General features: G+C 39.5%; 3 protein-coding genes and 1 long non-coding RNA gene across 4 annotated transcripts; 2 read left to right on the top strand and 2 right to left on the bottom strand.

Moving 5' to 3' along the window:
- Positions 1 to 1,343: 1,343 nt before the first annotated feature.
- LOC128371046 (NLR family CARD domain-containing protein 3-like) lies at positions 1,344 to 8,658 on the top strand. The gene is made up of 10 exons (XM_053331278.1): positions 1,344 to 1,441; positions 1,769 to 1,879; positions 2,375 to 2,485; positions 2,938 to 3,016; positions 4,106 to 4,334; positions 4,586 to 6,365; positions 6,517 to 6,690; positions 7,048 to 7,221; positions 7,464 to 7,510; positions 8,081 to 8,658. The coding sequence occupies exons 1-10, from the start codon at positions 1,353 to 1,355 to the stop codon at positions 8,656 to 8,658; spliced, it is 3,372 nt and encodes a 1,123-aa protein (XP_053187253.1). The 5' UTR covers positions 1,344 to 1,352.
- Positions 8,659 to 10,744: 2,086 nt separating this feature from the next.
- Positions 10,745 to 15,847, top strand: gtf2a2 (general transcription factor IIA, 2). Its single transcript, XM_053320138.1, has 4 exons — positions 10,745 to 10,942; positions 12,263 to 12,367; positions 13,965 to 14,147; positions 15,687 to 15,847. Exons 1-3 carry the CDS (start codon positions 10,871 to 10,873, stop codon positions 14,115 to 14,117), a joined length of 330 nt encoding a protein of 109 aa, XP_053176113.1. The 5' UTR covers positions 10,745 to 10,870; the 3' UTR covers positions 14,118 to 14,147; positions 15,687 to 15,847.
- A 6,635-nt stretch (positions 15,848 to 22,482) lies between these two features.
- On the bottom strand, positions 22,483 to 35,084 carry znf395a (zinc finger protein 395a). The gene is made up of 10 exons (XM_053320049.1): positions 34,994 to 35,084; positions 29,743 to 29,918; positions 29,474 to 29,643; positions 29,175 to 29,284; positions 27,987 to 28,189; positions 27,790 to 27,890; positions 26,658 to 26,946; positions 25,382 to 25,519; positions 23,769 to 23,839; positions 22,483 to 22,982 (listed from the first exon to the last, which is right to left on the bottom strand). Exons 2-10 carry the CDS (start codon positions 29,914 to 29,916, stop codon positions 22,871 to 22,873), a joined length of 1,368 nt encoding a protein of 455 aa, XP_053176024.1. The 5' UTR covers positions 29,917 to 29,918; positions 34,994 to 35,084; the 3' UTR covers positions 22,483 to 22,870.
- A 10,099-nt stretch (positions 35,085 to 45,183) lies between these two features.
- On the bottom strand, positions 45,184 to 47,685 carry LOC128359879 (uncharacterized). Its single transcript, XR_008321469.1, has 4 exons — positions 47,621 to 47,685; positions 45,802 to 45,876; positions 45,368 to 45,427; positions 45,184 to 45,216 (listed from the first exon to the last, which is right to left on the bottom strand). It is a non-coding gene; the product is annotated as an uncharacterized LOC128359879 (long non-coding RNA).
- Positions 47,686 to 60,948: the final 13,263 nt, after the last annotated feature.

The following is a 60,948-nucleotide window of genomic DNA, read 5'->3' as shown; positions in this document are numbered from 1 at the left end:
AGATCCAAACAACAATGTGTATCAGAGTCTGATATATCTTATCCCTCTGTGCTGTAGACATGTTGTTGTCCAAAAACTACTAAAAACTTGTCACAAGAAAGAAAGAAAGAAAGAAAGAAAGAAAGAAAGAAAGAAAGAAAGAAAGAAAGAAAGGCTTTAATTTCTGAAATCAACCTTGTGTAGTCAAATCTTCTTCTGAAGATTAAGAAAGAATGATAGCCAGATTGATGACGTGTGTAGAAAGGTTTGAAGACAGAGGCCAAAGAAGAAAAAAACTTACTCTCAATGAGCTGGAGTGTTTTACTTAGTGGATTTATTTATTTGTCCATCCAGAATTTGAACACAACTCATTCAATCCCAAAACACAATGTGAGCTGCTGTAAAAACAGAAACATCAGTGAAGAAGAAACTGAGAGTAACTTGTGTAAAGGAGGGTTAAGAGGTGATGGAGCTTTTAATCTGTGCTGTTGTGCTGCCATCTAGTGGAGATTATGTTCATGTTATGTGGGATATCTGATACTGACTGTGTTTCTGCTAGAGGTTAGACTGGTTTTGACGTCACTCTGATGTGTTTTTTAGATGTGGACTCTGAAGTTATGAGGATGTGACAGCGTCTTCAGATCAAATGAACACAGACAGCAGGACTGACGAGGGAGAATTATCAGCTTCTTCTCTCCTGATGTTTCCTCTACACATGAAGGTGGAAAGTGTCTGTAAATTGACCTGAAGAGACTTCAGCAGGTGAGAATCCTACCAGAGAAATCTGTAAATGTCTGATGAACCATCAGTTTGATCACATTGTGTTGAATCACTGTTTGACTGGACAGTAGAACTGTTTCTGATGATAATTATCTGTTTTACTAGATTTATTTAATACTTTTGGTTTTACAGAGGATTTGATTCTTGATTATGTGTGTCTTTATGAGTTAAAGGTGAGCAGTTTGAGAATGATTTCCTTGTTTTACTGTTAGTGGATCTCAGGTTGAACCAACAGCAATTTGATTGTAATCTAAGATGTCATCAGTGAAAAATGCAGGGAGTGTCTGAACTTGTCAAACAGCTTGAATCAACTTGGCTGTGGTGCATTTTAATCCAAAAAACAACCATCCTCCAACACTGAGACAGACTTGGTTTGACTGAAAGCTCTTTTACAGTCCATGTTGTGAACTGTCCCAGAGGCTGCAGAGTCCTCAGATGGACCTGCTCAGTGTGTCTGATGGGAAGAGCTGCTGCTTCTCTGTTTTCTACAGTATTTTTGACATGTTAGAGAGATGAATGAGAACTAATGTGTCCTGTGATGAAACCATGTTGTAGTGAGTGAGTGCAGCTCTCCCAGCAGCTGTTTCTCTGCTATGGATCAGAGTGAGGACAGAGAGGAGGGAGTCCCTCCCTCTAAAAGCTCTCTGTGTGGGGAACATGACAGCCAGACCAAAGCTCAGAGGTGAGATGAGGATCTCTAACTGTCCATCACTGTTCTCCACTCACATCACTCCACCATCATTATTCACACTCACTGTCACATCTGACACTCAACTACTGAATAATAAGTCAGAATGAACTACTAACTTTGTGAGTTAACAAAGAGCTCAACCACTGATTAGTCAACTAATCAACTAAGATGAGACAGCATCTTTCATCAGATGACATTTTGATGAACAGGAGAACGTTTCTCATCCACTGTCTTCTTACTGATTTTCATTCTGCTTCTAAAACTTCAGCTGCTGACAGTCTGCTCAAAATTCATCTTTTTAAACCTTGATTGTATCAGGATGCAGCAGCAGAGAGCAGACTCTCCTGAACCCAGCTGTGTGTCCATGAAGAGTGACCGGTCTATGGATCATCCTTTTAACTTTAAAGATGGACGACCTGCTGATGGAAGGTAAGAATTTAAAAGTGAAGTGTGTTATTATCTAACTCTCCTGAGAAGAGGAATCAATATATAGTTTCAGCAGTGACATCACAGTGTTCACCTGTGCAACAGTCACATGTCAAAGAGTTCAGTGTTATATTATATACTGTGTTTAGTTGTAGTAAAACATCTTCTAATGAGTCAGCTCCACCATCTTGTCCAAATACGATCAGTTCTGGCTCCAAAAATCAAAGATGGCACCATTCAAATCCAAGATAGTGATGTTAAATTGTCAAACTCGATGCTTCAAACACTACAAACCACTGGGTGACATCACAGTGACTACATCCAATGTTTTTTTTTTTCAGTCTATGTTTATACCAGTTTAATATCATATCAACTTTACTTTCTCTTTCTTCTTCTCCCCCCTCCTCTCTTCTAAACAATCCAAACTAAATGTTTATGATGCCATTCAAATCAAAACATGTTATGAAATTGTTGAATGAACTGTTTTATTTGTATCAGGATGCAGCAGCAGAGAGCAGACTCTCCTGAACCCAGCTGTGTGTCCATGAAGAGTGACTGGTCTATGGGTGACCTTATTGACTTTAAAGATGGACAACCTGCTGATGGAAGGTAAGAATTTAAAAGTGAAGTTTGTTATTACCTGACTCTCCTGAGAAGAGGAATCAATATATAGTTTCAGCAGTGACATCACAGTGTTCACCTGTGCAACAGTCACACGTCAAAGAGCTCACTGTTATAAGACACCAACATGGTCACTATATCAATATGTGTGTGTAACTTTGAAAACATCACATCAATAATCAGAGCAGCAGCTAACTTGGATGTGTCTGTCTTGAGCTAACTTCAAAGATGAACCCTGCTGAGCAAAGGTCAGAATATTGATCTCAGGATTGATAAACTGACTGAACACATTTATAATTGATAGAAAGGATTGTTAGACACAAGAATATTTTTCATTTATAGAAGAAGAGAAAAAAATCTAAAATGTCTCATCATGACAGAACATTTAATAAGCTGTGTGCAGATTTGAGTCATTAAATGTTGTGATGTTTTCTCCACAGAGTTCAGCAGCAGAGCTCAGAGGTTCCCAGTGATCAGTCTGCACAGCAGCATCAAACACAGCTGGACTCCATATTTATGGTGTGTACATGTACAAATATACCACTATTACCATTATTATTATTATGATTATTACATATTATCATTTACAATGTGGACAGTATATTCAAAGAACAATGTTTAATTTGTTTAACATGTTGCCTGCACCCAGAGCTCTCCACTCAGTTACTGGTAAAAGTTGTCACCTAGCGGACTTTAGAGATATGCATTAGACAACAAACTATGTTTCCTCGTTTTCTGTAGTGGTGCCTTCAAGGACAGTAAAATGTGGGTTTTCTAATACAGTCCATGTCACGTCATGTCATGTAGTGGTAGGAAAAAGCATACTGAAAAATGTCATACTAAATGTATAAACACTTTAAAATATCAGTATACCTTTGAAGAAAACTATCAATGATCAATTAATTATTCAAACAGACTATATTTGTATAGCACTTCTCATACAAATGTGATGTAAAAGAAAGTGCTTTACACAAAAAAATACAAATCACCCCCTATCTATGCATAAACAGTAAATGACCATGTTAAAAAAACAAAACAAAAACAGGAATAATAAAAGACAATCGAAGATGTAAAAGATAGAAAGTAAAGTTAGTTAAACCAGAAATATAAGTTGGGAAAACAAAGATAAAGATAAAATAAGGAATAAATAAAATAATATGTCTACTAAAAGACAGGAGATGTGTTGAAATAAGTATAGAAACTAGATTATAAAAAGGAAAACAATCAAGAAAATGAAAATACAATGAAAGAATATAACAAGTACTATATGAGTGTGAAACATTAATGAAAGGTGGATAATTTAAATCATGATACAAGGCTGAATATTGCGTTGTGGAGTCAGACAGTACAGAGTGTGGTAGCGGGAGAGACAACTGGAGCTGAAATAGTGAAACAACAAACTTTGACAGAATATTATATCAGACTTTGCCATGCAGCCCTCCTAAGTTGTTTAATGATCCAAAAACACCAGCACTATATACCAAGACTCAATGAGGTAAAACATTTTGTAAATGAAAATAAGACCAGCAGGCCTTCAGACTGACACATGAATCACATGTTGTGTTCTACCAGTTTAAATGAAATGTTCACTTTATCTTTCTGTTCCAGCTGCTGGAGGAGAACATCATCACTTTTGTGAAGAACGAGCTGAAGAGAGTCCAGAGGGGTCTGAGTCCAGATTACCCAAAATGCTTAGAGAGTCAGAGTGAGGATGAGGAGGTGTTGGATGGTGAGGAGGAAGAGCAGAGAAGGAGCAGCAGAGAGGCATTTTTGAAGATCACAGTGCACTTCCTGAGGAGAATGAAGCAGGAGGAGCTGGCTGAGCGTCTGCAGAGCAGTAAGAGGATTTTAACAGATTTTAACATGATGGAGAGGAAATGGAGGCAACATGGGAGAGGTTTATATTTCAAACTCTGCTGTAAATATGCTGCACACATCTGCATCAGATCAGAGGCTGTTTGTCCTCCACTGATGGGCTGAATAAAACTGATGGAGGAGGAAAAACTACACAGACACGCTTACATGTTCAGATTTCGAGACTTTCTGTAGGATCCACTCACTGAGTTAATTTGTTGTTTGTTCATTCAGGAGCTCGTACTGCAAAGTGTCGACGTAAACTCAAGTCTAACCTGGAGAAGAAGTTCCAGTGTCTGTTTGAGGGGATCGCTAAAGCAGGAAACCCAACCCTTCTGAATCAGATCTACACACCACTCTACATCACAGAGGGAGGGACTGCAGAGGTCAATGATGAACATGAGGTCAGACAGATTGAAACAGCATCCAGAAAACCAGACAGACCGGAAACAACAATCAGACAAGAAGACATCTTTAAAGCCTCACTCAGAACAGTGATGACAAAGGGAGTGGCTGGCATTGGGAAAACAGTCTTAACACAGAAGTTCACTCTGGACTGGGCTGAAGACAAAGCCAACCAGGACATACACTTCACATTTCCATTCACTTTCAGAGAGCTGAATGGGCTGAAAGAGAAAAAGTACAGCTTGGTGGAACTTGTTCATCACTTCTTTACTGAAACCAAAGAAGCAGGAATCTGCAGGTTTGAAGAGTTCCAGGTTGTGTTCATCTTTGACGGTCTGGATGAGTGTCGACTTCCTCTGGACTTCCACAACACTGAGATCCTGACTGATGTTACAGAGTCCACCTCAGTGGATGTGCTGCTGACAAACCTCATCAGGGGGAAACTGCTTCCCTCTGCTCGCCTCTGGATAACTACACGACCTGCAGCAGCCAATCAGATCCCTCCAGAGTGTGTTGGCATGGTGACAGAGGTCAGAGGGTTCACTGACCTACAGAAGGAGGAGTACTTCAGGAAGAGATTCAGAGATGAGGAGCAGGCCAGCACCATCATCTCCCACATAAAGACATCACGAAGCCTCCACATCATGTGCCACATCCCAGTCTTCTGCTGGATCACTGCTGCAGTTCTGGAGCATGTGTTGAAAAGCAGAGAGGGAGGAGAGCTGCCCAAGACCCTGACTGAGATGTACATCCACTTCCTGGTGGTTCAGGCCAAGCTGAAGAAGGTCAAGTATGATGGAGGAGCTGAGACAGATCCACACTGGAGTCCAGAGAGCAGGAAGATGATTGAGTCTCTGGGAAAACTGGCTTTTGAGCAGCTGCAGAAAGGCAACCTGATCTTCTATGAATCAGACCTGACAGAGTGTGGCATCGATATCATATCAGCCTCAGTGTACTCAGGAGTGTTCACACAGGTCTTTAAAGAGGAGAGAGGGCTGTACCAGGACAAGGTGTACTGCTTCGTCCATCTGAGTGTTCAGGAGTTTCTGGCTGCTCTTCATGTCCATCTGACATTCATCAAGTCTGGAGTCAATCTGCTGGCAGGAGAACAAACAACATCCAGGTGGTCTAAAGTGATCAGAGACAAATCAACCCATTTCTACCAGAGTGCTGTGGACGAGGCCTTAAAGAGTCCAAATGGACACCTGGACTTGTTCCTCCGCTTCTTCCTGGGTCTTTCACTGCAGACCAATCAGACTCTCCTACGAGGTCTGCTGACACAGACAGGAAGACGATCACAGACCAATCAGAAAACAGTCAACCACATCAAGAAGAAGATCAGTGAGAATGTGTCTGTAGAGAGAAGCATCAATCTGTTCCACTGTCTGAATGAACTGAATGATCGTTCTCTAGTGGAGGAGATCCAACAGTCCCTGAGATCAGGAAGTCTCTTCACAGATAAACTGTCTCCTGCTCAGTGGTCAGCTCTGGGCTTCATCTTACTGTCATCAGAAAAAGATCTGGATGTGTTTGACCTGAAGAAATACTCTGCTTCAGAGGAGGCTCTTCTGAGGCTGCTGCCAGTGGTCAAAGCCTCCAACAAAGCTCTGTAGGTGCACACAGAACCATAGGTGGTCTCAGAGAAGAAAACTAACGTTTGCAATTTTCTTCTTTGTTCTGCTTATCCTGATTCTTTTTTTCTTTGAAGGAATAAAACTTAAATAAAATGTTTTTACTTTGTTCTTCTGATTCTTCTCCAGACTGAGTGACTGTAACCTTTCAGAGAGAAGCTGCGCAGCTCTGTCCTCAGTTCTCAGCTCCCAGTCCTCCAGTCTGAGAGATCTGGACCTGAGTAACAACAACCTGCAGGATTCAGGAGTGAAGCAGCTTTCTGCTGGACTGGAGAATCTACATTGCACACTGGAAACTCTCAGGTTCTCATTTCTATGACTTTAAAGTAATATTGTGGCTTTAATATGTTCTAGTTTTTGATATAGATTGTTTTAGTATTGAGATTTGTGTGATAAATATATTTTGTGTGCTATCCGACCTGAAGTATTATAATATCATGTATATAGTAAGTAAAACTCCTTTTATGCCAACATGTGAGTGAGAATATCTGCATCATTCAGATATGAATATATTATATATTTAATTAATTTAAAAAAAGTCCCAATGTGCATGAAGTCAAGGAATTACAATACAAATAATTACTTCCATGTCTGCTACAATCAGAGGAAAATCCAAAGTAGAAGTACTACTCAGAACTGATTTAACTGTTGTGTGTTCAGTCTGTCAGGTTGTCTGATCACAGAGGAAGGCTGTGCTTCTCTGGCTTCAGCTCTGAGCTACAACCCCTCCCATCTGAGAGAGCTGGACCTGAGCTACAATCATCCAGGAGACACAGGAGAGAAGCTTCTGTCTGCTGGACTGGAGGATCCACACTGGAGACTGGACATTCTCAGGTATGGACAGACATGTGGACACTCTCAGGTATGGACAGACAGGTGGACACTTTCAGGTATAGACAGACAGGTGGACACTCTAAGGTATTGGCAGACAATTGGACACTCTCAGGTATGGACAGACAGGTGGACACTCTCAGGTATGGACAGATGGACAGACACTCTAACTAACTAAGGAACTCTGGTTCATAATTAATGGTGGATATGAGTGAAGCTGATTGTGTCTTTGTCTCTTCCTCCAGGATGGACCATGGTGGACTGCAGAGACTGAAACCTGGTGTGAGGAAGTGTAAGTGTGTTTTCAGTTTGATTCATGAGAACTTTGAGAAAAACTGGATGAAATATGTAAAAGAAGTGGAAAAAAGTTCAAAATTATGGAAAATGTGTTTTGGCAGAAATGGGCGTGACCTAAACGGACATTTATCTTGAACCAATGAATCCATGAAACAGAAGTTTCCTTCTGTTGGTCACAGTTCAGGAACTAAAAGAGAAATGTTTTGTAAACGTCCACATGGTGGCACTACCTGCTCCAAAATGTCCCTCATGTCTCTCCTGCAGATAAAGTTCATTCATTCATACTGACTTCAGCTTGATGTGCAAAGACCTTCACTTTACACCAAACATGGAAAAACATGAATATTACTGAATATCACTGTCATGTTATAACTGAACTGTTGAATTCACATTCAGACAAACATCAAAATGTCCACTTAAAATCAAAGTTTTCAGTTACATCTCATGGTCTTCCTCAGTTGTCATGGAGATGGTTTAAGTTTGAATGGTTTTATTTCAGTGATAGTTGTTAAAGAATCAACAGATGATAAACTGCAGCTGTATTGTGTCTCGTTCTCTCCATCAGATGCCTGTGAACTGGAACTGGATCCAAACACAATACACAGAAACCTCAAACTGTCTGACAACAACAGGAAGGTGACACGTGTGGAGGAGGTTCAGTCATATCCTGATCATCCAGACAGATTTGACAGCTGGCTTCAGCTGCTGTGTAGAAATGTTCTGACTGGTCGCTGTTACTGGGAGGTTGAGTGGACAGGAGAGGTTTTTATATCAGTGACTTACAGAGGAATCAAAAGGAAAGGTCGCAGAGATGGCAGTGTGTTTGGAAAGAATGATCAGTCCTGGAGTCTGGGCTGCTGTGATGATGGTCATTACGCTGTCTGTCATGAGAACAGAGAAATATCCATCCCCTTCTCCTCCTCCTCCTCCTCCTCCTCCTCCTCCTCCTCCTCCTCCTCTGTCTCTAACAGAGTAGCAGTGTATGTGGGCTGTCCTGCTGGCACTCTGTCCTTCTACAGAGTCTCTTCTGACAGACTGATCCACCTCCACACCTTCAACACCACATTCACTGAACCTCTGTATGCTGGGTTTGGGGTCTACTGGTCCAGGTCTGGTTCCTCAGTCTCTCTGGTTCCTCTGTAGGAGGGAGAGTCTCTCCTGTGGACAGAAACTATGCTGACTGAAGATCAGCTGCTGAAGTCAAACATCACACACACGTATTTTAAAAGCTTGTTATATTATCCATTGTCAGTAAAGTGAGGATGTTGTCAACAATTATGCCATGAATAGATTTTTTTAATGATGGTGAGATAAAACACATATGAGAAGCACAAAAACACTGATGTTATTTGATTAAAAACTTAATGTTTTGAGTCAATACAGTATAAGGAAAAAATCCCAAATTCCCTGATTCCAGCTTCTTAAATGTGAATATTTTCTGGTTTCTTCTGCATCATATCAGCTGTCACTAATTCATTCTGTCACTTGATGACCAAATGAAACTCGTCTGTTGTCAGTTCATATTTCTGTACTTGACCAAAGATCGTGTGAGAGGCAAGATGCTCCACTTTGTAACATCACTGTACAATCAGAGTGTTTCTATAGTCCTAACAAGTCAAACAGAGTGAGTCATTTTGTCTCTGACACAGCTCTCCGTGACATGGCTGCTATGTGTTGTATCTGCTTTATTTATACCTCAATCAGATATTTCATTTGAATCTTTATTCATTTTATACTGCATTTGTTTGTTTTAAGACATTAGGTACTGGTGCATGTAAAAAGTCTGGCTTATTATTTCAAATTGAATATAAACTTAATTGTTATTCTAAGTTATTTTGAGGCACATTTGATTAAACTCATTAAGCTGCTATTGTTATGGTGTACTAAATTACTTTTGGGATATTTTTAAGAACACTTTATTCTATGCAGGAATATTTTGGGATGTTATTTTGATTTTTTATCATTCCAATAAAAATGTTTAATGTAGAAAGTGTGTCTGTTTGATCTTTTAACAGTGGAATAATTTTGTGTTGGTATGAAAAGAAATTCACTCGTACACCATCTAATGAAACTAAAGCGAGGAATGAAATAAAGAAGGAGAAAAAGCAAAGGCAGCAGAAATGTTGGAAATCAGATAAAACACAAAGTATAAAAATCTATAATGAATATTACAGTAAACTACAAATGAGTAATAAATTGTAGTTTACATTCAGCTCTCCAAAGGTCAAACACCGGATACTAACAGCAGCTGATGATGTTGAGCTGATCTTTAGTTCATTAGATGTTCAGTTGGCTCCATCTAGTGGACAGATAGTAGAACTACATCACGTGATCTCCTGGTGTTAATTATGTCAGCTGTTTTTTTTGATTTAGTATTATTATTGTGTCAAATGCCCTTGTTAGTTTTTGTGATATTTAATCCACTGTACTATACTATTTTTTTGGTCACATTGTAGTCGACTAAAGGTCTTGACATCTTAGTCTGATTTTAGTCAAAGAGAAACCCAAAGTATTTTAGTCTAGTTTTAGTCCATGAAACTCATTTTAAATCAGTAATGTAGTTTATGTGTGTAGTACTGTGTGTAGCTGTAGCATATATCTGGCCTGTAGTTCTCATTCTGGAGCAGCAGGTGGCGGTAATGCGTGTAGTTTATGTGTGTAGTACTGTGTGTACTATATATCTGGCCTGTAGTTCTCTCTCTGGAGCAGCAGGTGGCGGTAATGAGTGCAGTTTATGTGTGTAGTACTATGTGTGTAATATAACTGGCCTGTAGTTCTCACTCTTGACCAGCAGGTGGCGGTAATGAGTGTAGTTTATGAGTGTAGTACGATGTGCGTAATATATATCTGGCCTGTAGTTTTCACTCTTGAGCAGCAGGTGGCGGTAATGTATGTAGTTTATGTGTGTAGTTTATGTGTGTAGTACTATGTGTGTAGTACTATGTGTGTAGTATATATCTGGCCTGTAGTTCTCACTCTGCAGCAGCAGGTGGCGGTAATGCGTGTAATTTATGTGTGTAGTATTATGTGTGTAGTACTGTGTGTAATATATTTGGCTTGTAGTGTAGTTTATCAGTAGTACTATGTGTGTAGTATATATCTGGCCTGTAGTTCTCACTCTAGACCAGCAGGTGGCGGTAATGCGTGTAGTGTGTAGCATGTAGCTGGCCTGTAGTTCTCCCTCCGCAGCAGCAGGTGGCGGTAATGAATCTAGATCAATGAAGGGAAAACAGCGCTAAAACTCAGCAGATTAAGAATCAAAGAGAGTAAAGCAGCTCCGTTAGCTCGATATTTAGCTCGGTGTTTGTAGGATAGTTGTTTACAGTAACGGGTTATCTGTCTGCTAGCTTCCAGCATGGCTTACCAGCTGTACAGGAACACCACGCTGGGAAACAGTCTGCAGGAGAGTCTGGATGAGCTCATACAGGTGAGCAGCTGCTAGCATAGCATAGCATAGCCTAGCATAGCTGCTAACTCCCATTTCTGCTCAAATTAACACAAATATATCGTGTTATCCTTTCTATAATGTCTAAAACGGTTAATATAAGCTGTCGTATTTAACCAGCATCATCTTACCAGTGAGTTAATGTAGTTAAACAGTAAATAAAACTACTAATTTAACATTAACTCATCTTATCTGTTATTATTAGATACATGTGACTTCTGTTGTTCACTAATTATTCAATAAACAAACTAAATATAAGAATAAGAATCAATAAAAAGATGTTCAGACACGTTTAATTGAGTTTTTGTTTTCTTGAATGTGTCATAAATCATTAAATAGGTTTTATATTAAGAAGAATAAACAATTTATTAACTCAAGTAAAGCCAATGTTTTGATGTCTAGATAATTATTTTGAGGTTAAAACTTCTATAAATATGTTATATAAATAAAGTTATGTCCTTTGTTTGTGTCAAGGTTGCAAAAAAGTCCCCAAATTCAGTAAAATACAGTAAAAAGAAAATTAATTGAATGTTGAGAAGGATTTAAAATGTCAGAAAATATTGAAAAACAGTGACATTTATTGCTTAAAAACATATTTAACTGTTTATTTGATTATTAAAATACTTGCAGATACATTTTCTAATTATCTAATTAACAAAGTGTTGATCACCTTGGACTGTAGGAATTAAAACAGGCATTTTTTAAGTAGCTTTGGATATTTTATACACAAAATAATAAATAAACAAGTCATCTACAATTTGGCTAGCGGCTCAACGATACCATATTATTACAATATTAAATATATTGCGATATTCTGCGTTATGTTGCAACTCATTTCCTTTTTTCACCTGGAAATTATACAAACCCCTAAGGAAAAAAACTTCTATTTTCATTTTATTTCTATAATAAAAGATCCATACAATATCGTCATGCAAAATGTCGCCATACTTTTTATCCGCCCCCCCTCTAACCCACCCCAAACATTGGCAGTCATTCCTTATTTAGTAGCAGTGTCAGTTTGCAGAGTTTAAATATTTACCCCAAAAAAATTGAGCTATTAATGGTTTGATGAATCTGAAAAGCTGAATAATTATATTTCATTACAGTTTCTGAGTAGTTGTGTTTTTTGGGATGGACTCTTCTGTCCTTTGTGTATGTGTGTGTGTGTGTGTGTGTGTGTGTGTGTGTGTGTGTGTGTGTGTGTGTCAGGGTCAGGGTCAGGGTCAGGTTCCTGCTGTCAGATGTTATATTAAATATTGTGTGTGTGTGTGTGTGTGTGTGTGTGTGTGTGTGTGTGTCCAGACTCAGCAGATCACTCCTCAGCTGGCTCTGCAGGTTCTCCTTCAGTTCGATAAAGCCATCAACACAGCGCTCGCCAACAGAGTCCGTAACAGAGTCAACTTCAGGGTGAGTCCATGAAACCCAGTCAGAGAGAAGCTGCTGCTGTCTCTGAACGTCCATTCATGCTTCTGTGAGGATCTGAAATACGACCTGCACATGTGTTACAGACTGTTTGACTCCTTCTAGTTATCAGAAACATCGATGACTCTTCAGTAGAGCTGGGCGATTATGGCAAAAATCAAAATCACCATTAATTGAACTTTTAACCTGGATTAGGATTAATGAAGGGTTATCTCCATGCTTGATGATCAATGATGTATTATCACAGTTTCTTTAGTTTAGTATTTTCCACTGCTGCCCTCACACATGAGGATATTTAGAGAGTGAAAATAAAGGTGTTTGAAGGTGTGACGCTGTGGTTAATGTCTAGTTTACTTGATTAGAACTATGTAAAGATCATGGGTTGAGTTGAAATCATCACTGGACACAAGTTTTAAATTCCTTAAAGATATGCAACCTTTGCTGTCATGGCAACAGTGAACACCACCACCAAAAGGGTTTCCATTATTTTTCGATTAATTGCCCAGCTCTACTCTTCAGACTAAAAACTGTCCTGTGTAAAACAATAAGTCGGTTGTTTAAAGTGTCAGTGAGACAATGAAAGGTTGAAAAGTGGAAACCATTAACTTTTATTAAATCAGGTCAAATGAGTGAACGATGCTTATCAGTTATAGATTTAGAGACACAACTGGTTTTACTACAGTTAGTTTTATATTTGGGTCATTTACTGAGTGTTATGATATTTAATCTGTAATCATGTAGTTTTAAAAAGCAGAAATATGACTAAGTCTGAGGTTTATGACTCAGTTCGGAGCTTTATTGCCCTTCGAGGGGAAATTTGATTTATAGTGAAAGCACAAACAACAACTAACACAACAATAATAAATACATAAACAGTGACATCATCGCGGCGTACAGCTCAACCAAACTGATCAGAAGCTATAACCATCTGAATAAAAGTAGAAGTATCTAAAGCAGGGACCCTAACCCTAATGCCTGGTTCACACGGGGCACAGAAGCGCCATGTTTGGATATTCTGGCGCGTGCCACAGACCTTCAGTTCACACCAGAAGCGTATTTCTCGGCGCCGGTCGTCAAGCGGCTCCTCTGTTGTCACACGTGGAGCTGTTTGTTCACTGTCTCTGTTTTGACATGCTTTATTTAGAAAACTGGATTCTCTTGTTGTTGCTTTGTTTGACTTCCTGCCCGGCTTGACACATTCGGCTGCGGCACACAGAGAAAACGGACCAGACGCTGAAATGATCGCGGCACAGCGCGAGCCGGCAGCGGGGCAGAGCGCCGCGGCACTGCCTATGTGAACAACACCACTGATTAACATTGAAAGGAAAGTAGCTCCGCTCTTCGGCGCTTCGCAGCTAATCGCAGCGCTTCAGTGCCCGGTGTGAACCAGACCTGATCCGGTCCACTTTCCCTCCTGTCTTTACCAACCTTCCTTCATTTCTTCTTTTCCTTCCTTCCCTCCTTTTTACTGGTGCGGCCCACATGAGGTCATATTCTTCTGTATGTTTTTCATGTTTTCATTGTGTCGGTCCGTCTCTCTCTGCCCCCCCCCCCTCTAACCCTTGTGGTGTCGGTCCTGCAGGGCTCTCTGAACACCTACAGGTTCTGTGACAACGTGTGGACGTTTGTTCTGAATGATGTGGAGTTCAGGGAGGTCACTGACCTGGTGAAGGTTGACAAGGTGAAGATCGTCGCCTGTGACGGAAAGAGTGAGTCGTCCTCAACGTTCGTCTGATTTTATGTTGTGCCAGGTGATGAACCGCAGGTATTTGCTCCGTTTTTATTTGATCTTTTTTAAAGAGGTGGTGGTTTTGGGTGATGCTGTTGAACTGTTTGACGTGTTTCTGTTATTTTTTTCTTCTTATATGAACATTAATTCATATAAATGGTGTGACTCTGATGTGAAGATGAATCAACACCTCTTTAAATCTGTTTAAATAAAAACATACAAGTTTTTATTAAGGTGTGTTTATAATAACTGTTTAACCCTTTTTACACCATCATGTATATAAACCTGTTTAGTCCACAGCCATGTCAAAGTTAAAGTAGTGTAAATAACGATAAAGAGCAACAAGTTTAAATAATTAAATAACAGAAGCTTCATTGTCACATCAACATTATCCAGCAGAAATAATCAACAGAGAAATGAAAAGCAGGAAAATAAAATATACTTAGATATAACTTGCAGCTTAAATATGAAATCAGAACCCCAAAATATTTATATATTTGTTTGTTGGAACATTAACTCTCTTAAATCATCATAAAATGGACAGAACAAAAATGAAAGTAAAACATCAACCACGTTCTGCTTTCTGAAAGAGTAAAAACCTACAGGACTCATTCACTTTGTTTTAGATTAAATGTAATCTCATATTTTCAGTTACATAAAGTTTCTCAGTCAGTCTCAGATATCACACAGTTCATAACCTGTAAATATTTATTATGTTCAGTTTACAGGATCCTAAAAAAATGTCTTAAATGTTGTTTTTATATATTTAAGCTCTGAAATGTCTGAACTGAAGGAGTTAAGGTGTTGAATTTCATCTGAATGTAATTATATTTGTTCAGTTTATGTTATTTATCATTATATTGTGATTATTTAACATTAACCAACCAATCAACTTATTAATTAAAGTGAAAACTAATCAGCAGATGCAACTATAATGAAACTAATCATTAGTTACAGTCCTGTATAAAAGTATAAAAGTATGAATTGACTTAATAAATTGAGCTCCATTTATCTACATTACAACAGTAAAATCCTGCTTTTATAGTATTATTATTATTATTATGGCTCAGAAATATTCTTATTTTATACTTTAAAAAGATCTTAAAGTCTTAAATTTGTACTTAAAAATGTGCAGATGCCCTGTATCCTGATTATTTTAGTAATTATATTAATTAAATGAATTTATATTCTATGAATCATCTAGGATCTTCACAAGTTACTAAAATGTTGTGTATTCAGAGTTGAGTTAATTTTCATCAGTTAGTTTGAACACTTTATTTTGTGCAGACTTCCTGTTCCTGTTTGTTCCTCTAAACTTCACTCTTCACTTTAACACATCGGACAATAAGAAGAATGAGATTTAATCACATTAATGATCCGTGACCAGTAACTTCTTCTTCTCTTCTTTCTTTTTAATCATTTTTCTTCCAGTTTTTTTTCTGCTTTTATCAGGATGAATGTTTCTGTGTTTCACCTTTTTTCCTTTCACAGTTTATAATCCAACAGTTTTATATATTAATCATGTTTCTGGAGTTCATCATCGTCGTTAACACGGTTCGGTTTTGTCTGTTTCAGATTCAGGCTCCAACGCTGCAGAGTGATGATGTCACACACGGACCTGGACTGTACATATAATTTATTACAGCAGAGTCACACAGAGAGAGAGAGAGAGAGAGAGTGAGTGAGTGTGTGTGTGTGTGTGTGTGTGAGAGTCAGAGTGTGTGTGTGAGTGAGAGAGAGAGAGTCCGTGTGTGTGTGTGTGTGTGTGTGTGTGTGTGTGTGTGTGTGTGTGTGTGTGTGTGTGTGTGTGTGTGTGTGTGTGTGTGTGTGTGTGTGTGTGAGAGAGTCAGAGAGTGTGTGTGTGTGTGTGTGTGTGTGAGAGAGTCAGAGAGTGTGTGTGTGTGTGTGTGTGTGTGTGTGTGAGAGAGTCAGAGAGTGAGTGAGTGTCAGAGTGTGTGTGTGTGTGTGTTAATGTGTGTGTGTGTGTGTGAGAGAGAGAGTCAGAGTGTGTGAGTGTGTGTGTGTGTGTGTGTGTGTGTGTGTGTGTGTGTTAGTGTGAGTGTCAGAATGTGTTGGTGTGCGTGTCAGAATGTGTGTGTGTGTGTGTGTGTGTGTGTGTGTGTGTTAGAGTGGACCAGTCACTGTACCTGCAGCAGTTTGTTTTTTTTTTATTATCAGTTTACAGGTTTTGTTTGAGTTTGCTGTAATTATTGAGCTGATCATCTTTAATAAAAACATTATTTAAAACACAAAGACTCTCTGTCTGTCTCATAAAAGCTTTAAAACCTGAATGAACATGAGATTGGTCTATTTGGACTTTTGACTTCTTAGTTTAGTTTAATTCTGTCATTAAACTCTAACACACACACGTATAAATAAAGTAAATAATCACGTTCTTTGTCCTTCATAATACAGTAAATAAGTCAGTAAATCAGTTTTTTAAGGTGTAGACTGAAGCGTTTGCAATAAGACTTGAAATTAAAAACAGTCTTTTGATCTTGTGTTATGTTGATGATCAATGTTAAACATGTCAGTTCTTATTTATGAAGGTTCGTTTAGTTTTAATTTTGTTTTCATAATGAAAAATGTCAATTTCTGAAATGAACTGATAATACGACTTTTACTTGAATTGTGGTTTTATTATTTTCAGGATTCTCACTTTACTTTTAGTGCTTAAGCTTTTGCAGACTACTACATACTTGCATATATATATTTATACAATCATGAGGAACACCTGCTATAAATTCTACATTTATGAAGTTTATGGACTTCCACTAAGTTTGTGGAACATCACCTCTCTGGTGGGGAAGGAGCCTGAGCTGGTGCGAGAGGTTGAGAAGTTCCGGCTAGATGTAGTCGGCCTCATCTCAACGCACAGCAAGGGCTCTGGAACCAGTCTCCTCCAGAGGGGTTGGACTCTCGTCCACTCTGGAGTTGCCACTGGTGAGAGGCGCCGGGCAGGGGTGGCAATACTTATTGCCCCCCGGCTTGGTGCCTGTATGTTGGAGTTTACCCCGGTAGACGAGAGGGTAGCCTCCCTCCACCTTCGGGTGGGGGGACGGATCCTGACTGTTGTCTTTGCCGATGGTCCAAACAGCAGCTCAGAGTATCCAGCCTTTCTGGACTCCTTGGAGGGGGTGCTGGAGAGTGCTCCCCCTGGGGGTTCCCTCGTGGGGGACTTCAACGCCCATGTTGACAGCAACAGTGAGACCTGGAGGGGTGTGATTGGGAGGAACGGCCCCCCCGATCTGAGCCCGAGCGGTGTTCTGTTATTGGACTTCTGTGCTCGCCACGGATTGTCCATAACGAACACCATGTTCAAGCATAAGGGTGTCCATATGTGCACTTGGCACCAGGACACCCTAGGCCGCAGTTCCATGATTGACTTTGTAGTCGTGTCGTCGGACTTGCGGCCTCATGTCTTGGACACTCGGGTGAAGAGAGGGGCGGAGCTGTCAGCTGATCAGCACCTGGTGGTGAGTTGGCTCCGATGGTGGGGGAGGATGCCGGTCAGACCTGGCAGACTCAAACGTGTTGTGAGGGCCGCACGGTGGTCGGTGCCTGTCGTGGCGGAAATCCCCGAACCCGCTGATGGACACCGGCGGTAAGACTCCGGAGGCAGCAGGCAGGTACCAACAAGCCAAGCGGAGCGCAGCTGCGGCGGTCGCTGAGGCAAAAACCCGGACATGGGAGAAGTTGGACATGGTAAAACTTTTTTTTATTTCATTATGGAGAAGAATCTAAACATCTAAAGTTCTTCAAACTTAAACTATTAGTCAGTTAATTGATTAACTGCCAACGTTTTAAATGAATTAGTTTCTATTTTGATAATAAATCCATCGTTTTCAGTCGTTTTTCAGAAGTAAAAGTCTGATTTCAGCTTCTTGAATGTGAATAATTTCAGTTTTTTAAAAAGTTCTTTATGACGATAAACTGAATATCTTTGTGTTTTTGAGATCATCATTTTGGACTTTGGGAAACAATAATCAATATATTCAGACATTTTATAGACCAAAAAACGAATCGATCAATAGAAGAAATAAGTGACAGCATTTAATCTATCATGAAAATAATCATTAGTTTCAGTCATAATGTAAATTTCATATTAAATCTGCAGCAATAAAAACAAACCATGAATCATCTTTTTCCAGTTTATTACAACATCAGGAGTCAACACCTCGTATAAAAGAGTGCATTATTTAAAAAATGACATCATTACAACGATCAACATGTACTTCTTTTTTCTTTTCTTTTTTTTTGCCTTTTACTCACAAACGGGACGAACAGAATATAAATAGAGAAGAATTTTTTTGTCTCAGTTTACCGAAAACAAAATTTAAAGACATTAAACGTCTGAAATCTGAACGTTTTTAAAGGCTTCAGGAAGATATTAGATATCGTATAAAGGCCCAGTATTTAACTAAATACAGTTTACATCAGGGAAGCAAAGACAAGAGAGTAAAATATATGTCATTCAGTGTTTCTGTGAGTTTTTATATCTGTATTTAAACTTTATCTGGATGAATACTGAGAGAAATGGCTTCTGGTTCCTAACAATCAAAACGGCTCTGAGGTGAAATGAAGCGAGAGGAGCAGAGAAAGAACAAGCGCAGCATTTAATGTGATTTCATATTATAATGAAACATATTAGTGATGATGAGTTCAGGGACTGTGGGAGAAATCAAGCCACAAACAAAGAGTGAATTAAAGGTGAAATATATAAAACATTCAGCCTCCACTAGATGTCAGCAAACTGCTTTATTAACCCATCACAGATATAAGTATTACCCCTGGCTCCGAACCTTCGGAGCCAAAGCCTGACTAAGCACCGGTTCTTTGCTTTTCCACCACCAAAGCTCCAGCCCCGAGCCTCAGAACGGAGCCAGAGCAAGCACCAACTCTTTGCTGGTCTAAAGCAAGAACCGATTACGTCAGCAGGCTGGGGGCTGGGCTAACGTTTATTAGCCGGCTAGCGGGGCTAACGTTTATTAGCCGGCTAGCTGGGCTAACGTTTATTAGCTGGCTAGCAGGGCTAATGTTTATTAGCTGTAATGTGACATCTAGTGACACTGAATGTAACACGTTGCACTTGAATGCACCACAAACAGTTTTACATCAGTGGTTCTCAAACATTTCATCGCTGTTCGTTTGTTCCTGAACTCGTCTGCGATCCTCCTCGACTCTTTAACAAAAACTCTTCCCTGCTGCTCTGCTGCTGTTCTTATAGTTGTGTAACGTCTTTATAAAGCATCTCTGAGTGCTATATAGTATAAATGCATTTATTATTATCATTATTATTAGTTTTTCTTGCTTTATTTGAATAATTTTTAGAGTCCTGAGGAGGTAAACCTGCCAGTCATTAAAAAAGAAAACTCCAAAAGCAACAATCAGAGGAAAGTATGAAAAAAGTGACGTAAAAATACCTTTTTTCATCATATTTCTGCAGCCGTTAAAGGATTACTAAGGTTTATTTCAACCTGTCTATGGGTCGAGCTAACTTTGCACTCTTCAGCTCTGTTACGGAGATCCGGAGAACAAACAGACAAACAGAGCTCAAGCTGCTGAGCTGAACAGCTTCTCTAATACAATAATTACTTCACATTAATCATTTCAAAGGTCTGCCTCTGCGTCTGGACAAAGGTTAACACTGAGAGTAGCTGCCTGATAGCGACATTACGGAGGACTGCATAGAAACATACATTCTGAGTCTCTGTAAAAGGAGCCGAGAGCACAAAGTTAGTTATAAATGACTTTAATGATCCTTTAAAGGTGGTTTGGATCTCTGGTCTGCAGCTGCTTTCTATACGAATCTATTTAAAATTAACTTTAATTGAATATAAACCGAGAACGTCTGCAGTGATTCAGCGTCGATGTTTCGTAAAGCTGAGAGGAAATATCCTGCTAGTCTTTAGTATGGATCAAACATTGGACCCATAATGCACCTGGATAGTGTTTTTCTCAAGTTGGCAGCTCCAGGTTTGGAAAAGTGTTTTAAACCTGCGGCGACTCCACCGATAGTAAAATGAAGTCAATGTGAAAACGATCCTACTTCTCACTTGATTTATTATCTATGGAAGCGTATTGCATTCACTTGAATAAAAAAAAAAATTAAAAAAATTCCGGTTTTTCTGCGTAATTTTTTTTGATCGGTTTTTCAAGGTTTTTTTTGTTTTTTGCATAATTTTTTTTTAACGGTTTGTCGAGGAAATTCTTTTTTTTGGTCGTTTTTTCTAGGTAATTTTTTTTTTTCTGCGTCATTTTTTTTTTTATCAGTTTTTCGAGGTAATTATTTTCTGATTTTCTGAGTAATTATTTTCTTTTCTGTTTTTCGGGCTAATTTTTTTTCTGAGTTTAGGGGGCATTCATATTGAGAGCTCGATGTAATGGAAGCAAACATGACCTGCTTGTTTAGTTTAGTCTGGGTTTAAGACTCTGGGAGATTGTCCTGTCTTTAAGTCATATCGATGGAAAGCTCATTCAGATCTCCTGGACATAGCAATGTTTCTCCAGGATCAGTTGGACATATACGGCTCCATGGATACAAGATGATACTTTTAAAATGTTCTTGCGAGATTTCGAAGTATCTCGATAATTCAGAGAAAAAAAAATACCACAAAAAAACAGAAAAAATTACTCCAAAAAACAGACCAAAAAATAAATTACTCAGAAAAAACTTTTTTTTTTAAATTCAAGTGAATGTAATATGCTTCCATAATTATCTCAGTGAATACTTTACTGACTTTATGATCTCAATCACTAGCTTTAAGTCTTCTTTAATACAGTATAATGTTCATTTATAGAGTAACATAGATGATGAATCAGGATATGCTTTCGGGTGTGGCTACCGCAGCAGCAATCATCACCACAGTCATAGAGTTTGGGTGTAGCTGCAGCTGTGTCACAGTGTGTTTTCAAGTTCATGAAAGTTAATTTTAACATTTTGGTTGGTTATAAGAAGTCTTGCTCAGCATTTTGGTTGCACTGAAAGACGATCCGAGGAATTGGTTGCTCAGATTTTACAGTAAGAGTTTTTAGTTTTAATGGTTTCACGCCTGTTTTTCACTGGTGAGAGTCATAGACTGTATAAAAGAAATGGACGTAACATCCGTGACGTCACCCATTGGTTTGTGGACTGCTGCTCGGAAGCCAATAGTTTCGAATCTTGAAAATTTCAGGTGCATGCTGGGAAAAATAAAAACACAGATTCTACTTATATGGGCATGAGGCAGAGCCATGGGCGGAGCGGGGAGGTTGCTATGGTAACGAGGGCTGGATCTCGAGGACATTGGGCAATCAACCTGTCAATCAGGATGTAGCCACGCCCTAATGCATACCCTGCTTTATCATCACATATAAAATCAGGGAGGCCAAAATGTCCCAAATGAACATCATACTGCATTGAAGAAGGCTTTAAACTAGCGATTGAGACCATAAACACATTTTGAAAACGTTTACTGAAGTTAGAAATCAAGTGAGAAGTTGGTGAATTCTCCATTGACTTGTATAGAGACGGTCGCCCCCTGGTGGCCTTTTGATAGAATGCAGCTCTAAGTTACTTCCTGGTTGGACTCATTTCAGAGGACCAGAACTCCCCGCCCGGTGAGAATGAGCACCAGCACTAGTTTAACATAATCACAGTTAACTATAGACTGTAAAAGCACTGTGGTGACCAAGCTAGCACCAAGGACGAGGGTCAGCTTCAACCTCTCGTCCTCTTGAGCAACTTAAGGCTCCAAAAATATCCAAGATGACGATAATCGAGCCCTCAAAGCGGCAGTCCACAAACCAATGGGCGACGTCATGGCAACCACAGACACACAGACAAAAAAACAATACTTGCAAGTTTTTCTGTGTGTGAAGAATTTAAGATTTTATCAGCAATCTGAGGAAAGACACAGGAACAGGAATATGCACCGTGCACCGTAAAGCATTAAAACTTGATTTAGAGAATAGAGAACCGGTTTCATGATCATTTTATCTCAAAGGTGCACATTGCATAAACACTGAATGACCTAGAGGATTAACCAGCTGTTATATAAAGCTGAGATTTTTTGACGCACCGACAGTGTGTGAAACTGCTCCTGAGTCAGTTCTTAGTGTACAAACTGCAGCACCAATAATAAGACCGTAGATGACTTTTTTTTGTTTCTGACGTGTCAACAACAACAACGACGATGAACAACATGCAGACCGAAACATTCATAAAGTCTGGATTTACACATGAAGTACGACAAGAAGAAGCTGAATGTGTCCTCTTTAAATCATGTTTTTGATCCATGAACCTGAGAACTGTAAAGATTGGAGGAGGGTTTAAGTCTGAAGTTATCCAGCTAACCCCTCTGTCTATCTTCACCTGTTACCATGGCGACTGAAATGTGTATGAATCTGCTGCTGATGAAACAATATTAGATATAAATCTCCTGAGAGTCGGCTGGACGTTAAAAAAAACTCCCCCTCATCAGGCGACCAGGTCAAAGGTCACGTCATACATAGCTGCACCAGGACACAGGTTCTTTAAAAGATGATCAAATCTACAAAATACACGATTCAAATTAAAAAAAAAAAAAAAAATGTGGCAAATGTAGAAAGAGTACAAAAAGGAAATATTTCTGGTTTCAGATATAAGAAAGTATAAAACATCCACCAGGTGAAGCTGAGGGTCTGATTCAGCTCCTCACTCACAGTCCTTCTCTCTTCCTCTCTGTTTCTTCTTCTTCTTCTACCTCTTCTTCTTCTCTTTCTTTCGCCCGCCGCTCGGTTCAGTCCAGGAAGCGTTGGCAGGCTTTCTTCCAGCGGCAGGCCGTGCACCACTGGTCTCTGTGCTCGATGCCGTAAACTTTACGACATTTCTTGGCTTCACCGCGAGTCCTCCTGATAGATAGATAGATAGAGAGAGAGATAGAGAGAGAGAGAGAGAGAGAGAGAGAGAGAGAGAGAGAGAGAGAGAGAGAGAGAGAGAGAGAGAGAGAGAGAGAGAGAGAGAGAGAGAGAGAGAGGTTAGTAAAATAAGCTTTCTATGGGATGGATGGAAGAGATGGGACTCCTTTAACCTTCATGTCGTCCTCCCGGGTCAAATTGACCCTGTCTGTTTTGACTGTTCCTTCTTTCCTCCCTCCCTTCCTCTTTTCCTTCTTTCCTCTGTCCTTCTTTCCTTCCTTCCTTCCTCCCTCTTTTCTTTTCTCCCTCCCTCCTTCTTTTTCTTTCCTTCTTTCCTCCTTCCTTCCTCCCTCTCTTTTTTCCTTCCCTCCTTTCTTCCTTCCTATCTTCCTCCCTTCCTTCTTTCCTCTGTCCTTCTTTCCTTCCTTCCTCTTTTCCTTTTTCCCTCCCTCCTTCTCTTTTTCTTTCCTTCTTTCCTTCCTTCCTCCCTCCCTCCCTCCCTCCCTCCTTCTTTCCTTCCCTCCTTTCTTCATTCCTACCCTCCTCCCTCCCTTCCTTCTTTGACTCGAGTACAACAGGAAGTTTAACTTAATTCTATATTAATATATTTAAAGACTTTGAGCTTCAGTTTATTTCTGACAGGCTCCAGACAAACATGCAGAGTAGTATTTAGGACTTGGACGTTGATGTGAAAGCTTTTTTTAAAAACTAGTAATTATGAGACAGTTCTGATGTGACATGACAGCATCAGTATGTAATGATGTTTGTGTGAGTACTGACCTGCAGGGGGCGCTCTGCTGCTGCAGCCACTGCTCTCCGACGCTGACCGAGCGAGCCCGAAATGACAAACCCTGAAGAGGAGGAGGAGAAGAAGAGAAGAGAGGAGAGAAACATTTATTTAAGCTCTTCATCATCACTTCCTGTTTGATATCACAGTTAAAGGAAGTTTAAGTGATGGAGGATGAAGACTCATTTCCTCTCTTCTCTTTCTTTCTTTCTTCATTCTTTTTTCCTTCCTCCTTTCTTTTCTTTCTTTCCTATTCTCTCTTCTTTCTAGTTCTGTCTTTCCTCATTGTCCTCCTTTTGTTTTTTTCCTTCCTTCTTTCCTCATCTCCCTCATTGTTCTTTCTTTCTTTCTTTCTTTCTTTCTTTTCTAATTTTTCTTTCTTTCTTCCTTTGACTTTTTTTTCTTTCTTTTCTTTCTCATCCTTCTTGTTCTTTCTTTCTTCCTTCATCTTCTTCCATGTTTTTTTTCTTGTTCTTTCTGTCTTTCTTTCCTTCTGTCCTCATCTTCCTTCTTGTTCTTTCTTTCTTTCCTTTTCTCTCTTCTTTTTAGTTCTGTCTTTCCTCATCGTCCTCCTTTTGTTTTTTTCTTTCTTTTCTAATTGTTCTTTCTTTCCTTTCTTTCCTTCTTTCCTCATCTCCCTCATTGTTCTTTCTTTCTTTGTTTCTCATCCTTCTTGTTCTTTCTTTTTTTCTTTTCTTTCATTCAGACGCTGAAGCTTCATATTATCTTCAGATCAACTCTTAAATCCATGTTTCCACAGAAGGAGGACTGTGGGTTTAGTCCTCCATCACTTCCTGTAAACATTATGAAGGATCTAATGCTCAGTATGAACAGGAGGAATCATTACACACACACACACACACACACACACACACACACACAAACACACACACACACATAAACATGCTGCAGTGTTTATTCAGGCTCCTGACTGCTGCTTGAGAAATTGTGAACTGGTCCTTTAATGCTCTTTGTGTTCTTTGGTGTAAAAACATTCTGCAGTTGCTTCATTCAGCCTGCAGGTGGCAGCACTGCACTGAGGCTCACTGATGGAAAATGTGACCGCTGCCCTCCGAGGGGATTTTCCTGCTCAATGAAAACCATCAGGGAGGAGCGTACACACACACGTACACACACATGTACATACACACACACACGTACACACACACACACACACACCTCACCCCCCCCTCCCCCCTCCCCCTCCAGTATAAAACCAGTTTTAACAGGCTCCTCGAGGCTGCTGCAAGAAATAAACAATAGACTGCTGTACCGAGAGAGAAAACAGGAACTGAATCAGAGAAGTGTGTTGCTGCTGTTAAAATGAGCCGCAGTCATTAGAAAATATAAAATCTAACTTAATATTCGCAGGGAAAGTCCAGAACAGTCGGGACTCTGCAGGGTTTCAGTTTTGCATTAGTGGAAAAGTGCAGAAATTTGCATCATTTCACATCAGTTTGAGTCTTTTGCTTCTCAACCCTTATCACAGTTATTACCACCACTGCTGTTATTCTACGTTTCTCTTGATGCCAAAAAAGGCCAAATCAGCACTTTAGCAGCAGTCAGCTCCAGCTTGGCTCAGTATAAATCCAGGTTAAGGTGTTACCTGTCTGTGGCAGGTGGTGGGTGCGGCCATCAAACGACAGGAAGCTGTAGTCAAAGCTGCTGCCGTTGCTGCTGCTGCTGTTGCTGCTGCTGCTGCTGCTGCTGGTGGTGTCGGCTCCACGTGGCTCGGAGACGGAGCCTGAAACACCAGAACAACTTATAACCAACACATTAACCCTAACCCTTACATTCAGTCTGGTTTTATACTCAGTGATTACCTCTAGTCGTGTATTAAAGCATAAAAAATACTCTGCTTAGAACATTTTCCACAGAAATGCATAATTACCAACACCTCATTCTCCTTCACTAAACGCTCTTGAATGTATTAATAAGTAAATATATTTCACTCCTAAAGTTTTCCAGCGTCAGTGTTTGTGCACTGGAGGCGTCAGATTTCCACATCACACTTATAAAGCTGAATAAAGGAGCTCTATTGGCTCCCAACAAGTCGTTATGTCATAAATCCTGCTTGTAGGTTTCAACATGTTTCAACTGACATTTAAAATAAGCTCAGAGAAAGTTTTCCTCCTTCAGAAGATAAATGTGAACATGCATCATTCTGCACAGAGAGGAGAAAAACACATGCAAAAATGATGATTTTATGACTTAAATTTGATATGAAATCCTAATAAAAGGTTACTTATTGTCGCTATCTATCTTAATTTTGCAGATAATTATCCACAACTGGTGAAGACTGGGGGCAGACACCCTCTCTACGTTTAAGAGTAGGCTTAAAGCTTATTCTTAGGGCCGGTTCCAGCTCCTAGTTTATGCTGCTATAGGCTTAGACTACCGGGGGACTCCCATGATGCACTGGGCTCCTCTCTCCTCCTCCCTCTCTCTCTATCCATCCATCTATATCCATTAACATTCATGTTCTATTAATGCATTCAATAAGCTAAACTTCTTCCCCGGAGTTGTCTGTGCTTTCTGGTCTCACAGGTAATCTGGGCCTGTAGACGTCCGGATGACGGATTCCAGTCCCGGACCTTCAATGTGCTTCTCTCTCCTCTCCTTCCTCTCTCTCTCCCCTACTTCCTCTTCCTCTCTCTCCTCTCCTTCCTCTCCTCTCCTTCCTCTCCTCTCTTCTCTCTCCTCCTCCTCTCTCTCTCCTATCCTTGCTCTCTCTCCTCCTCTTCCTCTCTATATCCTCTTCTTCCTCTCTCCTCCTCTTCCTCTATCTCCTCTCCTTCCTCTGCACCTTTTTAATTTCATTGCATTTCTTCTTGCGATGACAATAAAAACATCCTGATTCTGATCTTAAGTCCCGCCCTCACCTGGTAAGAGTGCTCTGATTGGACCTGCCAGAAGAAGCCGGAGGACGAAGGGGCGGAGCGACTGAGAGCGCTGCAGGCCGGATGAGACGGGGACTGAGGGGACGGAGGGGACGGAGGTGGGGGGCTGGGAGGGGAGGAGGGGGACAGCGAGTTAGGGGAAGTGGGAGAATGGGTGCGGCCGCAGTGGAGGGGAAGAGGAGGAGTCTGAGGCTGCTGCTGCTGTTGGTTGATCTCGGTGTAGTAGAAATCCTCCTCGCTGCGGGAACAACGCTCGTGCTCGCCGCCGCGGCTAAGAGAGGAAGTCAAAGGTCAAAGGTCAGATCACAGAAACATAACTTCTTCTCAGATTACCTTCTTATAGTCCCTAAATATAGCTACCTAGGCAACCAAAAACTAGTCTACTGATGATGTTTGTGTGTCTTTAACTTCGACTCACAACTCAGAACTTACTCACTATGTTTTTGAAATTTTAGGATATTTTTAAAAGCCAATTTTTGCCAGAAAAAGACAAAAAAGAAGGAAAAAAACTCATTAATGCAACTTAAAACTTTAGACTATTTTATCTCATATTTGTGTATATGCATGTGTATAGATCTGTAGTTTATGTTTAAATGTATATTAATATATGTGTTTGTGTATATACATAATTGATATATTAGTATATTACTGTATTTCTAAGTACTATTCTTTCATTTGCCTACATGGCTGAATGACAAGTAAAATCTTTAAATCCTTGAATAACTTTAACTATCTCATAATTTAGATGAAGCAAAGTTCACAATTTTAAACCTAGAAAGTGAAAATTTACATACAGATGACTTCCAAAGACTTTGGAGAGTATTTTAATTAAAAATAAATAAATCTTTCCTCATTTTGAACCCTGTTATTCATCTGGTGTAAGTTTACTTCCACAAGTAATACATTCAGGTTTGAGTTCAGTAAACTTTGTCTCATTTAAACAAGTAAAATGTATGAAAGCCCATTCCTGCCAGAAAAATAAAATGTATGGGTATTAAAAAAAACCCTTAATACTCTAATAGTCTCTATAATAATGTTTCTTCAGGCAGAATTGAGCTTCTCTACCAAACCGAAGCAGTGAAGAAAGACGCTGTCTGTCTGTTCCATGACTCACCACAGGTGTGTCGTCCGGATGTGTCGTTTTATTCCCACCACTGACGTCAGCACTTTCCCGCAGCTCGGCCACAGACACCTGTACGCCACCTTCACCGAGTTCTGCAGGAGGAAATGACATCATCATCATCACAACCTGTTGACACTCATCACTCTGATTCTACAGCGAGTCCCTGAAGGCATCGCCCCACTGCTCACCCTGCGTCTCCGTGGCGCCGGCTCGTCAAACAGCACCTGCTCCAGCTCCATGTCCAGGCCTTCGTCAGGGGGCGAGGCCGGGCCGGCGTCGGGCTCTGCGATTGGTGGAGAGTGGGCCGGGCTGCCGTTGCCGTGGCCGACGCTCCAGTAGCCGCTGCTGCCGCTGTCGGAGAGCTCGCTGCCTCCACAGTCCATGAGAGGAGCTGAAACACAACAAATCTGGTTACTACTGACTGACTGGAGATCATATGAGGTTAGAGGACAGATTTTTAGACTTCTTATACTTCTCTTTGTATCTATTTCTTTAGTTGCATTTTCATCCAAATGTTGCTCAAATTTTACCAGAAAACGTTCAAAAGAAAATGCTATGAAGCTAAAATGATTGTTTTATTGTTTTTATTCATTAATTTGAGGAACGTTACAGTCCACTCATCACTCCGAAACACTTTTTTGGTGATATTTTGATTGTTTCTTTCAAATTTCTGTCATTTCCACTCGGACAGTGAACAAATACAGTATGTGGCGTTCCTCAGGGAGCAATATTAGGGCCACTAGGCATGGGCCGGTATGAGATTCTGGCGGTATGATAACCATAAGAAAAAATATCACGGTGTCACGGTATGGCGGTATTGTGATTACAGCAGAAAAATAAAGATACACATGTTAATTTAACCTGCATCTACACTGTAATGACAGAGTGAGGAGTTGTGATACTCTACGCTGCAGCTGCACCACCTGGGGGGTTTCCGACCAGCACTTCCTGTCTTTGACCAGCACTTCCTGTCTTTGACCAGACTAAAAACAGCTCATACCTCAGAAAATTTGGCGGTTTCGGTTATCGTGGCTTTTTCAAATCGCAGTATACCTTGAACACGGTTATCATCCCATGCCTAAGGGCCACTACTTTTTAGTTTATATATGTTTTCTAAGGTGTTTTCATCAGAAGACAAAGGATCTTTATCTACATATTTGCTGATGACACACAGCTTTATGTGGCCGATTGATGCTGTTTTTATAGTTCTAGATATTAATGACTGTATGACACTGAAAGTAAGTTTTGCACAGGAGGAAACAGAAGTATTTGTTGTAGTTAAGACCTTCAGAAAAAGAAAGTTCTTCCAAGCCAACAGGTATGAACCACAGTGCTATAAGTTCAGAGCTAGACTTATGTGAGGTGTATGTTTGTACCTGCTGGGTCCGGTTGGGCGGAGTTGTGCAGCAGCGGGCTGCAGGACAAACTGCTGAGAACCAACGCTGCCATCATCTCATCCATGTCCACGTCTGCAGGAGTCCTCTGACTGAGAGAGAGAGAGAGAGAGAAAGAGAGAGAAGAAGAGAGAGGGGGGGGGGGGGGGGGGGGAGAGAAAAAGAGAGAGACAGAGAGAGAGAGAGAGGAAGAGAGAAAGAGAGAGAGGAAGAGAGAGAGTTAGCTGACAGCAGATATTAAAGAAACAACAACAACATGGACGGAGGCGATGATGTCACACCTTCTGGGGACGTCGATGCAGGACGAGACGGATCTGATGACGGAGTGAGGCACGGAGGACGGAGAGGAAGAGGAAGAGGAGGAGGGATGAGACGAAGACCACACAGGAACATCGCTCTGATCCACCAAACCTGAAGATTCACCTGAAGCTCCTCCGCACTGAAAATACACCTGAGAGAGAGTAAAGGATGGAGTGTCACTGCAGCAAAGGCTCATGGGAGTTGTAGTTTCTTTTAAAATGATGATAAGATTCAATGGCTATCCTCTTACCTTTAGTCCAGGATGACCTTTGACCCTGCTGACGGTGTGCTGCCCTCCTCCTGCTGCTGCCGTTGCCATGATGACGCTGGTCTCGCCCGTCTCCTGGTCGGCTCGGTGGCCGGCTGTAGAGCTCACTAGCGCCCCCAGTGGAGAACGCTTCCCCAGGCGGTTCTTTGGTATCATGTCTGTGGATTAAACGTGAAATTAATAAACTTTAAATATTTATGTTGAGTTAAAGACAGAAGAGACATCGAGGGAACTGAATTCTTGTCTGTGAAGCTGAGAGATTGCAACCAACCATTAAAACTAGATTTGTGTCAATGAGGTTTTATTTGAAGGGAGGAAGAAAGAAGGAAAGGAGGGAGGAAGGAAGGAAGGAAGAAAGGAAGGATGGATGGAAGGAAGGAAGGAAGGAAGGAAGGAAGGTAGGAAGGAAGGAAGGATGGATGGATGGATAAAATATGTAGTATTCATCATTCTTTTGTGGTTACACCATTTGACATTTTCAGGAGCATTCAGTCTTACTTTTGGTAAAAAATGGTGCAAATGTCATTTAAATGATATAAAACCAACAAAAATACTAAATGTACATTTTTTTATGATTCAACAATTACAAGACCAAACTAAAAACCAGTAAAAATACATAAAAGTAAAAACAATAAATAAAACAAATACATAAGAAGTCCAAAACAGGTAAATTATGCTCAATATATTCACCAGTCCAGTTACCAGGAGACAACCACCACACTATTACATGTCTAATAGTCCCATGTGAAGTTCACCACCCACAGGTAGTCTCCCAATAAACACCCAGTCCACCTCCACCTTCATCTCCATGCCAGCCCCCCAAAACCGTCCATAATGATCCGTGTATACAGATACATTCCCCATGTCTCATTATATTTATCTAAATGTACATTTTAACAAACCTGATGCTGCTTTTAAAACTAGTTTAACTGATTTATTAATTCATCATCTTACCAACATTTACTATCACTGAGCCTTTAACACAATTAAACAGTGATGTCATATAAAGCTGTCTGTTGTTAGTGCTGTTAGTCGTGTTTAAGTGTAAATGAGCAGATGTGTCTTTGTGTTGAACTGTGTCGGGAACCGTTTGTAAAAATCTGTGATTGATTTAAATATTAACACACAGCAGCAGCCCCCCCCCCCTCCCCAGCAGCAGCAGCGGTGGTGTGGGGTGTGTAGTTATGAGACAGAAACTTTGAGATGTCTCAAACACAGTTCTGCTGGTAAACTGGTCGTATCTTATTACAACTGAAAACTCATTATTGCTCCAACGCTGCTGCTGCTGGGGGGGGGGGGGGTGCTGCTGCTGCTGCTGGGAAAACTCTGAGTGAAAGTCTGAAGCTGTGTGTGTGTGTGTGTGTGTGTGTGTGTGTGTGTGTGTGTGTGTGTGTGTGTGTGTGTGTGTGTGTGTGTGTGTGTGTGTATGTGTATGTGAGTGAAATCACAGTGAGTCACCAGCTGCAGTGTCATTTACAGTCAGGAGGCCGTTGTGTGTGTGTGTGTGTGTATGTCTATGTGTGTGTATGTGTGTGTGTGTGTGTGCGTGTGTGTGTGTGTATGTCTATGTGTGTGTGCAGTGCATGTGTGTGTATGTGGGTGCATGTGTGCGTATATGTGTGTCTCTGTGTGTGTGTATGTGTGCATGCCTGTGTGTGTGTGTGTGTGTGTGTGTGTGTATGTGTGTGTGCATGCCTGTGTGTGTGTGTATATGTGTGTGTGTGTGTGTGTGTGTGTGTGTGTGTGTGTGTGTGTGTGCCCGTGTATGTGTGTGCGTGTGTGTGTGTGTGTGTGTGTGTGTGTGTGCATGCCTCTGTGTGTGTGTGTGTGAGGAGGATTAAAGATGTGTATAATAAAGCAGCAGATGGGTTCAACTGTAAATCGACTCATCTTTTATCACCTTACATCTGCCGCCACTGACCATGATTACGCCAACACTCATTACTAAACTCTGTTACCGCGGCAACGTGTTGAAACACAATGGCAACCCCAACCCCCCTCCGTGCCCTCTGCCCCCCCCCCCACGGTTCCTGTTAATCAGTGACTAACAGTTTCCACATATATATAAATAAAAGAAAGGAGGTGGATGAAAGTCAGAGAAACAGAATCTAACATGAGCATCACGTCCTCGTTCATCTGCTGCTTCTGTCTCTTCTTCTGTCTCCGTCTCTCCTGCAGACCAGACCGCAGAGATCAACGGCGTTTAAATGCAATCAAACTTTACGACATGAGTTCAAATGGAGACGAAGCTCACTCACATATCTGAACACAGCCAACAGCAGCTGATTTATAACTATCACTGATGGTTCATTCATGAGTAGGGCTGAATCGATTCAATTCCGATTCACAGGGTCTCGATTCGATCCGATCCGATTCAATTTTATGTTCCCAGAGTTTCTGTTTTGTAAGTCAGACAATAGTTTTAACACTCATCATGTGTGGACACCAAATTCTTCAAGAGTAAAGTTAAATCATGAGTCTGATCCAACACTGGGATCTAGCATGATAGCATCTATGTGTATTTACCCTTAAGACCAGTGGCATTTTAAATCATGTCATTTTGAATTATGATGTCATCATGTAACCATAGAGATGATGGATAAGCATGTCAGTTCAAATACAAGACAAAGTTGTAAACTCTCAAATTATAATTATTATTTTAAATTTCATGCTTCCATCTATTCTCTCTGAAAAAATCCATTCACAGACTTTTGAATCGATATCGAATTTTTAAATAGAAAATCTATATTAATTGATGGATCGATTTTTGGACACACCCCTATTCATGAGGTTTGAATAATATTTACTTCTGTTTTTTACATGAAGGAGATTTTTACTTTCACTTTTTATGATCTGACACAAATTATAAATAACTCTGAGGAGATTTGTTTTTTAGGGCCTGAGAGATACTGGAGTTTTGGGGCCGATGCCAGGATGGATGGAAGGGAGGAAGGAAAGGAAGGAGGGAGGGAGGAAAGAAAGAAGGAAGGAAGGAATGAAGGATGGAAGGGAGGAAGAAAGAAGGAAAGGAAGGAAGGAAGGAAGGAAGGAGGATAACTCTGAGCAGATTTGTTTTTTAGGGCCTGACTGATACTTGGAGTTTTTTTTGCTGTGATCCTCCCTACCTCCTTCTTTCCTTCCCTCCCTCCCTCCTTCCTTCCTTCCTTCTCTCTTTCTTCCCTCCTCCCTACCTTCACCCCTTCCTTCTTTCCTTCTTTACCTTCTTTTCTTCCTTACTTGATAATAAACTTTACTGTACTGCACCAACACTAATATATCTGTTTTTTAACATGAAGGAGATTTTTACTTTCACTTTTTATGATCTGACACAAATTATTAATAACTCTGAGCACATTTGTTCCCATCCCCTTTTCTTCCTTCCTTCCTTCCGTCTGTCCTTCCTCCCTACCTCCTTCTATCTTTCTTTCCTTTCTCTGTCCTTCCTTCGTTCCTACCTCCTTCTTTCCTTCCCTGCTTCCTTCTGTCTGTCCTTCCTCCCTACCTCCTTCTCTCTTTCCTCCCTTCCTACCCTTTTATTCCTTTCTTCTGTCCTTCCTTCCTCCCTACCTCCTTCCTTCCTTCGCTCCCTCCTTCCTTCCTTCCTTCTCTCTTTCTTCCCTCCTCGCTACCTTCACCCCTTCCTTCTTTCCTTCTTTACCTTCTTTTCTTCCTTACTTGATAGTTATAGTAAAACATAAACACATATTTTTAAACACTTGTGGCAATATAAAGATTTTAGGAGAAGTGAAGAGAAAGGAATAAACTGATCTATGTGTGTATCAGCTGATCGTCTCAGTTAAACTTCCTGTCGTCTTCCGCCCTTCTGTTTTGACTGTTCCTTCTTTCCTTCCCTTCCTCCCCTTTTCTTCCTTTCTTATGTCCTTCCGTCCTCCTTTCCTCCCCTTTTCTTCCTTTCCTTTCTTCTGTCTTTCCTCCCTTCCTCCCCTTTTCTTCCTTCCTTCTGTCCTTCCTTCCTCCCCTTTTCTTCCTTTCTTATGTCCTTCCTTCCTCCCTACCTCCTTCTCTCTTTCTTTCCTTTCTCTGTCCTTCCTTCGTTCCTACCTCCTTCTTTCCTTCCCTGCTTCCTTCCGTCTGTCCTTCCTCCCTACCTCCTTCTCTTTCTTTCCTTTCTCTGTCTGTCCTTCCTCCCTACCTCCTTCTCCTTCTTTCCTTCCCTCCTGCCTTCCTTCTCTCTTTCTTCCCTCCTCCCTCCCTTGACCCCTTCCTTCTTTCCTTCCTTTTTTCCTCCCTCCCTCCCTTCCTTCCTTCCTCCCTCCTTTCCTTCTTCCTCCCTTCCTTCCTTGACTCGAGGACAACAGGAGGGTTAATCAGTATATGGGTCAGACTCTAGTATGTGTGTGTGTCTGCAGGAGAAGACTGCAGTCACTACCAGCTGATAAAATGAGATATTGGAGGTAAAACAAGAAGAAAGAAGAAATATATTAAATTAAGTTCACAATAAACTCTCATCATAGCAGATCAGAGGTCAGGTGGTGTAACGTTCTAGCTGCTGCAGTTTAAATGAAGCTGGTTTCTAGTAGAGAGAAGTTGAGTTAACTTTCTCTCTCAAACAAAAAACTATAAAAAAAACAAACATGTATTTTTGGAGCGTGTCGTCTTTGTCATGTTCAAACAGGAAACTGCTGACACGGCGAATAAAGACTCATCCCTTCTATGGAGCTAAGAGGTCCTAACCAGGAAAAACAGAGCAAAAGTTGCACACACACACACACACACACACACACACACACACACACACACACACACACACACACACACACACCCTTTTTTCTGAGCTCTGGACCAATCAGATTCCTCCAGTGCAGAGTTCACACCCTCCACATTTAGAGAGTCTTCAATGAACAACAACAACAAGCTCAAACTATCAAACTCAACTAAATGACTTCCCTTATCAATCCATTCAGTTTCCAAAGACTTTCACATTCAAGTCTTTGTGTCTTAAAACTCCAAAGTGTTTAAAACAGTTTGATCACTTTGAGTAAAGAGTCCAGAAACTCAACTAGACTCAGGTTAAAACACAGAAACAGTTTTAAAAAGCAGCAAATTCGACGTTTTTAAAGCAGAAGTGATGTTTTTAACTGAGCTGAGCTTCCTGCTGGACTCACACACAACAAACAAGCCAGCACATGTTCATACCCCTCATAAATGCATCTAGTGTGGATTGACCAGTAAGACCAGTAAGCAGTGTGAGCATGCATCAGTGGTTTCATACCTGCAGTGAGAGAAGCTCCAGTAGAAAAACAACAACACCCCCCCAGCAGCACCAGTAGTCCCAAGGCTTCACTTCCAGCAGCTGCAGCAGGTCTGAGGTCTGACTGACTCAATGAGAGCTGAGCTACTGCTGCAGGATGCAACCAGTCTGAGCTCCAGCATAGAAAACCAGGACTGGATCAGATCAGGCCAGTGGACTGGGAGGACTGGGAGGAGGAGGAGGAGGAGGAGGAGGAGGAGGAGCGACCAGTCTCAGAGCGAGGAGGGAAACTCTGCAGAAACACTCAGGATGTGTCTGGCATGGTGAGGACAGTGGGTTAAAGTTTATCAGGATATTTAAAGTTGTTCTGTAATGATTTATTGTACAGCTCTGTTCAGTTTTAAAGACATTTTCATCTATTATAATCAGTTATATATTGGGGAAATATGCTTATTATAGAGTTTTTAAATGACCTAATATGTTAATATGTAGTTTGACACACTGTGAACTCACCAATTTAACACTTTTCTCTTACAATTAGCACCAAATTGCAGCATCCTCTGTTTAAAAAGTCCCAAAAATAAACCTTTAAATATCTGTAAATGACAATAAAAGTAGAATAAAGTTAAATAATGTGTCAAATAAAGTTAATAAAGAGTTTACCAGTATATTTTAGGTTGTTCTAAAGTGAGAAAACTGGTTTAGCTGGTAGGTGCAGACTCATTATAATCAGTTATTTTAAAGTTTTTAAATGACCTAATGTGTTAATATGTAGTTTGACACACTGTAAACTCACCAATGTAACACTTTTTTCTAATAATTGGCAACAAATTGCATCGTCCTCTCTGTAAAATGTCCCAAAAATAAACCATTAAATATCTGAAAATGACACTAAAAGTAGAATAAAGTTAAAGAATGTGTCAAATAAAGATTATCAGTATATTATTATTTATTTCAGGTTGTTCTGAAGTGAAAAAAGTATTTTGATAATGATTTTAGTTGCTACTCCTTTAATTTTATAGTACTTTTATAGACTTTTTTGGAGTAATTTGCATTTATTTTATGATTCATATAAAAAGCATTTTATAGAGAGTTTATAAAAAGCTGGTTTAGTTCAGAGCTGACTCGTTATAGACAGGTTTCTATGTTGTTGTTACCATAGAAACGTTATTGTAGAAGCATAATAATAGTGTATCAGTTTTTATATCATGTAAATAATACAATAAATCAAATGTAGTTCAGAGTAAACTCAACTAAAGCAGCTGATATGTAGTGATATGTAGTTTGACTCACACACTAAACACACTGTAAACTTTGCCCCACATTACACCATCATCTGTAAAATGTCCTAAAATCAACATTAAATATGCAAAACTCTCAGAATATTACAATAAAGTTATGAATGTGTATAAGTTGTGTTTTTATGAATAACTGAACATGTGATCATGTTATAAAGAGAAAAGGAGGTAAATGATTTTATTTCATGACGTCACATTGGCTCACTGTCTTGTTACTCTCTCAGGCCTGAGCTCTGATCAGCTGATCCAGGCCAGGATTTCCCAGCAGCCTCAGCGGTGGCTCTGCAGCCTCGTAGTAAACAAGAAAACCACGTGGGGAGGAGCTGAGCGCTGATTGGTGGAGAGCAGCCGTGCAGGAACACACCCCACTGAGGTCTGTTGTTTACTGACTTTCTGCTCTGAGACATTCCTGCAGTACTACACTACTGTAGTACTACTGCAAGAAATACTACTATAACACTACTATAATACTACTGAGACACACAACAACACATTCCTGCAGTAGCACTGTAATAATACTACTATAATACTGTAATACTGCTGCAGTAGTACTGGAATACTACTGGATACAAATACTAGTGTAATAAATAATACTGTAATACTACTGCCACAGTAGTATTGCAGTATTATTACTGTGTTGCATTTTATTTCTGTAACATTTCTGCGGTAAATCAGTTATTCTCAGATTTTTGCACATGTTTTGTTTCCTGTCAACATGCATCTCATAAACTACATGCAGTACTACATGCAGTACTACATGCAGTACTACACTGCATGTAGTATTACACAGTACTACATTCAGTAAAGTACTCTACAGTACAACAAAGACATGAACTGCAAAACATTACAGCAGATAAAATAAACATCTCTGCTCTGTGGAACCTCTGACACATGACCCTGCATATTCAGATATTAACCCTAACCCTGCATATTCAGATATTAACTCTAACCCTGCATATTCAGATATTAACCCTAACCCTGCATATTCAGATATTAACCCTGACCCTGCATATTCAGATATTAACCCTAACCCTGCATATTCAGATATTAACCCTAACCCTGCATATTCAGATATTAACCCTAACCCTGCATATTCAGATATTAACCCTGACCCTGCATATTCAGATATTAACTCTAACCCTAACCCTGCATATTCAGATATTAACCCTAACCCTGCATATTCAGATATTAACCCTAACTCTAACCCTGCATATTCAGATATTAACCCTAACCCTGCATATTCAGATATTAACCCTAACCCTGCATATTCAGATATTAACCCTAACCCTGCATATTCAGATATTAACCCTAACCCTAACCCTGCATATTCAGATATTAACTCTAACCCTGCATATTCAGATATTAACCCTAACCCTAACCCTGCATATTCAGATATTAACTCTAACCCTGCATATTCAGATATTAACCCTAACTCTAACCCTGCATATTCAGATATTAACTCTAACCCTGCATATTCAGATATTAACCCTAACCCTAACCCTGCATATTCAGATATTAACTCTAACCCTAACCCTGCATATTCAGATATTACTGCACAACAATAAACTGCAGCACAGTCTGAATCATGTGAAGGAATTCTGCACAGATGTTATTAAATAAACAGAATTATGAGATTATAACAGCTGCAGAGATCAGATCACTGAACATGAATAATAAATAATGCTGCTTTATATAAAATCATTTTACAATAATAATAATTAATATCAGTGTTTCAATGCAGCATGAATGTGTTTGCAGTATTAATAAGGGTGTTGTTGCTCTATCAAAGTAAAGCTGCGTGTATTATTACTGCAGTAGAGTGTGTGTGTGTGTGTGTGTGTGTGTGTGTGTGTGTGTGTGTGTGTGTGTGTGTGTGTGTGTGTGTGTGTGTGTGTGTGTGTGTGTGTGTGTGAGGATAACAAAGAGCAGCCAGTGGGTGGAGATCAGTCCCAACACTGATTACATAACCGGTGGCGTCCTCAGTGTGTGTGCGCTTGTGTGTGTGCATGAGTGTGCGCGCGCGTGCGTGCGTGTGGATCTGCACGTACATGTGTGTGTGCGCGCATGTGGAGCTGCACGTACAGTAACAAGCCGCGGCTTCACACTCGTGAGCTACGTGCGGCTGTTTAAAGGAACATTTCACTCTGTTTCATTCTCCTCGTGTCTTCATGTTTATGAGTCACAGTCAGCAGCTGAGTGTTGATCCGGTTATAACGCTGAAAAATATCATACACGGTTTAATAATAACTAGACAACAACAACAATCATAAGGAGAAGAATGTTTAAAAGCCTTTACAGGAGCTGAAATGAAGAGTTTGTGACTTATTTTATAGTTTTGAGTTACAAACATCAGACATTGTTACACACACAATACTGGTATAAATGATTTTATTATTATTACTGTTTTATTGGTTTCTTTGTTAACCCTTAAACAGGCAGGATGGAAAATTAGATGTAAAAAACATAATGTGATGTCACGAGTTATGTCATTTACACCTAAAGTAAAATAATTCCTTCATATTTTTATTACATTTGGGATTTTATGAGTTGTATCTCCACCAGGATGCTTTGCCCTTATATATAAAATGGTATAAAATGGTCATAATGGTAAAAACACTTAAATGTGTTATTTAACATATTATTATTATCACACATACTAGTTTCTAAACGGATTTTTATCATTTCTATCAAAGTATAAACCTACAACAAGCTTCAATTCTACCAATATAAGGCTCATATACAATTAAACAACCACCTTAACCAATCATGCTCCTTAAAGAGTCTCCTGGTGCACGCTGCCTGTTTTAAATGTTAATTAAATTCTTCATCTCACAACCTACCAATCAACGTCAGAGCTCAATACTAAACAAACAGGAAGCTATCAGTCTAATCATTAGTCTCATTATCTCATTTAGCTTCATTTTATGTATAAATGAACTTAACTTGTAATAAATTGAGTGTAAACTTGTTTACCTTGTTGCCACTTTCAACTGGACTAATCAATAACTCTACTCCTTTCCTCCGTGCTTTACATTTCACTTCGCCAAAACTCTTTCAGAATAAAATACATACGTTTAACATGAAGTGTCAAAATAAAATACCTAAAACAACACATTAAACATAAACTAGTATGTACACTGTTGATGATCTTTATAATGAGATTTGTTTGATGACAAGAAGAATTGAGATGATCCTTTAACCCCTTACATACTGTTCAGGTCTTTTATTCTGAAATTTGACGACTTTTCCTAAAGTGGCCCAAAATGCACAAAAATGAAAATATTTTTTAAATTTCATATTTTTGAATAGATGCTCCAAATGTTTGTCCATTGAAGCTGTTCTGGGTCAGATTATCTCCGTATCTATGTCCATGTGTTTAAGTGAAATGAATAGTTAATAGTTTTAATAAGATAGTAGTTATGAGGATGTATTTTTATGATGTAGCAGTGAAGACTGATGGCTCTAATGGTTCTACAATAAACCCCACACTTCCACAAAGCTCTGCTCATGTTACACTTTACATAGAAAATAACATTTAACCACCAAGAAGAGATGCAAAAGAGACACTAATTGACTAAAGAAACCTAAAAACCACCAAAAACAGACATAAAAATGACTAATAAGAGACTAAGTTGACTAAAGAAACCCAACCGCTTCCGAAAAGAGATTAAAAAATGACTAATCAGTCAGATTATTGACTATTGATGCTTTTTAAACACATCTGTGCTTCAACATTTGATATAGACACTTTTTAAACTGTGAGGAGAGAATATGAACAGTATAACATATGGATGGTTTATCATGTCCTGGTTACTAATCTCACATCTCTGAGTCACATCTCAGTCTCAACGTTCTGCTCCAGTAATGATCATTTACAGACCTGTTAGAGTGGTCAGGTGGTACATCAGGTTTCTTAAAGTGTTTAAATGCACCAAATATAACCAGAAGTCTCCAGAAACCTCTAATATAATATATATGCTGCTATAGGCTTAGACTGCCAGGGGACTCCCATGATGCACTGGGCTCCTCTCTCTCCTCTCCTTCCTCTCTTCCTCTCTACTCCTCTCCTTCCTCTCTCCTCTCCTCTCCTTCTTCTCTCTCCTCTCCTTCCTCTCTCTCTCTCTCTCCTCTCCTTCCTTTCTCTCCTCTCTACTCCTCTCCCTCTCTCTCCTCCTCTTCATCTCTCTCCTATCCTTCGTCTCTCTCCTCTCCTTCCTCTCTCTCTCCTCTCCGTCCTCTCTCTCTCCTCTCTCTCTCTGTCCTCTCCTTCCTCTCTCTCTCCTCTCCTTCCTCTCTCTCCTCTCCTTCCTCTCTCTCCTCTCCTCTCCTTCCTCACTCTCTCCTCTCTCTCTCTGTCCTCTCCTTCCTCTCTCTCTGTCCTCTCCTTCCTCTCTCCTCTCCTTCCTCTCTCTCCTCTCTCTCCTCTCCTTCCTCTCTCTCCTCTCTCTCCTCTCCTTCCTCTCTATCCTTCCTTCCTCTCCTCTCCTCTCCTTCCTCTCTCTCCTTTCCTTTCTCTCTCCTCTCTCTCTCTGTCCTCTCCTTCCTCTCTCTCCTCTCTCTCTCTCCTCTCCCCCTCTCTCTCTCCTCTCCTTCCTCTCTCTCTCCTCTCTACTCCAACCGGTGGAGGCAGATGTTCTCCCACTCTGAGTCTGGTTCTGAGGGTTCTTCCTGTTAAAAGGGAGTTTTTTTCTCTCCCCTGTGTCTCATGTGGGAATGTTGGGTCTCTTTAAAGTTAAAACCTGAAGAGTTCGGTTTAGAACCTGCTCTATGTGGAAAGAGCCTTGAGATAACTTTGTTGTGATTTGGCGCTTTATAAATAAAGATTGATTGATTGATTGATAACCAGGATGCTGTTGCGGATGTAAACAGACTCACTAAGGCCCATCAGACCGGATGGAGGAGGTGATGGAGGTCATGTGGTTCAGGTCTTATCTGTGTTTGGTGATACCTGGAAGCTGCTCAACGTCTTCCTAATCAAACCCATCTATAGTTCTGTCATCCTGTTTGTTCACGCTGTATCTCTCTAACTTTAACACAACATCTAGATCCTCTGAGCTTCATGTTTCATCTGTTAAAGCGAGTTTTTCTTTATCTGAATCAAAGACGTACAGACACACAGATAGATGATGTATTACTGTACACGTTATAAAAGCTAAGTCACTAAGTGCTTCATGTTAAAATAAATAAACAAAATCAGAGTGTCCTCGTAGTGTTTAACCCTCCTGTTGTCCTTGAGTCAAGAGAGGAAGGAAGGAAGGAAGGAAGGAAGGGATGGAGGAAGGAAGGACAGAAGGAGGGAAGAAGGAAGGAAGGAAGGAAGGAAAGAAGGAAGGGCAGAGGAAAGAAGGAAGGGAGGAAGGTAGCAGGGAGGGGGGGAGGAAGGAAGGGATGGAGGAAGAAAGGATGGAAGGGAGAAAGGAAAGGAGGAAGGAAGGACTGAAGGAGGAAAGAAGGAGGAAAGAAGAAAGGAGGAAGGAAGGAAGGAAGGAAGGAAGGAAGGGAGGAAGGTAGGGGGAGGAAAGAAAGAGAGAAGGAGGGAGGGAGGAAGGAAGGAAAGGAAGGAAAGAGGGAAGGAAAGAAGAAGGGAGGGCGGAAGGACAGACGGAAGGAAGGAAGGAAGGAAGGAAGGAAGGAAGGAAGGAACAGTAAAAACAAACAGGGTCAATTTGACCCGGGAGGACGACACAAGGGTTAAAGCCATATACGATATACACGGCCGCCCATAAAGTTGGAATAAAATGTTTTTTACCTCTTTCCATGAAGTGATTGTGGAAATGTGATTTATTCTTGATAAATAAAATGTAAATATTCTCTAAATTGTATTGATCAATCTCATTATACCTGGTCAAAGGTGATTACTGATGTGTATAAATAGAAAATAAGAAGAGGAATGTGTCTGAAAATAGAATTATTCCAACTTTATGGGCGACTGTGTATACCACATATATACAATATAAACCATATAACCCATATAAACCATATATACTATATACCTGCAGCGTCTGTGGTTCGAGTCCAGCAGGAACCTCTTACTCTCTCTCTCTCTCCTCTTGTTTCCTGTCAGTCTCTCTGCCACCAACTGTCCAATAAAGGCAATAAAGCCCCAAAATAATAATAATAATTAAAGCTGCAAGCAGCGGTGAACGGGCCATTGCCCCCCCCCATGCATGTTGGTTTACAGATACAAAAGGGCTTCGTACTGGTCACTGCTCGGGCCCTTATAATAAATCAATAAAATCAAAACCAATCATATGCAATAAAGATGAATAAAAATAACAGACACAGGCGTCAAGTTACAACAAATAATACCACAAACTACACAAACAGCTGATCAGATGGTTTTAGATGTTTTTTAAATGAGTCCAAAGTATCCAAACACCTTAAAACTTATTGGGAGACTCTTCCAACTCTTCAGGGATTAGGTTTGGGCACTGAAGCTCATGTCTCTCTAAACAACTTTTATTTTATTCTGATAACGTTGCTGCAGAGTGGAAACCTTGTGATTGCATATTTACTTGTGGACATGTGAGGTTTCTGACAGCGGTCATAATTATCAGCATGAAGAGAGAACAGGTCAAGCCTTGTGTCGCTGGGTAGTTGCTCGGTAGATCAGGGCATGTTTGGGCATGTTGACTGGAAGGCTCGGTCTCTCTGAGTCATAAAACACGTCCGAGGTTCACTGAGAAAAGCCTGAAGGTGCAACAGGTGTTTAATATACAGCTTCATAGAAGAGCACCAACATGTTTAAATTCAGTATAAAGTTAACAGGAAGTCAGTGCAGTGAGGTTTAAATGAATAATGAATAGTCTTTATAGTCATTAAATGATGTATAAAGACATTTTAAAGGCATTTCTGCAGTACAGCCAATTAAAAAATAAAGAATAAAAGATAAATAGCAGCAATTCAATAAAATGAGTGAAATGTTAAAAAGACTAAATGTGATTTTATGTGTTAGAGAAATAAAGACTGACTTGACTTGATCAGAATAATATATTGAGTACCAGCGATCGACAGTCTGAAGGATGTTTTAATGATTAAAAATCAAAGACAAGTAAAAATGAAAAATGAAGATGTTCAGCTGGTCTACGTGACAAACATGTCTGTTAGAATCTGTCTGTTTTCTACTTTCACTGAACTGTGACTCAGTGAATCATCACAGGATGTTACTGAACACACACACACACACAGACACATGCACACACACACACACACATAGAGACAGAGACACACATGCACAGAGACAGATACACACACACACAGAGACACACATACACACACACACACACAGAGAGAGACACACACATAGAGACACAAACACACGCACACACACACACACACACACACACACACACACACACACACACACATACACAAAGGCAGAGACAGATACACACAGACACACACACACACATAAAGACGCACACACACAGACAGACAGAGACACACACATGCACACACACACTCACACAGAGACACACTCACACAGAGACAGATACACACAGACACACACATAAAGACACACACAGACGCGCACACAGACACACACACACACACACACACATAGAGACACAGACAGAGACACACACACACACACACATACACACACACAGAGACACAGACACACACACAGAGACACAGACACACACACAGACAGAGACACACACACAAAGACACACACACACACACAGACACACACACAGAGACATACACACACAGAGAGACACAGAGACACACACACACACACACACACACACACACAGACACAAAGACACGCACACACACACACACACACACACAGACACAAAGACACACACACACAAAGACGCACACACACACACACGCACACATACAGAGACACACACACACACACACACACACACACACACAATCATGACAGTGCAGTATCATGTGACCTCACGCTGACCTCTCTAAAAGTTCAGTTTCCTGTCTTTGACCACAAACCTGATGATGAATCGCTCAGTGACGAACTTTCAGAAGTCACATCACAGCTGGTGCAACACATCCGACCCTGCTGTGACACACACAACAAACATTTCTTCAACTCAAATACTCTCAAAATATGAAATCATACTTACAGTCAGCCACAACAAAAATAAAAAATAAAACCCTTAGTCCTCAGTCCACCAACATGAAGCCCACTACCAGAACTCTTGGAATACTAATCAACTCAGATTTAAGTCGAGGCTGAAATCTAAAGGTGAACCCTCGACATGCCTGAGGTTAATCAATCGATCAATCAATCAATCAATCAATCAATCAATCAATCAATCACTCACTCACTCACTCACTCACTCACTCACTCACTCACTCACTCACTCACTCACTCACTCACTCACTCAATCAATCCAAACAAAAGTAAGATTTTAGAATAGAATAGATCTTTATTGTCATTGTCACCAGGTACAACGAAATTAAAAGTGCTCTCCAGTCAGTGCATCATATATAAAAAAATAAAATAACTAAAAAAATAATAAATAAAATAGAAATAAAATAAAATAAATATATATATATAGACACATTCACCCCTCCACACATACATCAACACACGGACATTACAAGAACATTCATCAACATACAATCATTTTTGTTATTGCACATTAGCTCCTGCTTTTGTTGAGAGTGGTTATTGCTGTTGGGTAGAAGCTGTGTTTGAGTCTGTTTGTCCTTGTTTTCATGAGTCTGTATCGTTTTCCAGATGGCAGCAGTTCAAACAGTGAGTGTCCGGGGTGTGAAGTGTCTTTTATAATATTTTGGGCTCTTTTGATAATGTATTAAACGTTTCAGTCATCTTTCAAGCTTTCATGCTTCTTTAGAGTTTTAGGTCACGTTCACTCACATTAGAAATGATTTCAGTAAAAACATGAAAAATAGACCTGAGTCCAACAAGTGGTCACGTCACCAAGTCTTCTGCCTCAGAATTTGACTCTGAAACACACACACACACACACACACACACACACACACACACACACACACACACACACACACAAGTGGGAGTGAGGCACCATGGGAAACATAGTGATTCATTTTAATGTTCTAATGAATTAATTAAATGAGTAAATCCTTAAATAATTACCGATAACAGCATCCAGATCACTTCCTGTCTTCACTGCTGTGCTGCCATTGGTCTGACCATCTGAGGACACAGACACATTTGTACTTCCATACTTGACATAATGGATTCCTGAAGCCAGAACCTTTTTTTAACTGAATATCAAATCCTCTTCGCTACATGTGTATGAACATATTATAATTTATAATGATTCTACAGATATAGTTTCTCTAAAGAAGATGACACAGTTTTTTGACATATTTGTGATATTTGTGTGAACTGCCTGAGCCTCACATTAAATTAACACACTGGGTCATATTCACATTAACTTACACACACACACACACACACACACACACACACACACACACACACACACACACACACACACACACACACACACACACACACTTACTGTACTGTGACAGTCAGTCATTGACTGTACAGGAGAGACTCACCCTGGTGCTGTGGCGCCCCCATGTGGTTACTCCACTGAGTGATCGGGACGGAGTTTCCTTCATCAGGTTTAAACTCTGAACAAACACACAGGAAATGAAGGAAAATATTGTATTCACGTTATATGTATTATTATTATTTTTCTCTTTCTCCTTCAACCCCAACTGACAAAGTGGTCGTGTTGGTCACTGGCAGGAACACCATGCCCAAGCTGATCACACAAGATTTGACAAACTTTTCATGGGTCAACCCACAACCCACTCAGCTCTGTGCTCATCCCACTAATGCATGCTCCTTATAAATATGGCTCCATTTAAAAGAGAAATAAACAGGCTTTCCAACGGTATGAGAGGGTTAGGGTTAGGTTTATTGCCAAGAAGCAAAGAAATAATGTACCAAACACAAATTTCCCTACTTTTTGTGCTATGTATAAAAATAAAGAAAGACTGATTGATTGACTCCTTGGATTCTGCAAGCTTAGCTGACTCCGATTCAGGACACTTTCAAATGTGCTACTGAATCTGATACATATCGGATTTTTTTTTTTATGCGACCGCAATCTGAACAGTCATGTCGCATTTAATGCAGCTTTGTCGTTATTCTGGAGCAACACACAGCAACACACAGCTATGCTCCACATAAAGACATCAATAAAGTATTCATTTTCTTTCTCCTCTTCCTCCTTTTTAACATCACCCGCTCACAAACACACTATTTTTAACATTAGACCATAAATGAGACGACCAGTAACTTCACCAGCTGTTGCTGATGCCATGTTCACTTCCGTAAACATCGCTCTGTGCGTGACGTCATTAATGATCAACTGAGCATGCGGCTCACTTCAGGAGGAAACATTTAAAAGTGTAATATGAACAGACAAACAAAAACATCGGATTTGAGTATTAAGGCCTGCGGTGTGAACGTAGCCTTAGATGACCTGAGACAACACTGAGGTAATGTTTAGAGAACATTTCTGTTTAACTATTTACGACAGGTGATAGCGACATAAGGACATCTTTAGGGTAGAAAAAGTTTGTAAGTTAATCTTTAATTTTCTTTTTTATTATGTTCCAATTCCAGTTCATTGTTGACACGGTTTGAAGGCGGAGATTAAATGTCAGCACATTTTTCCTCCGGTGCTCGTAGAGAACAAAACAGAACACAAAGGAGACTTGTCAGTAATGTAGGTGTGCCTTTCTCTGATGTGGACTTTGACTTTAACTCCTCTGTGTCTTTTTGTTGAGTTGTGTGATGTGTTTTACCTGAACAATGTCTGACTGTCTGATTGATTAGAGTCTAAAGATATTCAAACATCAAATCTTTACATTTGAGAAGCTCGAACCTGAAGTGATCAAACTATCACCATAATGGTTGCCAGATAATTTTCAGATGATTAATCAACCAATCAATCAATCGACTTATCATTGCAGCTCGATTTAAATGTTTCACATATGAGATATTTATCTGAAAGGGTGAAAGTAAATAGACATAGTGGATTTAAAGGCACATTTGCCTCTGAAACAGGAAAATAAAAGTATAAAGTAATGGAAATACTCAAAATAGTACATACAGGAGTACATTTACTGCTTGTAAGTCAAAGCCATAAGTGTGAAAGCCTGTCTAGTTTCTTCATTTTTATTTTAAAAAAAAATCTTGTTTCCAGTTGAACATAAACTTGTTTCTGGTTCAGATGACAAATTTGGGGAACACATACGTATATTCACACTTCAATGTTTCAAGACTTCATGAAACTCCTAAAAGAAGACGTCTATGAAAACTGTCTTTCACTTGTGTCTTCACATCGTGTTCAAAGTCACTCACCTTTTTCATCATTTTGGATCTCATTGATCATCGGATTCTCCCTCGCCACCTCCACCAGCTTCACCTGTCAATCAACATGTGTTTCTCTTGTTTCTGAACACATCAATAGCTATAACACATATAGACACAATATAATAAATCAGTCTCACCCAGGCCTAGAATTTTGTCATTTTAGGGGCATTTTTGTGTTGTCAATTTTTTAAGGGCACCAAGGCCATAAAATAAAACAATGATTTAAAGTCCACGTCCATAATGAATTTGATTTAAGGACTAATGATGCTTCTGAGGAAGATTGTAGTCTCAGTCGAAACTGTCAAGCAGTTAAAGAAACATCTCCTACACTTTCTAACCACAGGAGGGTGGGGGGTGCGTTTGATGAAGTCGCCTGGTTGGCCCGTGATAGATTGGTGTCATTATAACCTGTCCGAGCGGGTCATGCCAGCTCGAATCAAACCCACCACTGATGATGGGGCCTGAAATTCATTTTTGAAAATAGGACGGAATTCCCCATTTAAATGCTTCATATACGGGTGACTTTACTTTGTTGGGGGGGACTATAGGTCGTACCTTGTCCTATTCTTACCACAGATTGTATCCTGTCACTTTCCTTCAATTTAAGATATTCTCTGAACTATTATATAGTAATTAGTTATTTAGTATATACTTTAGTAGTTTTATTCTCTAAACTACAGTCACCTGCAACTTCAGTAGAAATACATGTGCAATATAATTCAATCCAATAAACATCTCTGCTATAAATTCTACTTTTTTTTGTTGACATTGTCAAAAAAGTGATAATTCTACATTGTTTATTACTGAGGTCGTACTACGTGGTGGTGGTGTATATATAATATTATGAACACCTTTCAATATAATGCACCCTAACACACCACCATCACTCAATAACTAATGAACATAAAGCAGAATTTTCACCTTCTTGTCAAAAAATGTATAAACTTCATAAATGTAGAATTTATAGCAGAGCTGCTGTATATAAATTTATTTATAAAACAATTCAGTTGCTATACACATTCTAGATTCACATCTGTAAATATAAAGCCGTGAAGCTATCTGATGATCCTCCTGTTGTTAGTCCAAACCAGGGTTATTATAGTTAAATATAAGCTAAATAAAAACTACAACAAACAATGCAAAACTAACTAAAACTAAAGTGAACTGCAGATAAAATCAGCTTAGTTTTAGTTTTCTTTTCATTTTCTCCATCATGACTGTTTTGTGTACAGTGTGGTGGACTAGTACCAGTAGGGAGAACACAAACACAGCTCATTTGACCTCAGTGTCAGCATTATTTCATCCTTTACAGCTTCTACTAACCAAGGCTTTCCTCCTAATACCTGAAAAAACTAAAACTAAGACTAAAACTAAATAAAAACTAAACTAAAACTACTTCATCACTTGTTAAACTCACTAAAACTACAGTGAAATAAAAAAGCAAACTTAATAAAAATTATTATTATTATTATTATTATTATTATTATTATTATTATTATTATTATTATTATTATCATTATAAAAAACTAATGAACATTTCAAAACTATAATAACTCAGGTCCAAACACTGTCACAGATTCACATTCAAAATATAAGACCATGGATGGATTATTTGAGGCGATAGGGCGACACTCAGTGGTCACTCGCGGTATTGCATCTATAAAATCCTCCTGCGGCTCATAGAGCACCATTGTAAAAGAGACGTCTGTAAAACTGTTGACAGGACGCCTCAAAACTACAGACAAGCTCAATTTATACAGACAAGCTCTTTATGTTATGAACGTTTGATCCATCGAGGTTTTATATTAGTTAAAATGTCCTCCAGCCGAGAAAGAGCGAGCGGGGGGAAACACTACTGAGCATGCGCAGTAGGCCTCATAACAGAAAGACTGAACGCTGCGACCATAGACTGTGGCTGCGACCCGAGGGCGACACTCAGTGGTCACTCGCGGTATTGCATTTATAAAATAAATGAATATAATAATATAATAAATTAAGTAATAATATATATAAAATAAATAATGAAATACATAAAATAAATAATGAAGTATTATTAGTATAATTCGGGTTCAGTATAATTAATGGTATGTTTTTATGCTTCCAATTGTTACTGTTAAATGTTTGTTTCTATGTAAATATTAGTGCAATATTAATATTTCATGTATACTACTAATTTCAATTGTGTGCAACATACATATAATATACATATATATTTATTTCACTCTCTGTGCAATAAAAACATCACCTTGGCTCTGGTATATCACCACTCAATACCATTACTCATAATTATTTTTATCATATATTTTTACTATTATTGTTCCTTTTGTTGTTGTACTTTCTTATTGCTGCTCTTTTATTTTATTTTACTGCCCACATGCTGCTGTAAAGTTGGAAAAATTAAGAGAGTCAAACTACAGTGTGTGTGTTTTAGCTCTATTGCACTAATACTAAATATAATACAGAATATCATTGGACTTCTACTTTAAACTTGGTGACACACACTACATTTAGTGATGGCGTGGCCAACTCCTTCAAGTCTGAACAGTTTGTTTGCATTTTTAGCTCCAGGCCCTGGATGTGGTACTGCAGTACACAGTGTTATGAACTTATATGTTCAAATCATATAGTATATAACTAGTACAATGGCAGTATATAGAAGAGTGTATTTGTAATAAAATGAGTTTCAAGTATACTACTTTTTGCTAAGGGGCATCAGTGTTAGAGCAGCATGTTACTGTTATAGCTGCTGGAGGTGGAGCTAGTTTACACTACTTTATATACAGTTAGCTAGTTTATACTACTTTATATTGTTGTTCCCAACCTAGGGGTGGGGCCCTCCAAAGGGTCCATAGAGTCAATGTGAGGGCTGCTGAGATGATTAATGGGAGAGGAAAGAAGAAGAAACAAAGTTCTGATACACAAATGTGTTTTCAGTTTTTGGACTTTTTCTCTAATCTTTGATTTTTACTGAAATATTGGCTCATTTGAACATTTATTGTAATGAAAGCATGTGAGAAGCTTAGAGGGAAAAATCAGTATTTGGTGGAGCTGTTAACAACTCATAGACATCTGAGATATGAGCCGACTACACACTGCTGACTGGTTTGATCTTTAACAATGTGTTGTATTCTAAAAGCTTGTTATATTATCCATTGTGTCAAATCTTCATCTGAAAAGTAACTAAAGCTGTTAAATAAATGTAGGAGTAGAAAGTAGCATCATGGGGTAGAGCATAGCTCAGTGGGTCTCACCCTAACTATCATCACTGTATTTTCTCATTCTGATCTTTTTCAGGCAGTAAATGAAAACTTGCGGCAGGCTGTTTGACATCAGTTTGTGTGAACATGTGTAAAGGGTAAAAAATACAGTATATGTACAGGAATTTAAAATGTCAAAAAAGATTTAAAAAGTCAGTTCATTAAGGGACTATGGTACAGTTAATTGGTTAAACAAGTTATGTGTGATTAAAAATAGATGCACCTATAATTTTTTATTTTATGTGTCCTAAATAGTGATTAAAATGCCAATTTTATTGTACTTTACTGGTCACAGTGTTAGCGTAATGCTCAAACATGTCAGCAGAGGGCGCATAGAGTTTGGGAGGAACCTAAAACCCCCATAGATCACATGCTAAAGTTGTCTCCCTCTTTGTTTACATCTACAGGTGAGTTAATATTCCCCTAAAATCTATGCATCTGCTCAAGTACAAAAGTTAAGAGTTGGTGACGATGTGTGGTGATAAGAATTGAGTAGTTACCAAATCATTTTTAGCAAATGCTCCCTTTTGTTCCAAAAATACAAATTAGTGGGAAACATAAACTAAACATGAAGTGGTTGTATTTATGTGTCAACACCACAGTGTGCACAGGCTTTGAGTTATGAAAAAAGTAAAATAGAGACAAACTACGCTCTGTGTGTTTTTGCTTTTACTTCTTGTTGAGCCGCAGGCTGTTTTTGGATGTTTACCTCGTTCTTTCAGTTCCAGCTAAGAGGCGACTGAAGCAGTTTAACTACCCACACCAACTCCTGTCACATAAACACACAAAAACTATCAGAGCACTTTGAAACTGAAACTGACTTGAAATGACCTTATCTTACTGAAGTTAGCTGAACTGAACTGATAAAGGAACGAAGTTGAACCGGTTTAACCTGAATAAACAAAACAGAGGAACTCTGAACTTCTCCTTTTGTTTATGCTCATATGATACAGTTTGATATTGTGAAGCACTGAAAACACTATATTATCACACTGAATGCATTTAACACAGTATTTACATAGTTAATTAGTACTGGAACACTGCATACATGTTATGACACGTTATGTTACACTCCACGTCTATTTGTCATTCCCAACGTTCATAATCAGACCTGACGCTGGAAATATGTCGGCCATGACAAAATCTTGTGGAAACTGGCCTGAATTTGTGTGGTCTGTTTCCGGTATAAAGCAACCTCACACACCTACAGCTCTCTGAATGCGTGTTAACTGTCAATCAAAAATCACCTCTGCAACCTGAAAAATTGATGCTACATCTGAGCCACAGGATACTGACCTACCTGAGAGTTGTGCCCATTTCTCTCAGTCTGCAACAGAGTGGCAATTATCATTCTCTCAATTATAAGTTAGTATATTATATATAAAAAAGTATAAATTTATTATTTTATGCTGCAATCATTTTATTTATGTCTTTCTATTTTTCTGTACTTTGTTTTTATTATGGGGGGGAGGTGGGGGGGGGTTAATTGTATGTTTTAAGTTTCTCAAATTGCATGTTTTTCTGTTTTATGTAAAGCACATTGAATTGCCATTGTGTATGAAATGCGCTATATAAATAAAACTGCCTTGCCTTGCCTTGCCTATATTAGGCATACACATATCTGTATGTCTTCTACTGTTTTATGTAGCTTCCTCAATGTTATCATGACAAGACACAAGCTGAGAAACATAATATACTCTAATCTGTTCAGATAACTGTATGATTGTTCATAACATAGAATTTACTCAATTTCAGGATTTACATCTCATGAAGTTGAGACCGCCCAGGGAGGGAGACAGTCAGCTCAGCCTCAATCACCAGTAACAGCAGTTTAATAATAATAACAATAATAATAATAATGATAATAATAATAATAATAATAATAATAATAATAATAATAATGATAATGCATTTTATTTAAAGGCGCCTTTCAAAGCAGGCAACAAAGAGTTTCAGCTTACTATAACCCCCAGTGGAAATTTGAATAAGACAGGTAACACAGTAATACATTATAACAGTCATAAAGTAATAAAGTACAGAAACCCCCCAAGGAGTAACCTTTGCTGACCCTGTATGTAGCTCCTCTAGGTAGTAAGCATGAGGCCAGAGATCGTTTTAAAACACACAGTTTATTTTGTCACCAACCAACCCGTGAGAACTGAAGAGAAAGGAAAGTAATTAAATAGTCAAATAAATAAACACGACAATGCATAGCCTGTAGCTTAATACAATTTACACAAATACACCAATAAACATACCTCATATGCTTCACACTACCATAAGGGCTCAATCACGTGTCTTTTCTTCTTTCTTCGTCTTTAATTAACTTAAATTAATTGAGTGTGGAGACAACCAAGTGTGTGGTTTCTACCTTGCCATACTGTGCCAGGTGGTGTGTCACTAGAAAGATGCTGTGTAGAAACAAATAACAATGAACCCCGCCTCAACTAAACAGATAGATAGGAACCAAAATGAAAATGAATACGAATAAAATAAACGTGTGAGGCAGTTAGACCGTACTTGATTGGAAAGTTTTGCTACTAGGTGTCTTGTCTGATTTAACAAAATGCCTGAGGCTTAGGCGTTTACAGAAGTTAAGACACGCACATGACACAGTGAGCAATTTTTGTTTTTTACTGCTAATGAGTCAATAGTAATTAGGTAACTTAAGAAATGAGAGATTTCTCAACTTTCTTGGTTGCCTGTAACAGCATGTGCATATAAAACAAGCTCCAGAACAAAAGCAGAGTATAACTTACCCCTTTAGTTTTTTTCTGTTGGTAGTCCAAAGGTAGTAATGACAATGAATCTGCAGTGTGTTGCTTCTGAATCACAGTGCTTTACATCCTGTTTTCATCCTTTTGCTCCATGGACGCACCCACAGCCTGTTGGTCCCAAGACACAGTTCACTGGGCCTGCCCATGGTTAGAAAACCGCCTAGTAAAAGAAGCTGGTGGTTTGGGGGTTGGGTAAGATTCAGGTGGTTGAATAAGGCATATTTTTGCTGGGTGGGCGGTGCGTATCTCACCAGTCACAGTGGATCAGGAGCTTCTGTATGTGTGTTAGCATGTGGGCATTTAGTAGTGGTTAGACAGAGGGAGGGCATCACCTGCAATAGTTTGGCACTACAAGCATGTGCATGAGCAGTGGCGTGCACAGACTTCTTGAAGGGCAGGGGCGAAAAGAAAAAAAAGGGCACATACAGCACATTCTCACCACTGAAGAGGGCACTTTAGTGTGTGTTTTTATCACCCAAGAGGGCAGTTTTGTGTGTTTTGCCAACCAGGAGGGCACCTTAGCATGCATTTTGGTTCTCAAGAGGGCACTTTAGCGCGCATTTTTCAACAATTGGGCAATGACAGTGGTGTGCCCCCCCCCCCCCCCCCTTATGCACACCACTGTGCATGAGCATTCAAGCTTAACAGCCACAGGTGTCACTAATGAGAAGACATTTCTGATTCCAACATACAGACCCTTTAAAATAAAATACACATGAAACACAAGAGTTAATGTTGCAATTAACAAAACAAACTGAAGTTGTCTCATTAAAGGATTAAAATAGGTACAGACTTGGTTTCAAAAGGAAAAGACAAGAAAAGAGATGTCTTGGATAGTTTAATTGATAAATTACTGTGGAGGCTCAGATTGTCAGAAACCTGTTTATTATACGTTGGAGTTTTGGGTGTTTTTAAAACATTCCTGACAAAGTTCTGATGAATATTCAGTTTGTTTGTTCAGGGGCTTTTACGATGTGGCTCATACTTTGACTTAATGTAACAAGTGGAGGTAGAACCAGGTTGAAGCACAAAACACCACAGGCAGAGTTGGTAATTACCTTTATTGCAGATTACAGCAAGTATGGCAACAGGAGGACTAAAACAAAGTTCAGTTCATTAAAACATTAAAGAGTTTATCAGTCTGTAGTGCTTTTTTTTTTGGGGGGGGGGGGGGGGGGGGGGGGTAGCAGCTATGGAGGATAGCAGACTGTGACAGTTCAGGGTGGAAAATTACTTTTCAAACACAGGAATTAAGTTGAAGTTTTAAATACAAAGTTCACACTTCAGTCACTACATTTAAATACTTTAGTTCACACTGATACCAATATATTGTAAACCTTTCATTAAAAACAGTTCAGTGTGGGACATTAATTTCATAAATCAATATACCAAACATAAACCTTTCTCCAGAGTTGTTCAATCTCCATTTGGTCCCAGCGTTATAGCTTTGGTCAGTGTCATGCTGTCAGAGGTCATAGTGTGTCCCACAAATATACACAATAAATAATAGAAAAAACAATGACTCCCTGCTGCCACACAGATGATCTGTGGAGAGGTGAAGGGGGTCACATTATTGGGAACAAGAATATACACAATGTAGTAGGGTGACCATATTTTGATTTCCAAAAAAGAGGACACTCGGCCCGGCCATGAGATACTCAATGATTCCTTATAATTTTAATATATTTAAAGTTTAAATGTATGGATAGAATATTTTGTTATATTAAAAAATAATATCTCTCAAAGACAGAAATTCAGATAGGCTTCTCAGAGGTTACTGAACTTTCTTTATTATGCCTCAATTGTAAAAAAAAATAATAATAAAATAAAAAACAAAAATAAAAATCTCTCTCTATATATATACATATAAATAAATGTAAAATCTCTGGAATAAAATAATGATAGAAATAATGTCTCTTCTGTGTTAGAAAAATCAACTTGTAAAATAATAGCTCTCTGCATTTACAGCATCCTTTGTTTTTCCGGGTTTCACAAAGAACTCAGTCAACTTTGCTGAACTACTCTCACCTCGCACGCACTGCCTTTTTATGTTTCTCTGTGTCCATATGAGTTGTGAGGTCCCCGGCACCTTTATTGTAGTGATGTTACCTGTGACACCAACGATTCGAAGCGTGTATCAGAAAAATGAACCACCGAGCAGTGAACCACTGTGTCGGAGCGTGATTCGTTTGATGATGATCACATGACCAATGACATCCGAAGCTTCATTTGTCACGCACGCCCACATGACTGGTTCAAATCTTTAAAGCGCCCTGAAACCGGGCGTGCACTTGTGGGTTGTGTAGGAGTTGGTTTGAAGTTTGTGATTTGTGAGTATTGTAAGAGCATGGAATCTGTGGCGAAGAGAGGACGGTCGAGTATGTGGGAATATTTCCACTTGATTTCCCCAAACAAGGTTGGCAAATATGCCAGATATTGAGCTTTATTCCATTGATAACCCGGACCTTTTTTGTATTCATATGTATGTTTATATTGTCTATGTTTTAGGTCCAGTCTGTTATCACGGATAGTCAGGTGGCTTGCACACTCGCTCCTCTAACGAGAAATCACGGTTCGAGTCCCTCATCGGGTTTTCTTGGTGGATATCTACATTTACCCTCTCTCTCTTTCTTTTCACTTTTATTATTTATTATTTTCATTATATTATCACGACAATTATACTACCGGGATTACTGAAATTTATTAGCTACTAATTTGCTTTAATGCACAATGTCAAACTACACATTATTACCCCTGTTTTTTTAGTAATGATATAATAATAATTAATTACTTAATAATAATGATATTTGAAAGATATATATATATATATATATATATATATATATATATATATATATATATATATGGGACAAATAAAAGTCTTTATCTCATCTGATCATTTAACAATGTGCTTTATTATATTACACAAGCACTCATTTTCACACAACCTATCCACAAACTTCACTGTTCAAATCATGTCCCTCCCAATAAAAGAAAAGTACATCCACAATCACAACTACTGAAATGTCAAACTGCACTGTCCACAAGCACTCTTTATAAACACCATTCAAGGCCTCTGAACTACATCACAATGGCCCCAATGCAATATCGCTCTATCACCATTAGAGGTCCTCATGGAGTTTTGAAGCTTCGAACCATGAACCTTTTTTCAATACAATTGCATTGAAAGCGTCATTGGTTCGGAAAGCTTCATTTCGCCATCACTACTTTATTGGACACAGACACATATGTACCAGCAAATGCACACGATGCACTCAGCCTCCCGTATGTCCTTCTCCAGCTGCACCGCCGCTGCTGCTTTCTTGTTTGAGTTTTGGAGATCCGCCCACAGGACACGGGGCACACCCATATAGGGAACAGAGGACGTTTAGTCAGCCTATAATGTGGGCTGTGGCTTCCTGGTTGCAGCAGTTTTTTATTTCACTTCCTCATCACTGTGACGCAGTTGTTTTCTCCGTGTTTGGTAAGTTACAGTTTTCAGTTATTTTACAGTAAAAAGTGTAAAAATCAGAAAGTAAAGCTGCTGTTAGTGTTAAGAAGAGTTCAGCTCTCTGCTAACCGGATCATTAAGTGTTCTAACAACAGTAGGCCTACACCAGAGGCCTGTACTACGTCGCTGGATTTTCTCTTATCGAGGTAACTTCAGGGTTAACTCTGGGTTTTCCGTACTACGACGCTGGTTCACTTCTTACCGGGGTAAATCACCATGGTAACTTACGCCAGGCATGGACAGGCCATCGGGTGTACCGGGCAATGCCCGGTGGGCCGACGCACTTCTTTGGGCCGGGGCTGTCATAATTTTATTATTATTGGTGTTGTTTTCAGCCGCGTATTTGAGAGACGAAACGCGGCCCATTGGTTGATTTTCTTGACGGACATTGGGCTAGTCCAATGAAATCTCTCAGCCCTCCCCTCCCAAGGTTATCAAATGTTGCCATTTGAGCTGAGGGGGGAGGGCGGACTCTTTCTCTGCCCTTTAGACCATATAAGTTTGCATAAGGTTTGCTTTTCCCTGATATGGAGTTCAAATGTGTTCTTTTTCTTTCATCGTGAGTTTACTAAATAGTTCTTATATTATTACTACACATGATGTACACAGAATGTTGCAATTAACAAAACAAACTGCAGTTGTCTCATTAAAAGATTAAAATATGCACAGACTTGGTTTAAAAAGGAAAAGGGGCTTTTAAGATATGGCTCATCCTTTCTGTATTAATGTAACAGGTTGAGGTAGAACCAAGTTGAAGTACGAGAGGTATGAAGGGCAACAGGAAGAATGCAGCAACGTTCTGTTCAGTCAGTGTTTTAGTTTTGGTCAGTGTCATGCTGTCAGAGGTCATAGTGTGTCCCACAAATATACACAATCAATAATACACACACACAACAATGACTCTCTGCTGCCACACAGCTGATCTGTGGAGAGGTGAAGGGGGTCATATTAATTTAAAGTTGCCACCACAGAAGAATAAAAACAAGAGGGGCTTCATGTCAGACTGTCTGACTGTACAGACAGTCTGACATGGTTACACTCACAGGATGGTCAGACAGTAAAATCAGCAGCATTGAAAGAACTTTGAAACTTTTCTGAAAACAAAACACAGACTTGTGGTCCAGCAGCTCTTCTGTTTTTTCTTCAGTGCCACTCTGAGTTTGCTGCCACCTGCTGGTGAAGCTGATCAGGATCAATCCAAACCTCCCTGATCACATCTGAACCAGACACACTTCTAACATCTCAGTTTTCTCACTGAGGAATTATTATAATGAAGTTTCATTCAGTATCAGCTGCTATTTCAGGCTTATCAGATGTCAGTAATGCAACAGGAGCAACTTTAACTGTTGATCCATTTATATTCAAGAATTTCATATACGCATATATTAAATTACTTGAAATGTGTACTTTGGATATTATATAATTTGCAAACATTTAAAGTTTTGGGGGAAACACACATTTATTTCAAGATGTTTCCCAACTCTGATTTTACACCAATTCAGTAGAAAGGTGCAATGAGTTGAAAGTTGTTGAGACATAATTCTCTCTAGTACTTTTGAGAAGAATGAAAGATTAGAGACTGATGGATAATTATTCAGACTCCCTGGATCAAGGTGATAAATTAACAATATGAGCATTGTGTGTCCCAGAAAAGGCCAGAGGACTGTTAAAAGTTTTGTGGGTCAACAGTCAAATAGGTAGTTGGTTTAGAAGCTGACACGATCAAAGTCAAAGATTCAAGAAAGAAAGTCTTAAAAGCTGTAAAAACACTGACTATCTGTGACTCTTTGTTCATACATATATATATATATATATATATATATATATATATATATATATATGTATATGTGTGTGTGTGTGTGTGTGTGTGTGTGAGAGGATCTGCAGAAACAGGTGTTACTTCTAAATATGTTTTTAAGTCTTCCTCTTCACTGTGACGCAGATGTTTTCTCCGTGTGAAGTTTAATAAGTTACAGTTTTTTCAGTTATTTTACAGTAAAAAGTGTAAACAGCAGAAAGTGAAGCTGTCCAGTTTCTGGACAGAGACCTCAGATGTTGTACCTGAAATCTGATGGAGCCACTCTCTCAGTTTGTGGCTCACAGCTCCCAGTGCTCCCATTACCACTGGCACCACTGCTGCCTTTACTCCCCACATCTCCTCTAGCTCCTCTTTCAGTCCTGCTGTCACTCAGGATCGCTACGTCTACCACTACCGCCTTCTATTTATCTTTTTTTTTCCTGATTAACCTTGTGTACCAACAAAATGTATAATATCATCTGTACCAACTCTCTGGCAGAAATAATAGGCCGAATATCTGATAATGGTTCTATCCATACCTAGATATACTTTGTATGGTACCAGTCCAGCAGATTGGGCATCATCTTTTAGTTTTTGCTCAGCCTCCTTATGACTGTCAGAGTGAGTTGTTTTAAAATGTTTAAACAGGTTACTGATATTGTTGCTGTGTGGCACATTCTGTTCATAAATAGTGCATCTTGCTGTAGTTCTATCTACAGATGAAAAGTAGCAATTTTTTTGGTGGAGTTGTAAATGCAGCATGTTGTGTGTGTGTGTGTGTGTGTGTGTGTGTGTGTGTGTGTGTGTGTGTGTGTGTGTGTGTGTGTGTGTGTGTGTGTGTGTGTGTGTGTGTGTGTGTGTGTGTGTGTGTGTGTGTGTGTGTGTGTGTGTGTGTGCTGCAGTCCTGAGAATCCAACAGTCATGTGACAGGGAGCAACTTATCTGTGGGTTGTTTGGGCGCTAACATTATACCAAAGTACTGAAAACGTTAGGAAGTGATGCAGCCACCCCATGGATTGTGTGTGTGTGTGTGTGTGTGTGTGTGTGTGTGTGTGTGTGTACACAAAAACACAGATCATGACTTAAGACAAACTGTGAAGGCCCTTTACCAAGGAGTACGGCCATTTTTTTCTCTGTCTTCAATGTTTCCAAAATTTGGGATGTTTGTTTTTAGTTTGGTGAAGAAGGTTTGTCTTAAGCTGTCATATTTTGGGCAGTGTAGAAGAAAGTGCTCCTCTGTCTCAACCTTCTCTGTCTCACAGAGAGCACATATTGTTTGGTTTTCCTGTGTTTGTCTCACTGAGCCTGTACTTGGTTAGGATTTGTCTCTGCTTCATATCTCTGACAGAGAGGATCACATAGGAATTCATACTACTTGGTTGGTCATTTGGTTTGTCCAATGTTCTAAATACATTGATATTTTCTTGATTCATTATTTTTCTAACTCCAATTGGTGTCTGAGAAGCAGAGCTGTACTGAGCTTGGTCTCTCTCTCTCTCTCTCTCTCTCTCTCTCTCTCTCTCTCTCTCTCTCTCTCTCTCTCTCTCTCTCTCTCTCTCTCTCTCTCTCTCTCTCTCTCTCTCTCTCTCTCTCTCTCTCTCTCTCTCTCTCTAACCCTAACCCAACTTCCTCTTTGAAGGAATTTACTTTCACTTTGTCCTCGCTGTGACATTTTCTTTGTGTGAAGTTTGGTAAGTGACAGTTTTCAGTTATTTTACAGTAAAAAGTGTAAAAATCAGAAAGTGAAGCTGCTGTTAGTGTTGAGAAGAGCTCATCTCTCTGCTAACAGGATCATCAGGTGCTCTAACAACAGTTAGCTGGTTAGCACTGTGCTAACATGTTAACACCACGTGTCTCATCGACAGTTCACTGACAGTTTTATGGCTGTTTGATGCTGCAGCTTCATGCTCAGCTCTGTTTGTCTCTGTGCTGTTTTTTAGCTTGGATTGAGTGTGTGTGCTTTAGTTTGATAG

This window comes from Scomber japonicus, chromosome 1 (assembly GCF_027409825.1).
Source record: "Scomber japonicus isolate fScoJap1 chromosome 1, fScoJap1.pri, whole genome shotgun sequence".
In the NCBI taxonomy this organism is placed as follows: Eukaryota; Metazoa; Chordata; class Actinopteri; order Scombriformes; family Scombridae; genus Scomber; species Scomber japonicus.
Note: the sequence above shows the minus strand (reverse complement) of the source record. Positions and strands in the feature narration are given on the sequence as shown.

Bases quoted from the DNA above. Each gene is read 5' to 3' on its own strand.
- LOC128371046 (XM_053331278.1), top strand. From the start codon at position 1,353: ATGGATCAGAGTGAGGACAGAGAGGAGGGAGTCCCTCCCTCTAAAAGC. The intron at 3,017-4,105 runs GTGTGTACATGT...TTTCTGTTCCAG, and splicing joins AGCTGGACTCCATATTTATG to CTGCTGGAGGAGAACATCAT. The intron at 7,222-7,463 runs GTATGGACAGAC...CTCTTCCTCCAG, and splicing joins TGGAGACTGGACATTCTCAG to GATGGACCATGGTGGACTGC.
- gtf2a2 (XM_053320138.1), top strand. From the start codon at position 10,871: ATGGCTTACCAGCTGTACAGGAACACCACGCTGGGAAACAGTCTGCAG. The intron at 10,943-12,262 runs GTGAGCAGCTGC...GTGTGTGTCCAG, and splicing joins GTCTGGATGAGCTCATACAG to ACTCAGCAGATCACTCCTCA. The intron at 12,368-13,964 runs GTGAGTCCATGA...TCGGTCCTGCAG, and splicing joins GTAACAGAGTCAACTTCAGG to GGCTCTCTGAACACCTACAG.
- znf395a (XM_053320049.1), bottom strand. From the start codon at position 29,916: ATGATACCAAAGAACCGCCTGGGGAAGCGTTCTCCACTGGGGGCGCTA. The intron at 25,520-26,657 runs GTGAGGGCGGGA...CTGGTGTTTCAG, and splicing joins AATCAGAGCACTCTTACCAG to GCTCCGTCTCCGAGCCACGT. The intron at 23,840-25,381 runs GTAACACCTTAA...CCTCCTCTTCAG, and splicing joins CCACCACCTGCCACAGACAG to GGTTTGTCATTTCGGGCTCG.